Raw genomic sequence first — 72,089 nt, 5'->3', positions numbered from 1 at the left:
CATCTTTCTTGTGATCCCTATGTTTGTTTCCGTGTGCTATAATACTTAGTGTTTATTATTAAATGGTGTTAAATACTCCCTTTCCTTCCTCTGGCTTCAGTGTGACAAGATATTTGCCGAGAACAACCTCAGTATCTCTAACATGTTAGTTGTGTAGTCTCAAGTCCCATTGTCAGACAATAATCAAACAAGGAATAAGTTTTACTGAGTAAGATGCTATAGCATTTTTCAGATAAAATTAAAAATTAGTAATTTTTAAAAAACATTTTTTATATAAAAAGTAATATCAGTCATCTTGTATCATACAATATATTTTTTACATAATCAACAAATATTTGAGAATAACTTTACAATAATATATATAACAAACAAAAATGATATTTTTGCAGTAAATATAATAATTTAAATATAAAAAATAATAATTTTAATGTATTGAGTTGGATGTGAAATCCGTGTGACAAAATTGTCTCATACAGACAGTCACACAAATCTATATCTGTTATACGGATCGCTCGATCTATATTTGAAATAAAAATAATATTTTTAATATAAAAAATAATATTTTTAATGTAAATTGATAAGAATTTTGTCTCAAAAAATTGTTCTTTATGACGATCTTGTACGAGTTTTTGTGATAACACAAATGATATTATTTTTACTTTGCCCAATTGTTTATCATACATGTAAAATTTCATTGCAATTTTGGTCTCTTTCGACCAAAAAAGACATTTCTTTTTTAATTTTAAATTATACAATTAAGTCCACCAAATTAATAATAGTCTTTAAAAACACCGACTCTGTGATATACATTTGATCTACTTATAGATATCTTTCTGACATATTGTATTTTTGTAAGTTTCAAATATATTATCTAAAATTAGGGATGTCAATCGGGTCGGGTTTCGGATCAACCCGCAAATTTTTTTTATTTTTTTTCCAACCCGAACCCGAAGCAACCAGAAAACCCCCAACCCGAACACGAGCCCGTCTAAACCGGTTGAACACGAACCCGTCTAAATCGATTGAACACGAACCCGTCTAACCCGAATTTTATTTATTTTTAAAAAAAATTAATGAAAAAAATTAGAAAAAATATAAAATAAAAATAATATTTTAATTTAAACACATAATAACAAAATTTCCGATTTAAATTTGAAAGTTTAATTATAAGAAATTAAAATATATTTACTAAATCAAATAAACAAATGTTAAAAAAATAAAACATATACAAAATAAATATTAAATGATGAAAATTTGTCATGTAAATATATAATAAATTTTGTTCAAACCTACAATATATAAAAATATAGATAATATTTTCAAAAAAAAAAGTTTTCGGATCAACCCGCGACCCAACCCGAAACCCGTCTAACCTGACACTAACTCGAACCTACCGAACCCGAAAAACACCAACCCAAACCTGGTTTTTTCGTGTTGGATCATGTCGGGTTGACGGATCATATTGTATTTTGACACCCCTATCTAAAATTTACTGATTTTTAGTCCCCAAATTAAATAACAATCCCACTTGAGTCCACAAAATTGTTTCCCGAATTCCAAAAAGCAAACCCCACATATTCCTACTTATCACTTAGCCACCAATTAGACCCAACACCAATTATACACCGTAACTACCACCCGTGGATACCATCATTTTAGTTTATTGCAATCCACACCACCAATTTGTATTGAACTACGAAACACACCCATATTTATCGTTTATTACAAATCGACACCGCCAATATCCCAAATTAGTCATTATCTTAATACTTTACCAGCCAAACAATCTAGAAAAACATTTCCTCGAAAGGAATTAAAACCACGCAATAACTGAAATGACGATAATACCCCTATCCTTTTATCAAATTTACATCATCTTCCCGCCGCCGATCGGCGGCGTCCGGCTAGGACGGAGGTCGTACGAATCGACCAGCTCAAACTACACGAACATGCGACAAACCCAGCAGATCTTCGATTCCACGGGAAGACAGAAAGAAAAAAAGAATTCATCTTTTAAACCTTGAGTAATTTCGAAGCTCTAACCACCGGGTTTTCCCTCGCGATGGCCTCTCGGCCGGCGGCCTTGTAATCGTAGCTGCACTCGTGCCGGTCGGAATACCTGTGCTCCGGGCAGAAGACATCCCCGCACCGGCACCGGAAACCCACCAGCCCGATACGCTTCCGGCAGCCCGACCCGGAGCACCGGGTCACGTTTCTTGGTCTTTTCAATACCCCTGGGCGATCCGCTTCTTTCGACGAGCTGGCTCCGATGGTGAAGGTGGTAGATGAATTGGGATCTGGGATTTCTGACGGCGACCGTGTGGCCGCAAGGATCGACGTAGACGGCGGGGGGATCGATGGCGGAGGGTTGCATATGGGCAGGTTCTTTCCGGGTACCTTCAGCTCGGTTCCTTCTTTCTCCCTCTTCTGCGCCATATTCTGGACGGGATTTTTGCTTTTCTTTCTTCTTTTTTTCTTTTTGGGGAAAGAGAGAGACGAAGCAAATGCCTTTTTCTCTACGCAGAATGGAGGTGGAAATGAGGTTACATTTGTTATTTGACAATAAATATGGGCACGCTATTTAATTATGTAAATCTTGTGGGGTTATTTCGGAATCAACTCGGAATCAGGCGTTGGGGGACATGTGTAATGACGCTAATGCCCTTCTGACTTTTTTCTTTTAATTTTTTTATGTGGCATTTCATTGGGCCATTGACAATGCCATTTCGTCTCAGTATCGACGTGTTTCCACGTCGAGTTTCAATACGGCCATACGAATACGAATGTTAGAAAAAATATCAATTAAATAAATTATTTTAAAATATACAAATAGAATTCCTGTGGATTTCTTTAAAAATTGATATGAGGTGTATTAATAAGATCCAGTTTTTTAATCATATAATATTGAATAATTTTATGACGCCTCCATAATTTAGAAGAATAGTAATTGATGTTATTTGTAAAATATGAGGTAGATGTGTCAACCCTTGAAAAAACAAAAACTCTTATGAAATCATTTAACAGATCGATTTTGTGAAACAAATCTCTTACGTGGCTCAAACCATGAAAAATTATTATTTTTAATGCAAAATGTATATTTTTTTAACTTTATATATGGATCGGTTGATGCGTGTCATTGATTAAATCTGTGAGATTGTTTTACAGGAGACATACTTGCTCAAGGAAGACCTCCTTTGGTCGACAGTCATGATCGCCTATGCATGACCTACAAACTCTTAAGAAAAAAGTTTTCTAACGTAACTCCTCCGATGTTCATATTAGATGATGGTTACGAAAATTGAGTAGAGAACTCAATATGTGAGAAAATGGATATGCTAAATGGATCGAAGCACATATGGTACAAATATAATATTTATGGACAAACTTTTATAGATAATTTGGTAACCATTGAAAAATCTAACCCGAACCGAATGGTATAACCGACTCGGTCTCTCCCCTGAAGCCCGATCCAGCTTCAAGGATGGTAGGCCTGCAATTAGTACAGTCCAACCCAAATGATCCCGGTACTCTACTCGGGATTTGGATTGTCCTCAACTCAGTAAAAACTTTTTAAATGACATCTTCCGAACAACTGACTTTATAAGAAGACTTACCTGAGCCCAAAGATATATTACCGTGAATAATGTTCAACCCAAGTAAAACTCTATACAAATCTTCTGTGATAGGCAAATAATCCAAAAAGAATAAAGATTTACTATTCAAATAACTAAAATGAGATAATATCAAATTGAATATCCTGTTTAAGATAAATTATCATACCAGAATTATTGCCATACACATAACTCTGGTCTTTCATACCTCTATAAATACCATATACTTTTAATTGTTAGGGAGATTCACTCATTACTTACACAAGCACTATTATATTTTCACTCTTATGTTTTCTCTCCGAACTGACTTAAGAATCGAATAAGTTGCGCCGAAAATTCTTCTGGCACCCTCTAACATTTGTTCATCTACATAGGATTCAGCTCGGTATTCTCTCGCCCAGAGGTGCTGCTCAGGCCAAACTTAGCTCATATCAGCCACCAGTCGGGGTAATTTTTTCTTACCAGACTGAACTCAGAGTACGTTAGGGAAGTGTAATTCTTGAGTTGATTATCCAATGTAGTTCTCGTGGTCAAATCCATGAGAAAATGGAGAATGTGCGTAGTTTTTCGAGACATAAACCGAGCATGTCCCAAATATTATTATTTACTACCGAGAATCGATCAGCTAGCCGATTCCACTCCCGGGCAAGGACTTTTGTGCTTCCTCGATTCTTATTAAGGATACCACCAAATTTCTTTGGCCGAACAGGATAGAGACAAAGTAAGTTTTGTCACTTCAAATGGGACATTTTGATACGTGATAATCCTTTCGGGCTTAAGAATGTTGTGGCCACTTATCAAAAGCTAATGCATAATTTTTCAAGATCCACATTGGCCGAAACATCAAAGTCTATGTGCATGATATTCTGATCAAAACCAAGGCGGCGGAAGAATTTGTTGGTGATTTGGAAGAAAATTTTTCCGCATTTTGAAACTATCGACTCAAGCTTATTCCGAGTAGTGAACTTTTGTTTTATAAACAACCAAGTTCTTGGGATATATAAATTACCCAAAGGGGTATCGAAGATAATCCGGAGAAATTCTTGCCCTCACTACAATAGGGTCGGCCCAAAAATTTCACAAAGTACAAAAGTTGACATGGAGGATCGTAGCCTTGTCCCAATTCTTATCCCGATCATTCGAGTGACTGGGCAGTCCTTTTCTTCAAGATTCTCCGCAAAACCTCTAACTTCGAGTGGAATGCGAAAAGTGAACAAGCTTTCCAGGAGTTAAAGTCCTACTTGGTTTAGATGCATGTACTTAATAAACTTGTCACGAGAGAGACATTATTTGTTTAATTAATAGTCATTCATCCAGCCGTCAGCTTGGTATGAATTTGTGTTGGCCTTAGTTATAACTGCTCCGAAATTGAGGTCGTACTCCTTTACCCTCCAATCACCGTGCTTAGGGAAAATTATTTCTCACCAAGATGCTTTTGGAAGACTTTTTAAGTGGGTGACCGAGCTTAGCGAATACAATATAAAATTTGTGCCCCGAACTGCCATCAAAGCCCAAGCATTGGCAAACTTACTCACCAAAACAATTCAAGTGGATGAGAAAGAACACTGAAAAGTCTATATGAATGGTTCTTCTTCCAAACTAGTAATGGGGTCGTTGTTGTTATAATCTCACCTTGGGGCGAAAAAATAAGTCTAGCAATGAAGTTAGAATTTCGAGTGTCAAATAATGAAATATAGTATGAAGCTCACCTGCTAGGTCTAAATGCTACCCGAAACATTGGAATATATCGAGCCGTTCATAATTCAGCCTCACGGCTCGTGATCCAACAAAGCAGTGAGAAATTCCAGTGAAAAATGATAAAACTATCAAGTATGCCCAAGACTTTAACTAGGTTCTAGAAGCATTCTCTGAGTTAACCATTCAGCACATACCCAGGACTGAGAATGGAATGGCTGACCATCTGGCCAAAATGACTTGTGCTTTAGTCCGACCCTCCAGCTCGAATATAAACAAGGTAGGAGTTGATTTCTCAAGTCGAACACACTCAGGAAACTAAGACGGAAATTAGATAAGGATATTGGAGATATAATATTTATTAATACTTGAGCTTGAGAACCCTCCCTACCGAGCAAAAAAGAATGCGGAAAGTCAAAAGGAGAGCCCTTCACTTTGTCATCCTAAACGCCACTTTCTACAAAAAATCTTTCTCCCGACCTCTCCCAAAATGTTTGGGGAAAGAGGAGGTTGATTACGTGCTACAAAAACTCCACGAAAGCTGCCGCGGAAATCATCAAACAACATGGCTTTAGCTCGGAAGCCCTCCTAGACGGATTCTTCTAGCCTAATTTGAAGAAGGATGCCATGGTCATATTAATAAAATGTCAAAGATGTCAGAGACATGCTAAATACAGTGGCAGCCGGCCGAGCTCATGAAATTTGTTACTTCACCATGCCCTTTTGACCAATGGGGCTTAGACTTTGCCGGACCTTTCCCTAAAGCCACGGGCCAAATAAAATTTTTACTGGTCGAATTGGACTAATATTTCAAATGGGCGGAAGTCGAGCTCTGACTCGGATCACAGAAAATGACGTGTTAAAATTTCTTCGAAGAAACATTGTATGTCGCTTTGGTATTCTTAGGAGACATCTCGGACAATGAAAGATAGTTCTACGGGTTGAAATTTTAAGGGTTGTGCAAAGACATGAAAATCAATCAAATGTTCACGTCCGTAGAATATCCTCAAAGTAATGGCCAGGTGAAAGTCACTAACAGGTCAATTGTATAAGCATTGATGTTGAGGCTTGTCTTTGCCAAGGGAAAATGGGTGGACGAGCTCTCAAGAGTCTTATGAGTTTATCGCACTATTGAACGAGATGGGACAGGAGAAACTCTTTACAACATGGTTTACGGCTTAGAAGTCGTCCTAACAGCGGAGATCGTCCAAGACAGTGCCTTATTAACAACTTACATATATGATAAAGCTGACTTATGGGCCATGGACTCGGATATACTTGAAGAAAAAAAGAGTAGCTGCTTATCGCAAAAGAATGGCTCATGCTTACAATCTAAGGATCCGACCTCGATCGTCCGAACCGTGGGACCTGGTGGAGAAAAATTCAATGTCAAGGAGAAAAGAGGAAGCTCAAGCCCAAGTATGAGAGACCATCAAAGATCATGGAAAAAGTTGGAATAACAACATATTAGATGGAAGACGCTAGAGGAAAGAAGACTAAGTGACCCTGGAACACTTGCCATCTGAAGAAAATTAGTTTTAGGCAGCTCGGATGACAAGTGATTCTAGCCCTTTTTTTAATTTAAGCTACATTTCCATTCTGCTCATATAGAAGTATTATTTAAGTTCTAGTGGCAAAATATTTTATCATGTATTATTATATGTTCGACTTAAACACTATATGAAATAAAGCGTAAGCCGGACCTTGGTTGGCCATCTCACAAAGACGCCTCAAAGTGAAAAAACTTGTACAGACAAACCAACTCCGCACAATATATAATTCGCACGGAGCTGGCAAAAAAATACGTAAGTCCCACAGAGTTGGACAAAATCACAAAAGCCCAACTAGCTCGGCTCAATATATAAGTCTCATGAAACTAGGAAAAAACATATAAGTCTCATGTTCTAGGAAAAAACATATAAGTCCCATGGCGCCAGGGAAAAAAACCTAAGTCGCACAGTGTTGGGCAAAATCACAAAAGTCTGACCAACTTGGCACAATATAAGTCCCACGGAGCTGGGCAAAAATTACATAAATCTCACGGAGCTGGTAAAATCACAAAAGCCCTACCAGATTCGTACAATATGTATGTCCCACGGAGTTGGGCAAAAAATACATATGTCCCACAGGTCTGGGTAAAAATTACAAAAACCGGACCACCTCGGCACAATATATAAGTTCCACATAGCTAGGAAAAAAATACATAAGTTCCATGGAGCTGGGGAAGTCACAAAAGTCCGACCAACTCGGAAAATTATTAAGCCAAACGAAGATAGCAAAACCCAAAGATCCAGTAGAGGTCATGCTCGGATAAATTGTTTCAATAGTTAAATTTTAGAACATTTCACTTATTCTCAATTACACCCCATGTAGAGGTCCTACTCAGATAAACGATTCAATACTTGGTAAAATTTTAGTATATTTTACTTATTGTCAATTACACCCTAAGTAGAGTTCCTACTCAAGTAAACGATTCAATACTTAGTAAAATTTTAGTACATTTTACTTATTACCAATTACACCCCGAATATAGCTCCTGCTAGGGTAATAGTTCATTACTTGGTAGAATTTGGAACATTTTACTTATTTTAAATTTCACCTTGAATAAAGGCCCGATTTGGATTCATGATGCGCCACTCAGATTTAAAATTAGCACTTTTAGAAAGTAAAGTACTCAGTGTAAGAGAGAAGATAATTCATTAGAGTCAGTTGAGCCCTACAATTACAACTAAAAAAAGACTGCTAGTACACTTCTCTACACTTCCTCTTAGCCTCCTCCTTGGCTCTCTGCTCGAAAACTTCTCCTTCCTCAGACAGCTCACTAAGTGCTTTCCCAGAGTCAAGTAAGGGGAGAGGGTGCTCGGCCTTGGGAAAATCGTTGGCACAGAGCTAGGTTACACAGCCTTGGAATCCCAACTAGAAAAAATCCATTGCTTTATACAAGCAAAAAGTTTTGAACTCGCTAGACCGTAAGAACGCATCCTTCTTTCCCACCCACAGAGCCTTCGCCACATGTTTTTGATTAAGAAGCCGGGTTTTCAAAATCGAGTTCTCCTTGACAGAGCAGCCCGTTGCTCAGTTCCCTTAGCTGACTCATTAGTTCGGAGTGTCAAGCCCAAATATCGGTGGCATTTTTTGGCAAGACGCGGCAAGTGTATAGGACACAACAGTTCCGTATGTACACTCCCTTACATGGAGAAAATCCTTCATGGAAAGACAAGGTAAAAAAAATAAAGGAGAGGAGAAAAGTAAAAGCAAAGGGCGAAATATCCGGAAAAAGTTGAGGGCTATCTGATCGTCAAGCCCTTGCTTGGATTCCTGGTTGATGAATTTCATATAGAAATTTGAAACATAATGTTGCATCAGATTCATAGCAAAGGGACCTACCGAGTCCTACAGTAGGGTTGACTCGGGGTCGTAGGACGGCTTCCAAGAATGGGATTAGAAAGAAAGAGGTGAGTCCCGACCTCGACAATTGGCCTCTTCTTAGTGGCTCGTGCCTTCTTCAAGGAGGCCCCAACCTCTTCTATGGCATCGGAAATGGGCTCCCGACCCCCGAACTAACCTTATTAGTCGGCTCCGATTCTTTCCTTTTGTTCTTCCGAACCGAATTCTTTGAAGACTCGAGAGAAGCCTGCTCGGCCACTCCGGCCTTCTTTTTCAGGGCTCAAATCATCTCATCGCTAACCATCATATCTCCTGTACGGGAAAAATAAACCATTAGTCAAAAATAATAATGATGAAAGGAAAACAAGCACAAAGTGTCAACCCAAGTCATATATATGGGCACCTCTAACTCGACCCTTTCCTACAGAGACCAAAATAGCACATGATGACATCCTGCACCAAGCTCAGTGTTCACAAAAAATCTCAAAGCCGCGACTCGGGCACAAAGTGGTAAGGCTCTTGGGAGGTGATTTCATCCTCCCAAACCATTAGACAAGTATATTTATATTGTACGAGGACAGAGACGTAGAAGAATTTGTTCGACCAGCCCTTGTGAAAGGAAGGGTTTCCTTTCCAAAATTGGTGCTTGGTTTTCAAGTTAATATAAAACCTCCCCAGGCCCACTCTCTTTGTATAAAGAAACCTAAGTAAAATCCCTATGGTCAAGGACATGTCAAAGTATTTTAAAAGAATAGACAAGGAAAAAAATCTTGAATAACAGTTCGGGCATGGCCAATTAAAAGCCATCAGGCAACCCTGCTCTCTTTCTAAACAAGTCAGCTATGTCATGCTAAAGGTGAGACACTTCTACCTCATACATCCAAGCTCGGCCCCCTTAATTGGGCCTATAAGGATCTGACTAACCCAAGATGCTGCTCGTGGGCAGTTTCTTGAATGGGACTGTTGGGCTGCTTAGGCGACAAGGGAGAATCAACGAACTTGGCTACCTCGCTAACCAATCGGGGGCCGGGTCTAGACATCCTTAACTAAGAAAACATAGTTAGCTTAATAAGGGAGAATGTAATAGGTTCGAGCACAAAAATCCTCTAGTTGGGAGCGAGGAGACAATTTGGCAGAGTAATGATAAAGTTGTGAAAACGTAAAAATGACTGAAGGGAGAAGCCTATTTATGGTGATCGTCAAGTAACCAAAACTGCGGGATCAAAGACGATTTGATGGTGGAAATTTTAGTCGGATACCAGACCAATTTCCCCGAAATCTGAACAGGCGCGCAACCACAGCTATCCACGTGTATATCGAACAACCGAGGGGAAGTAACACAAGTCGAGGTTTTGTTTCGATCGAGGTAAAATCCTTACCATCAATTCCTTTTCATTTTTACGGTCCATATGCATCCCGGACATGCAAAAAACCAGAAAAACATATATCCGAGTGCCTTGCCATGTTTTAGGTCAGATATTTAAATCCTCCATTTCGACGTCTCAGATGAGAGCCAAACTAACACAAGATCCAAATAAATTTCAAGTATGAAAATTTGGGTCGGCCCATCTTATTCTAAGATTCATACTTTTTTAGACAAAAAGAGAAAGGTACTAGTTGATATCCCAAAAATCTGACCCGACCCGAAAGGTATAACCGACCAGGTTCCTCCCTCTAAAGCTCAATCAAGTTTGCAATTAGTATTGTCCATCCCAAGTGATCCCAATAATTTACTCGGGATTTGGATTGCCAGCTCGGTAAAAACTTTTCAAATGATATATTTTGAACAACCAACCTCAGAAGATCAACCCGAGCCCAGAGATATATGGTGGTGAATAAAGTTCTGCCCTCATAAAACTCGATACAAATATTCTATGATAAGGGAATAATCTCAAAACAATAGGGATATACCATTCAAATTACAAATTTACTAAAGATGAGATAATATCAAACTAAATCTCCTATTTAAGGTAACTTATCATACGAGAGTTCTTGTCATACACAGAATATGGTCTTTCATACTCTATAAATACTAGGTACTCCTCAATGTTAGGGGGATTCACTCATTGCTTAAACAAACACTATTATATTTAGACTCTTAAGTTTGCTCTCCGGACCAACTTAAGCATCAGAGATGTTATGCCTGAAACACTTCCAACTCCCCATAACGTTTGTTCGTCTGCGTAGGATTCAGCTCGATGATCTCTCGACCAGAGGTTCTGCTCAGTCCAAATTCAGCTCGGATAACTCATTATCAGACACCAGTCGAAGTAATTTTTTTCACCAGACCGAACCAAGGGTACATGAAATTCTAGCATCATCAGATTTCTTTCTTTATGGAGATTGTTTCGACACTTATCAAAGATTATTTCTTATCTACATATGAGAATATTTAGGGAAATATTTGAAGTAGATGAATTCCGATCCCACCATCTCCTTATGTATTACACCCTCTCTTGCCACACCTTCCGCTGCTGCCTGACTCTCAGTTTATGCCCATGGAGGTCTGGTGACCTAGACCTAGTTTGATGGGTCTACATCAAATCCAACTCGGTAGTTCGGGACATTTTAGGTCAGGTGACCATCATGAGGTCGGGACAATGCCTCAAAACACTTCTGAAAGGAATATATCCCCTTACTACTTCCTTTTGCTGCCACCGTCTACTTAACATATGAAGATCAGATCAGATTAGCCCACTCCATATCTTCGAGATTATATTCATTTCTTCCAGGAGAGAGGTCAACTCATATGCTCAGTCCACCTCAATCCATAACTCTTGGATCTCGGTCATGTTCCTTTTTTCCCACTCATTCCCTCCGCTGCATTTTCCTCGGCCACATATCCGCGAAGCGGGGTCATTTCATCATGTCCTTAGGATCCTCCCAGTAATTAAAAACCTTACGCCAAGAAATCGGCCCATGCATCCGGACCAGCTCGAAACCCCCACTCCACAGGTCGGGCCATAATCCTAGTCCCCATTCGAGGTATTCACCCCATATCCAGCTCGGAAGGTCAGGGCATCTTGGATTCGGGAGGTTAGCCCATTTGTTAGTGCCTTGTCACACACTGTCACACTTCGTCAAGCTCGATACCCTGAGAGGTCGTCCCCAACTTATCCAGCCTTCTTTGTTTTAATTTTACTATTTGAACAATACATCAATATTTTATTTTAATAATATAGAGTGATGTTAACACAAATTTTTTTAAAAAATTATACCTTATGAATAAATAATTATAAACAAAATAAAAAATATCTTTATCTATCATTTTTTATTAATGAATTTTTTATATATAATTTAGTAATCTCAAAGACAAAATCCTACAAATGATATATTTTGAACAACCAACCTCAGAAGTTCAACCCGAGCCCAGAAATATGTGGTGGTGAACAAAGTTCTACCCTCCTAAAACTCGATACAAATATTCTATGATAAGGGATTATCTCAAAAGAATAGGGATATACCATTCAAATTACAAATTACTAAAGATGAGATATAATATCAAACTAAATATCTTGTTTAAGGTAACTTATCATACCAGAGTTCTTGTCATACACAGAATATGGTCTTTCATGCTCTAAAAATACTAGGTACTCCTCAATGTTAGGGGGATTCACTCATTGCTGAAATAAACACTATTATATTTGCACTCTTAAGTTTGCTCTCCGGATCAACTTAAGCATCAAAGAGGTTATGCCTGAAACACTTCTGACTCCCTATAATGTTTGTTCGTCTGAGTAGGATTCAGCTCGGTGATTCTCGACCAGAGGTTTTGCTCAATCCAAATTTAGCTCGGATAACTCATTAATAGACACCAGTCGGAGTAATTTTTTTTACCAGCTCGGTAAAACCTTTTCAAATGATATATTTTGACTAACCAACCTCAGAAGATCAACCCAAGCCCAGAGATATGTGGAGGTGAACAAAGTTCTACCCTCGTAAAACTCGATACAAATATTCTATGATAAGGGATTATCTCAAAAGAATAGGGATATACCATTCAAATTACAAATTACCAAAGATGAGATATAATATCAAACTAAATCTCTTGTTTAAGGTAACTTATCATACCAGAGTTCTTGTCATACACAGAATATGGTCTTTCATGCTCTAAAAATACTAGGTACTCCTCAATGTTAGGGGGATTCGCTCATTGCCGAAATAAACACTATTATATTTGCACTCTTAAGTTTGCTCTCCGGATCAACTTAAGCATCAGAGAGGTTATGCCTGAAACACTTCTGACTCCCTATAATGTTTGTTCGTTTGAGTAGGATTCAGCTCGGTGATTTCTCGACCAGAGGTTCTGCTCAATCCAAATTTAGCTCGGATAACTCATTATTAGACACCAGTCGGAGTAATTTTTTTTACCAGACAAAACCAAGGGTACATGAAATTTCTAGCATCATCAGATTTCTTTCTTTATGGAGATTGTTTCGACACTTATCAAAGATTATTTCCTTATCTAAATATGAGAATATTTAGGGAAATATTTGAAGTAGATGAATTCCGATCCCACCATCTCCTTGTGTATTAGACCCTCTCTTTCCACACCTTCCGCTGCTGTCTGACTCTTAGTTTATGCCCATGGAGGTCTGGCTAGTGACCTAGACCTAGTTTGATGGATCTACATCAAATCCAACTCGATAGTTCGAGACATTTTAGGCCAGGTTCCCATCATGAGGTCCGGAAAATGCCTCAAAACACTTCTGAAATGAATATATCCCCTTAATACTTGCATTTCCTGCCACCATCTACTTAACATATGAAGATCAGATCAGATTAGCCCACTCCATATCTTCGAGATTAAAAACCTTACGCCAAGAAATCGGCCCATGCATCCGGACCAGCTCGAAACCCCCACTCCAGAGGTCGGGCCATAATCCTAGTCCCCATTCGAGGTATTCACCCCATATCCAGCTCTGAAGGTCAGGGCATCTTGGAATTCGGGAGGTTAGCCCATTTGTTAGTGCCTTATCACACACTGTCACACTTCGTCAAGCTCGATACCTTGAGAGGTCGTCCAATTTTAATGTCCAACTTATCCAGCCTTCTTTGTTTTAATTTTACTATTTGAACAATACATCAATATTTTATTTTAATAATATAGAGTGGTGTTAACACAATTTTTTTTAAAAAAAATTATACCCTATGAATAAATAATTATAAACAAAATAAAAAATATCTTTATCTATCATTTTTTATTAATGAATTTTTTATATATAATTTAGTAATCTCAAAGACAAAATCCTACAAAAATCCATCCCTGAGAAAGTGTCCTGATTTCCCTAGCGAACTGCCTACAAAACTCAATTTGGAGACTGGAAAAAAAGGCGGAAATGCTAGAATATATTAGTTAGTCTATCTTTCACCGAGAATAATTTTTCTCATATCTCAACACCATTAAATCATGTGGATCTCTCACATTTTAATGAAAATTTTTATATAAAAAACCATTAAATTAAAAATAACACAAAAAATATCACATATATGCATGCCAAAGGATCACTCTAGTGTGTATATTAAGGGTTTGCCGAGTTTCTTGTGAGTTCAGCCAGTCAGCCTAATCTTATGCTTAGTCGTGCTCGGACATTTGCTTGAAAAATCAAGAGCTCGAGTTCTTAGTCGACTAGTGAAACAATTCGATCGAGAACTCATGATTTTACTACGAGAGTTTGTCCACCATCATGCCATTACATCCTCGTTGAATTTGAATGAGCAGTTGTTAATTGAAATGACGTCCTGGTTGAGATTCGGGGATATAATGATGTGAATGTTCTAGGCGTTAGCTACTACTTGTCGTCAAGAGTATCAAAATGTATCCTGGAAGTTATGGGAAGTTAATAGGATAGCATATTAAATTAAAAATTGCCCATTTTGTCTAATTTTTATTTATTTTTTTAATCTAGCTAGTCTTTAAAAATCGGGAGCTTTGGAATTCTAAGCAGACTAATAAAGAAAAAATTTAGTCGTAATGTACTGAATATGTTATGTATCAGTCAATCATCTTCATGAGTAATCAAATTTTTTTTAAAAAAAAAAATTAGGACTTAACTAATTAGGAATTTTACTTGAATATCACAGAGTATTGAAGAAGATATGCTAAATATCTTGAGTTATAATTATTATACAATATTTCATACTGTAATCGTAATTTAATTGTTCATGACTAATACGAATTTCGCAGCCCGTCAACCAAAGTCTATATCATATCAATCTGAGATTGAACATATCTAAATACTTTTTTCAAACAAAATTCCTATTCGCACCATCTATAGCTAGATGTTGTAAACAAAGCAAGACATGTCAATTAGTATAGGATTACTTCTTGAAATGAGATGTGCCTCGATGCGCCGGGCACTCTTATACTATATATTTCAGGATGCGACTCAACAACACATAATGCTAATTCATCCAAGTCCGAATCTTGAGCCACGACGCATGACTGAACCGCGACGGAAAAAAACTATGCAATATTACATAAGTCCAAGGAACTTGATGTAAAGGGTAATTAAACTACCTAGCAAGAAATTATATGCTTGATGAGAACCTAGAAGATAAAAAGACAAAACGTGCTACATTTTTGAAAAAAGATACAATATCACTTAAATTTTCTCTGCTAATTTTAACACCAAGAGTAATGTTAGTCCACAAACAAAATTGTCGAGATCAAGAAAATTTGAATGATTAAACCCTAATGCATGGTTCTTAATCATCACATTCATACCACGTTAGTTCAATTCCATATTGTGATCTGGAAAAAAAAAAAAAAACAAAGTAAAAATTTCTCAGTGATTCCACATATTAAAAACACTAGCATTTGATCCCTGAATAGTTTCCCCGGACCATCCGGTATAAGTAACAGCAGCAGCAGCAGAAGGGAAACGATCATGATCCAATTTCACCACAGCATTCTCTTCGTTACCCGACCCCGAACTATTCAAACACAACCCGAACCCGTTTCCGAAAAACCCTCCATTACTATCTACCACAGATGATGATGATGATGATGAAGAAGAAGAACAGCCCATGTTCATCAACCCATGCAACAGAACAGGATTATTCTGCAGACACTGGCTGTAAAGCTGAGCATTCTGATGCATGACGAAACTTTGGTGGTTTCGTGAATCTTGATCATAAAGCGAAAAACTAGGGTTCTGCAGAGTGAGCAAGGGTTGAGTTTCGTGCAGGAGAGGATAATTCGATTGAAGAGAAGTGGTCGTGTTAGGGCTGCCATAGGGGAAACTTGAGGTTAAGTGCATGATATCTTCGTGTTTTCTCGATAACTCCATCGCCTGCGCTTCCTTGAGACGTTTGGCCGCGCCACCGCCGATGGGCAGGGTGGTGCTGCCGAGAATCGCATTTACATCATACCGATTCATGTCGAAGTTGGTAACTGCGTTTAGACCTCTGAATTTTATGGCTGCAACGTCGTATGCTTCAGCGGCTTCTTCCTCGGTGCCTGTGAACAGTGCCATGCATGTGATTGAATTAGAATATTATCCACAACATTGGAAAGTTCAAATAATTTAGTTATTTTAATTTCTTATGATAACTGATTAAAGGAAGTAAATTTCAGATTAAAAAAAAGTGTTTGATGGCTTACTGAAAGTTCCCAAGTAGAGATCTTTGTTACCAGCAACTCTTCCTATTCTTGCTTGCCATCTTCCATGCTGGTGATGCCTGAATATTCAAAAGTATATTAATTATTAAGTTGAAAATTCAAAATAGAACAACGGCACCAAAATTTTTGCACGCTATATATCTAAAAGTTGTGCTGTTTTGGCTATCGGTAGTCTAAACCTTAAGAAGTTTTGATCTAAGTACAATAAGCTAGGTTATATTTTTCTTTTACTTCTTTGTGTCAGAGCGTTGATGTGTCACTAGTACATATCAATTATGTTCGACGCCACTCCATAATATATTCTTAGTTGTCTAATCTCACATCAACAATATGTGATTTTGCGTAGCACTTTGGCAAGAAGGAGAAAAAAAAACTTATTTTGTATCAAGAATTGACTCACAATTTATAAAAACGAAAGTCAAAACTGACTAACTTATTGAATAATTTTTCTAAGGTTTCAAACTATACATATATCAGTTAAATCATATGTTATCATCTATATATTTATATATAAAAGTAAATATTTGAATACCTTGTTACCCCACGATACATTGAGGCTCCCCTGGAAAACCCACTGCTCTTCCTGCAGTTCAATAAAATAGTAACGAATGTTCATACTGATATAATTTAATTCAACTATATATATAGTTAAAAGAATGAACTAAAATATCTGTATACTTTGAAAAAGAGGATATAATATGCTTTTAAAACATCAGACTAGATGGTAGAAACTCTGGTACAGTCAGGAATTGATCCTGGAGTGCAAATTAGTGATTGTAAGTTTCTTTAACTACACACAAAAATCGAATATGTCGTCGTCACTCATAGTGATGTAGTGACATAATCTTCTCTTAATAATGAGAAAAACTTTTGTTCAAACCTATGTCAAAGCGAAAAAAACCTTACCCCCGATATAAAATTAATCATAATAATGTATATATAGCTTAGTTTTAATTACCTTCTGATGGAAGCCACAAATTCTTGCCTTGTCATGAGTTTCATCTCCTCAAGCTCCTTTTCATAGTTGCTGATCTGAAATTAGTCAAATGATCACATGAAGTCATATATATATATCTTTCTCACAAAAGGAAAGAAGAAAATCTAATTGTTGGAAAAATTATTTAAATCATTCTACAATTTGGAGCATATAAAATTTTCGGTAAACTAATCGCTTAAAATTAGCCTTCATAAAAAATTTATTTTTTGCACTTTTCTTTATTTTTTATTCAACGGGGTGCTGACATGCAAGGCCGTAACATTCTTATATGAAATCAGATATTACTGATATGCAAGTGCCTAATCATGCCAACTCCCGAGTATAAATGACTGATTTATTATACTAAAACCAAATTTCGACTATTTAAATGACCAAAATCCGAACATAGCGAACTTTTTAGTTCTCCATTAAATTGTTTTGGGAGGACCGGATAAGGTGAAACAGTATATAGACATTCCATTGTCTAAATTTAAAGAGAAATCAGATTTTTTTCAAAATTTTTCTGGAAATGCAATGTGATTTAATTAGTAATCACGATAAATTAAATCGTCCCCCTCGGACTTATTTCATTGTTTAACTTACATGAAAATTAGTAGTAGTAGATGAACCCCAGTATTTTAGAGCTGCTAATCATAGGACCTAGCTGCTTTCTCTTCTTTGTCATAACCACCTACTCAAGAAAATCAATACAATGAAGTTAAAATAGTTTCCAATTTACAAAGAAATATATAGAAGAACACATAAATTGGTGAAGAAATTAATTCACTTACCTAGATACACTGAAAGGAAGGAACAGTTGTAGTGGTAATTATTGCCATAAAAAAGAGAGAAAATTAAAATAAATTAATTATCTTAAAATTTTGATTATTGATACTTGAAATATTTCTTGGAAGTTAATAATGAAATTAAGTGAATTTGTTACCTTGACGCCCTTTTCTAGATTGACCTTCCCTTCTGCAACTGTTATCCCATAAGTGGGCTTCATACCTTCCCGTCCACCTATGCCTGAATTCAAAAGCCAAGCCATAAAATTCATTCGCTTTTTCGAAATCCATACTATTATATAAGGAAAATATGTTTTTTTTCCCCAGTGTTTTTAATGTTATTGGTTTTTGATACACTAACTTGTCAATTTTTTATTCGGTACATTATCTTTTCATATTCGGCTATTTTGGTTCATTATCTCCCATAGTTGCCAATTTTCACCGGAAAAACTGATAAGGCCGTGGCTGAATGGTTAAAAAAAATGGGGATTCTTTGTTTTGATCAAATAACTTTTTTTTTTTTGTTTTGGTCCACTAACTTTTCAATTTTGGTATAGATACAATAACTTCTAAATTTTGGCTATTTTTGTCCATCTAACACCAAAATGTTCATTTTTTTTTGTCAAAAAACGTTAATTAGAGGTAGTTAAAGCTAAAGTTACAACAAATTCACGGATTTATCGGTTTTGGAGGGAAATAAATTTATTTAGGAGCAATTAACATAAAAAAGTCGAACAAATCAAACAAATTTCACAAGTTCTGTGCATTCCATCATAACCATTCAATGTTTGTGACACCAAAATGTGATTTAACAATCATCTAATTAGAAGTTTTTGGAGAAAATTGAACATTTCAGTTGTAGATGGACTAAAATAACATAAATTTAGAAGTTATTGTAACAAGACCAAAAACTGAAAAGTTAGTGGACCAAAACAAAAAAATTGACAAATTATTGGACCAAAAAAATCTATAAATTATTGTACCAAAATTTTTTTCCCTATTAAGTGGCGTCCTAGTTGGAAAAAAAACAAGAAATGCCAATTGTTTAGCCACATCCGCTTCAGCCACCGTCTCTTAAACCTTTTATCGCAGAAATTGGCAACTTCAGGAGAGATGGACCAAAATAGCCGAATTTGAAAAGTTAATGTACCGAAATAAAAAAAATTGACAAGTTAGTAAACCAGAAACCAAAAAAGGTGAAAATATTGGACAAAAAAAGTATTTCCTTTTATATATCAATGAAAATGATTCTTAGAAAAAGTGGAAAGAGCTCGAAATCCTCTATGATTCAATATCTTTTGATACTCTATATATGTATTCGATAAAATCTTATATGGTTATTTTTTTACTTTTCTTGACACTGTAAATGATTTTAGCTGAAGGTTGAAACAAGAACTTAAGTTGGAAAACCCTAATAACATGCTCATCTGAAAGTTTTAGCAGTTGTTTAAAATAGAGAAATATAACGAATATCTCTATCACCTGGTTACGCCGCGATATATCGATGTTCTTTGGCCGAACGTTTCAGAAGTCCTCTTGGAGGCAACCTCGACAATACTAGTATTGCTGTTATCGACACTAGGAGTGGCGCTAGCACTGGTTTCACTCGTTGAACCCTTGCAACTTCCCATGGAGAGTGTCAGTTGCTGCATTTCACAGCCATTTTCTTGGAGATTTGTGGTGGCAACAGAAGCCAAACTGTGTTGCACCGCCGGGACGAGGCTGTTGCTCGAGAACAAGTAATCTGTGTCGTCCCTCGTGTGGATATCGTTGTAAGGGACGAGTTCCAATTGGTTACCCGGTCGGCTCACGCCGAGGAAATCAGCAACCTTTGGCCCTTTGTTGATCCCTTGTTCAGCGTTAATGAAACTCCACTCTGCGTATGCTACATCTTACCAACAACCAACCAAAAAAATAATAATAATAATACCAAACTTCCACACACATTCAAGAATTTACTCAAGTAGTGCAATTCGATGTGTCTTGGGACTCGGAGATAGTAAACATCAAGTGACCAAACTTCATTGAGATGTACTAAAATTTACCTTGGCTTTGAAATGGAGTCTCAGAATAATTTTCATCAACCGAACCTAAAGAGAAGTGGTGAGAATCTGCCGTCTGCACGTGTAATGGTGGCAACGAAGAATGGGTAGTGGGAGAAAGAGGAAACGAGAGCCAATTGTTGGAATTCATGAAACCCTTTTTTGCTGAAGAATTCTTGCACAAATTCGAACTGTGTACCGTCACTGAAAAGTTGATACCTGCATATTCCAAAAGCAGCAAAGAGAATCACAGGTCATTGATGGAGCTGTGTACATAAAATATTTAAGATTTCACGCTAGCCCAGAGTTAAAAGAGAGAGTTAAATTCGAAACTGACAGATGTGAAGATTTCCTTTCATTTACCTTGATATAAAGAAAAGCTGCGAACTCAAAAGTGTTGCATATGGACAGTCTTCTCCACTTGCATATAAAGAGTGATAGATGTAGAGATGACAAATTCACCAGCGGGCTCTAGATCACCTGGGGGTGCCATCTCGAATAGTGTTAATTATTCCACGTCGGTTAGATAAAATCAATCTTCAGCTAGCTTTTAGGGTTGAATTGGATCCAAGTCTGCATCGTAACATGATATCAGAGCCCAGTTTCCATCGTTATGTGTTGAACTGTCCATAATTGGGATACTCATTCAGTCCACAGTTAGGTCATTTGTAAACTTCACGCTCCAAATGTTCATTCTTGAGTGTAAGGGGTGTGTTGGTTGTCCTACATCGTTTAGACAAAATTCCTGAGAGTTGCATATATGGATTTGGACAATCCTCCCTCCTTGAGTTATCTTTAATTTTGGAATTAAATAAGGTCCAAATCTCAATCGTAACAAATAGAGACGGGTTCGGTTCCAAGTAAAAATTAGGATAGGTCTCCCCGGTGATGGAGATGGGTTTTGGATTCGGGGGGTAGGACGGGGACTAAATTCAGGGGCGGGGATGCCGACATTTCTTACGGGTTCTTCACCACTTCAAATCTTTTCTTCATGTATGTGTGATATAATATCATTTACTTGCATTTATATATATTCCCTATGTCCTAAATATAAAAGTCACATTTGTTTTTAATTCATCCCAAACATACAATGTAGTATATATATTATTTATTCAATGAAATCCTAGTAAAATTGAAGGAAAGTCTACAAAAGAAATTATTTTTAATATAAAATTTTGGAAAAATTGCTTTTTGATCATATATGTTGTTTCTTTACTATTTTGATTATTTAACATGTCATATTTCAATTTTAGTTCACTATCTTTATTTTACTTTGTATGTAACTCATAGAGGCATGGGCAATATCCCGACATGATGCTGACGTGTATAGTATCACATCTGTATTTTCGATGAAAAATAATAAAATTACCAAAATTCGGAAGATGCTAGACTAAAACTGAAATTTAAAAACATAAATGACCAAAATCACAAAATGACAAAATTGTATAACCAAAAGTGTAGTTTTTCCTAAAATTTATATAACTTACTCATAAATACATAGTCTACTCTCATAAAGTATCTTTTTTTCCAAAAACTCTATAATATTAATTCTCACGTACTTTTATATACACTATAACAAAAATGACTTTTTGCAGCGCGTAAATTCTCTTTCTGCGGCTCACATTGCATGATGCACAACTGCAAGATGTTGAAAGTTCAAGATTATTCGCAGCGTACATGTACACGCTGTTAATACTATTATCCGCGGCGTGCATCAATTATCTACAGCGTGCAATGTACGCCGTTAATATTCATAAAACATCTAAAATTAGCGACGGTTTTTGACAAAGTCGTTTCTAATTAGCGACGGTTTAAAAACCTCAATTAGCGACGAATTTTAAACTGTCGCTAATTTAGCGACGGTGTTTTAATTTAGCGACGGTTTAATTTTTTTGTTAAAAAATATATTATTTTTATAATTAATAAATTTTTTTAAAAAAAACTTGCAATCTAACTATGATAACAATACTCATGATCTTAACTAACACTTAAAAATTAACCAAAAATCGAAACGAAAAAATGTACCCTAAATTGAAACTAAAATCGTGTAAGAGAAAAAAAAAAATTAAGTGTTGTGAAGTGGTGTGGAGAAAAATGGATCGAAAATACGGGTATTTATAGATAATTTGCGACAGTTTTTGTTCTACTCGTCGCTATTACCGTCGCGATTAGCGACGATTGTTAATGCGGCTATTAGCGACGGTTGAGTTAGAACCGTCGCTATTAGCTAATAGCGACGGTTTCTTATTAAACCGTCGCTGATTGTCGCTGATTTAAAATTAGCGACAGTTGTTAATACGGCTAATGGGCGCCCATAATAATATTGACATCGTGCGATTAATGTACGTCGTTTATGTCTATACACAATTTTTTAAAAAAATGATTTACTTTTAACAGCACACATAAACATGCACGCTGTTAATAATACTATTAACGGTATGCCTTTATTGTGCGCTGCGAAAATTGCATAGGTTATTAACAGCTCACATATAACTGCACGATGTCGTTTATATAATTTATTAACAGCACACATAAATGCATGCTGCGGATATTACTATCTGCAGCGTGCTTTTAATGCACGCTGTTATTTCTGTCAAGTGCAACAATATTAACAGTGCACATATGGGTGCACACCGTTAAAATTAATATTCGCAGCGTGCTTTTAATGCACGCTGTTGATGACGTGCTGCGGAAAATCATTTTTCTTGTAGTGGTATTATATTGTATATAATTTGATGAATTTAATTTAAAACGAAATAAAACTTTTTCCATATGTAAAATTTTCTTTAAACTTTTTCTTTATTTTAAAAAAACCTCGATTGTTTTAATACCAATAGCCTCGGAGACATTTTTTTAAAATCAATGTGCTCACCCTACGAAAATCAATGTGCTCACCCTATAGCAACTTGTTTCCGCTGCACGTTGATTCAACCTTCAAGATCGATTCGAGTAAGAAGATGAAGAAGAACAGCTGTAGAAGTTAGAGTTGATTATCAGGCTTGTCATCTAATTGATCGATAGAGGATAGTTCCGACTTTAAATATTAAACACCGGTGAATTAAATCGAGTTTGGTTTTCAAACCAAACGGAAGACCTCAAAATAATCCTTCGTTAAACCGATTAAACATTTGGTAAAGCATTTAAAAGATACACAAGTTGAATGAGTAAAAATATTTTGGTTGTAGAATGTTATCAAACACTTTGTATGCAATATTTTGGTATTTGAAGAACACATAAAATGCTTCAACAATGCATCAGTTTGGTTGAAGCATTTTATCAACAACTGCTAATGCTCAGCTGATTGTTGTTTTCGTACAATCAATTTGGTTTTGCATCCATCATTTTGCCTAGATAACATCGATTTAGCCCAACTGACATGAAATACGAATTGTCCCAAATTGGCTTTCCTGTTCAGAAGTTTTAACGGCTAGTCATTTGCATCAATGAGCTGAGAGATTTTATTGAAACATTGAAGCTTGCCAGATTTTCATTTTTGGCTAAATTCGAGTTTCACCTTACACTTGAGTAAATATGTTAGAAACACAATAACGAGTTTTGTTATCATCAAAATCAAAATTATTAGAGTTTCTAAACCCAACAATAACCTTCAGGAAACAGAAGAAGGGGAGACGTGGAGGGATTCGATCATAAAACTTCTAGAAGCAATTTTGTGTGCTTATTTATCTGTTTTTTGGTAATCAGTTCTGACACACACACACTCTTTATTTGTTTCATGAATTATATATATTAATTTGACCAAAATATTTGTTATATAGCTCGATTTATTTATGCACTTTATCATAAATTACTAGCTGGTCAGTTAAGAACAAAAATAGCTTCAACGGTTGCTAATCCAACCTCGATTAAGCATTTATAAGGAAGTCTCAAACCGATCCTAGAACTTAGCATGTTACGTTTTTTTATTCTTTTTTCTTTTTGATTTTGAACATTTTTTAGCGTGACATATTTGATCGTATATTGATTATGCTGACAAGTGTAGCTTCACGCCAGCGCTTTTAATTTAAATTATCAAATATTACAAGACAACATACTAAGACTCAATTTCTTTACATTCAATTTAACTAACCAAACTTTTAGAAGGTAATATACATGATGAAAATTGTAATTTTCAATAATAATTTGGTACATGAAAATTTGATTTAAAATTGTCTATTTTATATTTTGGTCATGTAAATATTCAAATTTGGGTTTTGGTCATCTAACTTCGGTAATGTTTAGGTTTTTGATATTATATTTCGAAATGTTTATATGACAATAAGAAAATAATAACATGGTATCGGTAAAATACCGATAAAGACTAAAATATCACAATCTAGTGCTCAAATCAAGTCTCCGTGCAAGAAGAAATAAGTCCAGGTGGAATATCTTTTGTTGCCTCTATTGGTCAAGGCTGACTCTTTTGATGCTCTTACGATCGAGAAGTTTGACGTGATGGTGGCCATCACTTTTGGGATTCAATTCAACTAGTCAATTGTGCTACACAAAATCCTCACCACCATGATCTCTAGTACTCCTGCCATTCAATCTAGCAAATTTCATATTCCAATATGTCATTTATTGGAAAATTTTGAGATTGATCTGAGAAAAATTCTTTAACTCTTAACATTCACAAAGTTCTTAATAAAATAGTTATTGCAATTTATAAGTCCAAGAATTTGGTCACAGTTGGATACTTACAAACTGTGAAATAGGAAATTGATCGGGCTAAAGATGCAGGCCGAATGAAGAAAGGAAAGACTCTGAGCCGATATCAAGACAAAAGAAAATTGGTGCTAAATACATCTTATTCGAAGAATACTGAATATGATAAGCACAATAAGCTACCTCTGAACCAAGTCTTCTAATCTCTTTCCCCACAAAAAAGAAGAAGAGGTAGAAGAAAATCAAGTTGATCAATCATTTTGATTCCATTGAGATCAAATCTGAGTCTCGTTGTTCTTATATCCAAAGTGCTACCTCGGGTAATTATTTATGACAAAAATATAACTTCCAACGTGAAAGGGTGTTGTTGATCATAAACTAATAGGAAATAAATTATGATATGTGTATCAGAAGTTAGTGTTGTGCTCGGATGTTGCCAATATCAGCACACAACATGCAGTAGAAATTAATTACTGACACACTAACAAATAAATACCGGATTTAAATTATGCACAAGCACGAATATTTGTGCAGTGACTCGTGACAAAAATTCACTAGAAAAATATATAAATTATTTACACAAAAATAATACTAGTGAGATTAACAAAAGTAAATTTCTTGACACTCCAAAGAATTAAAATGCATCAAAAACTCAAAATAAATATTAGATGCATAAACCAAAAATCGTATTGGTTAAAACCAAACGAAACCACTCTTCACCCAACACATTACGCAGTGTTGTTCTTCGAGTGTCGTCAACACCAATCAGCAATACAGTAAGTAAGTGAATCAATTAGACAAACTCTTCGCATGAAAATCTTCAATTCTGAACCATATGTATTATCTGAGAAACTCCAGCAACCGCATAAAGTGATCAATCGATCACATGAAAAACTTTAGCAGCTGCACAAAGTGATCAATCGATCACACGAAAAACTTCAGAGCAAATATATATTGAACTTTCGTAATTTCTTCTCTGCGAAAAACTCTTCACTCCAACCCCACACGGCCATGAAACTCTTCCATATTTATATCTATTGCTTGGCCTAAAGATAATTCCATAAAAGAGTCCTAAAAATATGGAAACATGATTTTCATTAGAGATAAAATATCTTAAAGATAAATATCATAATAAAAATAAATCCTCTCATAATCTAGATGTGAGAACCGAATTTTTCTCATTGATGTATTTTTTTTTTTTTTTTTGCAAGGAGATTTGAGCTTAAGATTTTTATTATGATTGTATAGAATAAGATTTGCATAAGGGGAAATAATAATTGAGAATCTTTATGGCCAAGACTATAATACCCACACTTAGGCATGCTAATTTTCGAAAATAGGTAAGAAAATTTAGAAGATTAGGATATTATACAAGTTAGAAGAATTAAGGCATGGACTTTACAAGCAAATTTCAAATTATACAAGATATTTTGCATAAATATGGTGGTGCCTAGATACTTGATATCATGCAATCTTGAGCCAAAGATTGGAAGCAAATCCTTTCCCCCTCTTACACCATATTTTCGAACCATTCAAGGAGTGGGAATCAAGGATTAAATTCCACAATTTAAGTAGCTGAATTTTCGAAAATAGCAAGAAATATTAGAGTCAAATTTGTGAGATTTGGCATGATTTTTGGTATGATTTGAATGCCATAATTAACTCATTTCTCCTCCCCTATAAATACCACACCATACCTAGTCATTCCTCACACTAAAAATCCGAAAATCTCTTGCTGAATTTCGAAAATTCCAGCAACTTGTCCTAGCCGAAACTCTGCCCAAAATCCGTCCTAGAAAGCCAAGCCGAAGCGCCGCCGAGTGAAGAGCAAGGAACGATCCACTTCGAGAAGCCAAGCACCTACGTTTTCTTAGCATCCAAAATACAGTAAGTGGGCTGTTTTAAATTTCGATTTTATGCATATGAAGTTTTCGGTTTTTTATTTTAAAAATTCGGTCGAGCACCGTCTCCCGTCTATACGATTTTATGAAATTTTGGTACGTTATGTTTGGCACTGTGAGGACTCCCTGAAAATGGGTGGAATTCCAACATACGGCCCTCAACGGTGGGATAGAACCGTTTTATGGCTTCGCCCCCTTAGAGGATTAAAACTTAGGGACTGACGTCAGTAAATCGTTGAAAGGTGAAAAATCGCAGTGTTGTTATATTACGGATACGATGTTACGTTTATGAAAAGCATGATGTATTTATATGTACGTTTCGAAAATGTTATAAAATTGTTATGTTGTGTTCAATATCCCCCATTTACTGAGTATTCCAAAAATACTCACCCCCCTTACAACCCTCCCCAGATAAGCCTGAAGAACAGATTGAGGAGGAAGAATCCGAGCAGTTTTGGGGATGGTGAATGCTCAAGGAATTTGATTATATTTAAGTTATTATTGTTTAGACTTACGTTTCCGCATTTAACTCTGTCGTCTTAGTTATTTCGGTAATTGTAAAGACAAAGGTTTATTTCGTTTGAATTATGAATTATAAACTGGTTTCGATTTACACTGTGCTATAAAGGCTGGTTGTTTTCAATTGTGTGATTGTTAAACGACGCCGGTGTCAACTCCGAGTTTCGGGACGTGACACTAGAAAGAAAAAATTAAAAAAAATCGATAATTTCAGTTTAACAAAATAATAAAAGAATAAAATAGTCATTTCACACCGAATCGAAGCTTCCTTAGATCAACTCGAAAGACAAAGGAAAAAACAAGAAATATCGTTTGAAGAATTTTGTAAATGGGTTGATTATATGATAGTAGCTAGGTCGCTTCAACCAGTTCAAGTCATTCAAACTCTGCATAAGATTGCTGAACTAGAGGACAAGATTCAAGATTGGGTTGAGACAAATCTTATTTCTGAGGCGCTGAAAAGGCAAAATTTCGGTTCGATGACGACGAGGGACACAAATTCAAGAATCATTCTTGACCGAAAAAAGGAAAACTTTAATCCTCACAGTCCAAATTTTGGAGATGATGTTGATGTCATCGGACAACTTGAGATTAGGAATGACAAAGAATATGGTTTGCGGCGGGTTTGGTCAAACCCAAGACTCGAACCGCCTACGATTGGACCCGTCCCGCGAACCCTATGAGCCCTCGGGTCCAATATGGGTAGGGCCCGTGCACCCGCCAAATTTATTTTTTATATATATTTTTCAGATGCAAAATAAAAAAGTTTGAACATTAATTAATCATTAAAGTTATTTTGAAATTTATATTAATAATATTCAGTAACAAAAATTATTATCACAAATTAAGATTTATCAATTTTCATTCAACTAAAAATCAAATTCCAATTTTTATTCAATTAATAATTAATAAAAATGTGTAATTATATGTTTTCATATTAAATACATTTATTTCAATTTAAAATATTATACAATAAAATTTTGATAAAAGTATTTACTATTAAATATATGAAAATTATCATTATAATAATAATATTATATATATGTCTGCGTCGGGTCGGGCTAAATCTGAGGCCCGTCCCAAGCCTGCTTGGTACCCGTTTAAGCCGGTATAAACCCGTCCCACCGAGTGGGTTTATTGTGGGGCCGGGTTTTGACCTGACTCATTGCAATTCCTACTTGACATGGATGCTCTCGGCCTTGCTATGACAGTGCTTTTTATGAGATAAGACTTAAGCTACTACGTCTTACTCTAGCTGAGACTTCTAATCAAGACTCTAAAGCAAATGACCAGCCCGAGCAACCAGATCAATCAGTCCCTGAAACTCAATGAGCTCAGATTGATCAAACCAAATACTCAGAACAACCTAAGGTAACTCGAATTGATGATTCATCTTTACTTAAATCTGATAAGATTGATCAACCCGACTAGTATGAGATTGTTGTACTTCCAGCTCAATAAATTTGTTGAACCGAGTTGAAATGGATTTGTATAAAGGGTTCTGCCAATCAAATCTTCTAATGAGATCTTTCTGAAAACATAAGAAGTGAAGACGTAGAAAGCTTTGTTTTCGAATTTTCATAAACAAATTCTTGACTATATTTACTTTTAGATTATCGGTTTTTGCATTATATTATCTAACATACATATAAATATACCACTTTCATTTGTAAATTTCCTTATATGTCTTTGTTCATTTATTTAATTTAAATTAACAAATAAATTAATAGGTTATCTAAAAGTTTTTTTTGTAATTCATTGTCCATCTTAAATGAATTTGGACATTAATACGCATTCCTCTTTCTTCCCTAACTTTTATGCCAAAAAAATTATTTATTTAAATTTTCTTGTTAATTTAAGTTAGCAAATTAAATTAATAGGTTTTTTTAAGAGTTTTTTTGCAATTCATTGTCCATCTTAAATGGATTTGGACATTAATACACATTCCTATTTCTTTTTTAAATTTTATGCCAGAAAAATTATTTTTTTACATTTCTTAGTAACTTTTTTAACAAGTTTATTTTTAAATATGAACTAATAAAATCATACATTATATAGATATTGAAATATGATAAAGATTTCTAACATCTAACATACATATATGTCACTTTCAATTGTATTTTCCCCTATGTACCCTTATATTTCTAGATTTTGCAATTTGGCTTCACGGAGGATTAATTTTTTCGCTGCTTACTACCATTTGATAGATATATGGGCCCATTTATTTCCTTCTCATTTATTTTCTTCCTACGTTTCTTCCTTTCCTATTACTGCTTCACCATGGTCATTACTGTTGATGGAATTATATCATTGAACGATAGCAGCACATGCGATAAAAAAATATAAACAGATCAAAGGGGGAAAAACAATCCAATCGATGCAAATATACATGGTAAAACTAACAGAGCAGCTAACCGTTGGAAGTAGATAATGAAAGTAAGCCCTTATGCACAACTTCTAAAGAGGATAAATCAGTATTCTTCAATCAGAAACTTAAGATTGCATATTTCCAAAAATGTTCCCGTTGACCAGAGATGTTATGACAGCCCATCTGCTAATCAAGTTGCGGCTATTTGGGTCAAAGGCAATGATGATGCTAACATTCCACATAACAGGGACATAGTTGCTTGTGGTTGTGATGGTCAAACCCATCAAATACAACATTATTATGGTTATTATGATTCCTTGCAATATCCGTTTTTTTTTCCCGTATGGGGACAATGGGTGGCAGCAGAATATTCTAAAGGTAAAAAATGGGTATGCCCATGTTGACGTGCATGAGAGTGTGCTCCCACTTGCAGGTGTTAATTCCTTCAATCAGTATGATTGCTGGTGAAAGTCGTGGTGCGTTTTTAATCTTTTACCCCATACTCAATTTTAGTAATTATTTCTTGCAATTTCCCCCAAACAAACAAGATAATGGTCGGCTGCATATATTTATATTTTTTTCATGCAACTAATTTGTGTGTATTTTATTTGTTTCATGCAGTTGTTCGTGGAAAAAATGATAGGATGGTTTCTTGTAGGGAGTACTATTGTTACAGGTTGCAAATTAATGGCAGCAACACTTCGTTAATCTTGTATGGTGGTCGATTATTGCAGCAATTTGTTGTCGATATGTACATTAAACTAGAAACAACTAGATTAGATTACTACAGAAGGCACCAAAGTGAGATAAGGTCGGAATTGTACCGAGGTGTGGTTGACAGTGTAGCCAATGGTGAATCACGTGGGAGTGAGGTCAAGCAACGTGTTGTTTTACCAGCATCTTTCATAGGAGGTCCAAGAGATAAGCGACGTCGATATCTTGATGCAATTGCATTGGTTCAGAAATTTGGAAAACGTGACTTGTTTATTACGATGACTTGCAATCCGGATTGGAAAGAGATTCGAGAAAATTTATTTGAAGGTCAGCTTGCTCGTGATCGTCCACATTTGGTCTCTCGAGTGTTTCGTGCAAAATTACTCGATCTTAAGGACTAGATTCTTAAAAAGTCTATATATTTGGCCATGTTGTTGCTTATGTTTATGTTATCGAGTTCCAGAAACGAGGTCTACCTTATTGTCATATGATTATTATCCTGCAATCTAATTATAAGATTAACTCGCCTGAAAGGTTCGACTCTTACGTTGTTGCTGAGCTTCCAGATAAAGATGTTTTTCCTCGATTGTTTGGTTTGGTCTCACGACATATGATGCATGGACCTTGTGGCACGTTAAATTTAAAATGCCCAATTATGGTTAATGGAAAATGCAAAAACCATGATCCTCGCCCTTTTTTAGAACATTCTGTTCAACGATCTGATGGTTACCCTATATATGTACAGGAGGAGAAACGATGGTCGCTCTGTTGAGGTTCGGAATTGTACAATGAATTCTCAATGGGTTGTTCCTTATAATCCTTATCTACTCTATCGCTATGATTGTCATATCAATGTTGAAATTTGTTCTGGGCTAACGGCTGTAAAATATTTATACAAATATATTTACAAAGGCCATGACAAAATAAGTGTTCATTTATCACCACATAGTTCTAACTCATTTGTAGATGAAATACGAGCATTTCAGGATGTTCGCTGGGTGTCTGCTCCAGAATCAGTGTGACGCATTTTTGAATTTGATCTGAATGAAATCTCTCATGCAGTTATCAATTTGCATCTACATTTACTGAACAAGCACATGATCACCTTCTCAAATTACCAGAACTTGGGCAATGTGTTGGCATCCGAATGTGTCTCCAAAACTATGTTGACTGAATTTTTTAAGACTTGTTCGCACATTGTGGAAGCAACAAAGTTCTTATATTCTGAATTCCCAGAGCATTTTTTTTGGGATCGACCAACTAGAACTTGGAAACCAAGGAACAAAGACAGGTTATCGGACGTGTTAACTCGGCAAATCCGGCAGAAGGTGAGAGGTATTATCATCGTTTATCACTTCTTCATGTTTGAGGCCCTAAGTCCTACTCTGATTTGCTCACTGTTAGTGGAATATTTTGTTTCACTTTCAAGGAAGCAGCACAACGTAGGGGGCTATTAGAAAGTGATAAGAGTAATTTTGAGTGTTTAAATGAGGCAGCAAGTTTTCACATGCCTATTGCTTTGCGTAGGTTGTTTGCTACGATCTTAGTACATTGTGTAATCCTTTGTTTTGTTGTTTGCAACCTTAACTGAAAATTATTATCGTACTATATCTTATATAGACATGATGTCTTATTATTATATAGATTTATCTCTCTATTGCTTAGTTTGAAAACTTTTGTCAATGAATTGCTTGCTCTATAATATTTATTGCACAATTATTGAAACATATATCTCCACGTGCATCGCACGTGCACCTACCTAGTTGCTTAAAGTATATCAGTCACTTTGCACCACAATTTTTTCCACACTTATAAATAATTTTAGTTGCTTTTATTACCTAGTCTGATTGAGAATTGAACTTGATCAGCTAACTCAGTTTGACTTTAAAAGTTGCTTGCAAAATATTTTAAAATTTTTATTCACTCATCTAAACATATTTCTTATCCTAACATATACCAAGTGAATTCTCTTAGAAATATTAGGGAGCAAAACTTAAACAAATACTAACTCAATACAGTTTTACGAAAACTTGTCCACGTGGTACTTAGCCCAATATTTATATATTGATATATGATTTAAATGACATGCATGTATATTTGATTAAAAATTTTGAATAATATTCTCCTTCTTCCTAAACTTTGTATATAATGAAGGACAATAGATAGTTTGATTTTAGTGTAATAATTTGGCTCTTTTTCCACTTCTGGGGTTGATAATTTTGAGTCCGAAGTATCAACAATAATCGACGTTATGTCACCACCTTAACAAGCTAAGTGGGTCTATAAAGATTTTTTATTGTCTATTATGTTAAAATTTGATTTTAGTATAACATTTTGGCTCTTTTTGCACTTTTCAGAGTGATTATTTGGCGTCTAACATTTTAAATAATCGATATCATATCACCACCTTAGCAAAAAGAGATGTCCAAAAGTGCAAAAACATGTCAATTTTTTTCGAGTATCAAATTTAATTTGACTAAATAAATCTTATAATTGTCAAAAATTGTGAAGCATCATGAAGCGTCAAAGTCTAGGTTCAAGTTTTACGAACTTAAGTTTAATACGAGATTAACCGTGAAATATTATTTTTAATTTGACTACAATTTTATTTATATCAAATTAATAAATTGATTAAATTACATGTATAAGCCCATAAAATTTAAAATAAATACATAAATATTTGAAAAAATTGTCTACCGAGAGTATCCACTAAAGAATATTTCCGTGACTATAATCGTTTTTTATTTAAAAATTTTATGTTACCAAATATTTAAAAGTTAGCTTTTAAAATAAATTAAAATAAAATAAAATAAAAAGTTAAAACTCTAATGAGAATCTCATTTTTTTACAAAAAATTTAAAATGATATTCAATAGTTTTTTTTACTTTTTCTCCTCTTTTCTTTGAGTAAACCTATTTATTCTTTTTAAAAACTCTTTTTTTTTTTTAAATTGCTTCACTCAGGTTAGTTAGGCTTCCCAAATTTGGTCAATTATATATCGTCTCTTTTTTATTGAAGGTGATTGTTCTAATTTGTTTGTGTGTTGCGGCTGTGGTTTTATTTTTAGTTGATTTTATAACCTTGTAATTTTCTTATTTGGCTCTTGGACTAATTTTTACTCAATTCGATCATATTTATTCTTTACATGTGCTAATGGGTCTGGTTGTTATACCAACAAGTTCAGAAAGGTGCGCGTCTATCGGCTGGTACTATTTCACATTCCTTAGAGATCAATCTTATCATTTATCTACAGTCGGTCATGTCTCCCAACAGAAACAATATTATCCGTTAGTATCTTATATCACTTTTTTATGGCACATCTAGCTCATCCAGATCAAACGTCGTAACGTCAGCAGCTTGAGCACGAGAACTTTCTAGGAGTACATTCACATCAGTATTTCTCATACTCTGGTGTGCTGTCGTTGTGCAACCAAACTTAAATTCCTACTATCTAAATAAAATTAGTGTATTTGTGAGAAGGGTCGAATCCACAGGGAACGGGAGATTTATTTTTTTCGAGCAAAATGTAAATGAAGGGGGGATTTTGGGATATGAATTTAATAAAATACTAAACTAAATTTATCCAGGAAAATAAAACAATAAATTTAAACGGCAATTATTCAACTAGAATAAAGTGAAGAATTTAATATGAGAAAGATCTGATTGAAGGGAGTTCTACTATTTAATTATACTACTGTTCATCGGCTAACAAATAATTTATTCAAGTTGTTCCAAGCAATTAACCTTAGAATTATAGGGATAGCCGCTAAAATTCTTGTGTTTTCCTAAATTAATTGACCGAACCCAGCATCCCGTCAAAACTTATCAATAACTAACTGGGCACGATAGCGTTCCATATTAATTAAAAATAACATTTTCGTTTTGGGAATACAGTTAATCCTAAAATCTAACAACCGAGATAGCTGCAATTGATAGATAGAGTTTTGTTGATTTATTTAGATTAAATATGCAATGATAGCACAACACACCTAATCTATCGCTACTCATGTACCAATCGTTCATGACAATTACGGATCACTGAATTCATGGTTAGCAGTAGAAAATCATACATCGAATTAAATTGTCAGATTAATCGATATACAATATTCATATAATTAAATCATAAATCAACGAATACTTGAGCAAACAAGAATAATAAATTAAAGTGCAAAAACCTCACAGTGATAAAGTTAAAATAGTATATTATCCCTTGAATCAAACTAGAAAATTAGAGAGAAAATCCTTGATCCATTTTCTTCTTGTTCTTCACGTGAGTTGTTGGAAAGGGTTTCTTTTTTTTTTCAATCTTGCTTTTCTTTCTGCTTGTGCGCCTCCCATTTTCGTGAATGGTAGTCTGATTTGGGTCTAAAATTAAGGTAAAAATCCCACTAATTTCTTAATTAACCATAAATCTTAAAATATAAAATAATAGATAATATCTTATCTAGAGTTTCCCTCCAAGAATTTCCACTAAACCAGACACCATAATTAATTCTTTCAAATCTTGCATAATCTTCACAAAATCAGATTTTTCACTTCTTGCAATTTTAGGCGGCTGAAACATAATTACAAGACGTGGCCATGCCTTGTTCCAGGACCTCTTCTGGTTTGGCCATTCTCTTTCAAAACTCTATCTTGGAAACTTCAAATGTGATAAACATCTCCTTTTTAACTCAAATTTGCTCCAAGATCGTAAAAGTTCCTCCTACAATAAAATTACACAAAAATGTATCAATTAAACATATCGGAGGTTGGAATAATGGGAAATATGAAAATAAAAATACTAACTATTACGAGCATATCACACTCATGCACTCTTAACCTAGCATTTCCTCCCAAGAAGTATAGAATATGCTTCTTGTGAGACTTGAATTGATGACTTCACTCTGATATCAATTGTTATGATCAAGGTTTAGCACTAGATTAAAAGTTATAGGTGTTAGTTAAGACACAACTTTATCATCTTATACTCGTGGCTGCGCAGAGTGAACTTACATTGATGCTAATGGATCGGCCTATTAGACTCATGAGTCCGAAGAAGTTTGTGTTTATCTACTGCTAATGTCTCATATCTTTTAGAGATCATTTACCTTTTCTTTACAGCCGGTCATGTCCCCAACAAAGACAGTATTACATGTTAAGATCCGGCGTCACTCTTTTGTGGCCAACCTAGCCAATCAAATTAAGCACCGCAACGTCAACAGCTTGAAGCATGAGAACTTCTCAAGAAATTACTCATCTCAGTACTACTCTCACATATATACATTTAATCTGAAACATCTGACTCGTGAAATTAATTATTTTTAGAGAGTTATTTCATTGTGTTCTTTTTGAGTTTATTTATATCATTTTTATAATTTAATAAATTTACGTAGTATATTGGATATTTGATTATGTGATAACCCGAATTTCCAGCATTCCAGCAGCAATGCTAATTTCCAGCAGAAACTATTCCAGCATTCCAGCAGCAATGCAAAATTCCAGTAGAAGCTAATATTTCAGAAGCTGGTATTTTTCCAGCAGATTAGAATCCAGCAGCAAACCACAGATAAAATCCAGCAGCAGCAGCACGAAATTCCAGTAGACAGTTACAAATTCAGCCCATGACTTGTAACTGAAGCATTTAACACGGAATAAAGATTGTTAATGGCAGATTATGGCCATTAATTAGGAGGCTAACAGTCAGAATTTTGCCTATATATAACACCCTCAAACCTCTGAATTGGTATTACACAAAGCTTGAGTTATCACTTGAAATATTTGAGATAAGAGAGTGCTTATTTTCGGGCAGTAGAAACCAGTAGTGATAGCAAGCCTATTTCCAGACTTCAACCGAAACTCTCTAGCAAATTACAGTAAGTGGGCTTATGTATAGTATCTTGAATCCAGTTTGATGATTTATGTTTTAAGGCAAAGTTTCTGTATGATCGATTTCTGATATCTGAATTTTGAAGCACTGAAACCTAGTGAACTAATGGTAGAAATATATATTTTGAACATTACTGATTACTGGCCTCACCCCTTAGAGGAGAGAACATATAGGGGACTGATATCACTTTAGCCATGAAATTCACGAACGTGCTCAGTGCTTATTTGTTAAATTTCTGAATACTGATTACTGATTACTGATTACTGAAAATTGAATACCGATTTCTGTTCTGAAAATAAGAATTTTTGTATCTTATTCGTATTACTGTTTCTGTTAAAAATGGTTTTGAAAACTGAGAGTTATTCTCGCCCCCGCTTACTGAGTGACAACCATATCACTCACCCACCAAAACATCTTAGATAAGAACGATGAAGAAAGGTTAGAAGAAAAGGAGCAGAATCAGCTTTGGGGATGGTGAAGAAGACTGTTATTCTCAGTTTTAAATTATGTTTTTCCGCTGCATTTGTAGAAGCAATGTTATGTCTGTTTTACATTTCCGCTGTAAAACATTAGTGATTCGAGTTTGTATCAGACAATGAATTATTTCGTATTATGAATAAAAAGACTGGTTTTTGAATAACCAACCCCCGTCCCGGGGCGTGACAGATTATAATTATGTGTATTTAATTATAGACTCTTATTTAATATTTTATATTTATTATATATATATATATATATATCCTAAAAATTAGCCTACGACCTCTAATTTACTGGAGACGGTCGTGACTCTTAGTCTGCCTTTTCGCATTTTGTAGAACACTGTTTACGGCACATATTTTGGTCTCTTTTTTCTCGGGCATAAATAAAAACAATTTAAAATCTATACCTTAAAATTTATGGGGTGGGTGGAAATGTCCGATGAATCTGTTAGTGCAGTAACGTTATCCAATATTTTGTAAAGTTCAGGCTCGCCTATTGTCTAAATTAATATATTAATTCCATTGACCAACAAAGGCAGTGTCGACTGTCCTCTCAAAACTATATATTACTTTAAAGAATATTGTCTTTGAACAGTCTTTTGTACAGACAAAATAAAAAATCCCACTTGGTCTAATTTGTTGGCAAGTGCCTGCAATTCCTCGTTTCCTGTAAAACTATTAATCAATGATATATTATCTGTAAAAAATTACCTCAACTAGCTGTTAAATCATCATAGTTTCATGCTTGCATGAACCAAACACTCGATAGTTGTAAGTGAGGGTTGCTTAAATTTAATTTATAGCATGAACTTACTTAATACATAATCAGATATCACAATTCACCCCTCGTTCAAACAAATATACGATGTTCAAAATCGTGCCACGCGAGGAACACATATTGATGATCCACGAACTACTGATATGACACCGAATAAGGGATTAAGACCTAACTTTGTAAGTATATGAACGTGAAGAAATATATTATATTAAAGTTGTCAATGAATGGAAAAAGAAAAGAAGAAGAAGTTGAATTTGAGTGTCACTGATACATTTTAGAGTGTAAATAAGCCTGTATACATTGTCCAAATATTATTAATTTTTGATTGTATCAATGAGGATCATCGTATGCAAACATAATTTACTTCCATGTTAATGTAGAAAAAAATATATTACACGTCGAAATCAAAGTAACACTTGAAATAACTTCTTAAATATTTAGTATTTGCATGTGCATGGATCCCCGATCGAGTAAGATTGCATATATATATGAAACATAAAAATATCACAAAATTATCCGACATTAGTAAAATTAAAATATAATTTGCAGCAAACAAGCAGAGGAAAAGCGTGACAATTATTCATTTAAAAATGAATATAATGATACGATTCTACTGAGATAAATTATGAAAAATAATATTGGACCATTTTGCTTGGCTTTATCAAATAGAATCTGTTGACCAAATAATTGGAAATCGCACCTCTTAAAAAAGGTTTTAAAAAAAGTATATATATATATAGATACATAAACACATGTGTGTATGTATATATGTGTGTGTGATAACGTAAAAATAAAATATAATTTATAGTATTTTTTTTTTGGAAAGATATACTTTTTTATAGTAAATTGGTTGTCCTTATCCAGGTTTTATACAAGAAGCTGTTTCAGCCTTCTGTATTCCACTCACCTGTTACAGTCAAACTGATGGAGACAATTTTATTAATTTTTTTTTTTTCAATAAAATTTTTATATGAATAATATATTTAACAATTTTACAATTTCAAATTACAAATTCAACCCATTCCCCAAATAACTTGATTATAATTAATATCACGCCTATCACCACCATGATCAACACGTCGATCATTAAAATTAAATATTCGAATCAATTAGGAAAAATTCTAAAATTAGTCCAATTGATAATTGGTCTATATAGACTTTAGTTTGATATTATCAAAATTTCATTTTAGTTAATAAAATAATAGTCATTGCTGATATAGCCGATATTATCGTCAGCAATAAACTGAAATTCGAATGGAAAAATCATAATTTACTAAAATCAAATTTTTACCAAGTCTCACACAATTTAGTTAGATCAACGACGTACTTAGTGGATTGTTTTTCAATTTTTTTCCCTATAAGTTATTTATCGTATTATTAATTGATTATTTCAATTAAAATGAGCAAGTGTACATTGTTAGAAATAATTGTTAGTGTGTACATTTTCTATTATCATGTTCAAAACCTCAATGTATACAATAATAACATCGTAAATTGTGAAGTAAAACATCGTAAATTGTAGATGGCAGGAAAGAGTGAATTAAGATTAAATTTAATTTGAGGTATATATATATATATATATATACTTGATTTATCATTATTTTATTTGCATGCTGCCGCGCCTGTTCATTTTTTGCGGCGATGGAATCACTTGGAATTTCCCCTTTTCCAAGATTTGTTTCTTATATTATCAATGTTCCTTTAATGGGATACTGAACTTTTCATCTAATTAATTTAAGATTGGTTTCATCTACTTATTTGTTTTTTCTTCCTTTTTTTGAAAGTTATTAAATTCATCGAATATTTCATATTTGACACCGATCCGATCACTTTCTACGTATATAACACATGTTGCCAAACTAGTGAATGAAAAATAAAATTTGACAAATTACATAATTAAATATAAAACATGAAGCTTACAATGTTATAATTGCACGAGAATAATTTTGAGGATTGGTCCCACTTTTTTTCTTTTCTTTTCTTTTTTTTTTTTTTTTTTTGAGAATGATCGGGTAGTCTTTTCAACTTACATAATTAATACTCGCATGACCTAAAATTGATATTTTTATTTAAAATTATATTATATTATAGTTTTTTCGAAAGGATATTATATCATAGTTATATTTGGAACTTTCTCATTGGAAGGAAATGCGTGAATATCGTGCGCTTTACGCAGAGTCTATTGTCCCGGAAGATGTCAAAAAATTATCAGAAAACGAAAGCTATTCTAACCATGCACAAATAATATCAATCTAACAAAGCTTATGTAATAAAAAAAAAAGGTTAGATTTTATAATAAGTTCACAAGTACAGTTAGATTTCTCCTATAACACGTTTATTTTAGGTTGTTTTGTCCATTTAAGTAGTTAAGATTGGGTGATTGTCATGTAAGTTTGGAAATAAAAAAATTTTGTTTCCTAAATTGACTTATTTTGGGTTTGAATATTCTAAGGCCATCTCCAATCCATATCCTCTATTTTTCATCTTCTATCCTCCAAAATAGAGATCCGTGATCTCTATTTTCAAACACCTTCTCCAACCCATATCCTCTAAATATTACCAAATACTCTATTTCTTTAATTTATTTCATTTTCAACTCATATCCTCTAAATATTACCAAATAATTTTTTTTAATTTATTTCATTTTCGAACACATACACACATATAATTAATTAATTTCATAATATATTATTTAACTAAACTTAATTAATTCGCTAAACATGGCACAACTACATGTAATTCGCTTATTAATTTTCAAAAGGACTATATGGCAATTTTTAAAATATCTATTTTGTAATTATTTTTCACCCCTTTTCAATCCTCTATATGAACAGTGATACTCCATAAATAGAGGATCATTGTTGCATACTCTAAAATGGAGGAAACAAATAGAGTACGGTTGGAGAAGATTTCATCCTCCATAATGGAGGATTCCTCCATTATGGAGGACGGTTGGAGATGCCCTAAGTAGTCAAAGTTAGGGAAAGAAATGAGACGGTTTGTCATTCTCATCACCGCCTCAGTTACATCTACATTCTCATCTTCAGCTGTATCTAATCAAGGAATTCTGATCCCCGAATCCATAGAGATTAAATTTTCAACTTTGAGAGGTCTTCAATTTTAAATTTTCAATTTGAAATCACAAATTTCTGTATTTCTTGTATTTTTCAATTTCATTGTATGCTACTCCCCGCATGCATCAATAAAAAATATTGATATAATAATCCAATGACATATTTGAATATTAATATTACTTAAACAATACAAATATAACAATATTATTATTATAGAAACGGGTTAAGGGGATGGGATAATATCCCTTATATACTAAACCCCAATCTGCTGCGGAGATTTTAAAAACTCCCAAAATCCAATATGAACCATTGTCATCCTTAGGTCAAAGTCAAGTCTTAATGAGTTATGTAACTTTTTTCTTTTCTTTTAGTTCTATTTATTCGAGTTGTTGAGACGGTTTCACGAATTATTGATGTGACATTAAATATTATTCGACATTGTATCAGCATTCCAAAAACAATGACATAATAAAAAATAACAAAGTTGGTATTCTAAATTCACAGAGACAAATATACTTGAAAATTGATTTAGATTATTTTTAATAATAATGATATTTCATTCATACATATTAAATTTAATAAAGTTTTAGTCGCAAACTTTGGTACGATCATATAAAATTCACACTTAATTAATCATAATCGATCTCGGTCAAATATCTCACCGCTCATTACTGTATAAGGGAAAATTGCAAAAGTAATCTAATAAGTTATCATGTTTCAGTTTTTATAATTGTATTTGGTCAAACTTTTGTATCCATTTACTAATTTGGATTTTTTATAATTATATTTGGTCAAATTTTAAGTTTTTATTCTTCTTGGCTGGAAAAAATTATAGCTGATAAAATTATTTATTTGGCACCGAAAGACGTTTGTGTGACATCGTAATTGGCGAGAAATAGTCTACTTGCGAGACATGTGTCAATAAATAAATAAAAATATGTATAATATTGTTATGTGACATATAATATGTGTAATAACAATACTAAATATTTAAAACAAAAAAATGAAATTGGGCAAATAAAAACAATAAATGTTATTAACTAAAATAATTATGTATAATTTATTTACATGATTTTGACGAGAATGACTAAAATTAATCAAAAAACTATAATTACAGGGTTATAATTGATTAAACGTAACATATTTGACTAATATGTCACATATCAATACATATTTAACCAAATTTAACATTTTATCATATTACTATTATGATAAAATAATAACAACAAATTTAACGGAAAAAACAATAACAAATAACAAAAATAAAATAATATCGAGTTCGAGTCCTAGCTGTGTCAGAGATGGCAGTGGCTAAAATTTCGGGGTATATTTTAATTTAGATAATTTGACAATTATATAATTATTGTTTTTAACTAATTATATTATATTTTGTGATAATTTATTATTTTTGTTATTCTGTTATTTTTATTATTATTACATTTTTATTTTTTTACTTATTTTTATTATTTATTACGATGCCAGATAAGTGTGCTTCGATGACAAGTAGGCCATTTATGTAATCAAGTGGTTTCCAGCAAAAAGATCAAAATAAAAAATATATAATTTGGTGTAAAAAAACCTACACTTGGACTGATTATAAGATAAAATAAAACAAGTAAAACAACTGAAGAGGACGTTTTTGCATTTTTTTTGCATGGACGCAAACCATTTCCTTCTATTTTTATGTCACATAAGCACCTATCAATGTCGACTTAACAAATTAACATCGGTTAGTGACTTGAATATTGATGTGTCATTACATATGCGAACGTCATGGTTACATTAGGTAAGCATTATATTAACACCATATCAATGCAACGATAGAAAAATGACCAAAATTGAATGAAAAATAAAAATCAAATATAGAGAACCAAAATTAAAATTTGACAACATGTAATATCAAAATTACAAAAAAGATAAATATTTTTTTCTAAAAAAATATAGAAATTATCACAACTTGCATTATATTGATGTCATTCACCGAGAATATATATATTGTTAAGATTAGGACTTGGACTTAACTCAACTCCAAAAGTTAGCTCAAAAGGGGAAGATTGTCTAAGCTCATATACACAACTCTCAGGAACTCTATCCAACCGATGTGAGACATCTGAACACAGCTCGAACGCCCAGTAATGAACAACTGGAGTGTGGAAACATTAACGAGTGGCCCAAAGACGTAACAATGAGTCTGAGTTCTGAAACCATATTAAGATCAAGATTTAGACCTAACGCAACTCCAAAAGCTTTTGTGTTTTTAATTTTATTTCGTCAGAGTACTGGCGTTACTTCGGACACATTAACAATTTTTGACCATCATATCACAAAATTCTTTGTGAATGTGGATTTAGACGAAATTACTGAATTTTTAAAAAGTATTTCTCATTAATTTTATTGAATGTGATTTAAAAATATTTTTTTATCACATGTTAAAAAATAATAATATATAGCTTCTCGAAAATTAAAAAATTAAATATGTATTAAGGTTGGTGGTCGACATCAATACACTAAACGCGATAAGCATCATGTCATTGCCTTAGGCTAACACAATCTAAAATTTTGAGATATGATAGTGATTATTAGCCAAAAAAAATTGATCGACATGTGTAGTATTTAATAAAGTTTTTAAAATTACCGAAAAATAGTTTCTATTTTTATTTTTTATAATTATATTATTTTTCAATTTAAATATTTATTCCTTTTCACAAATTTTTAATGTGAAATACTAGATTTTTAAATAAATACAAGTTTTGACTGAAAGTGAGACGAATTAATCGGTTTTTTGAACTGAAATTGTGTGCGCGCGCGTAAACAACAAATTAATTAAAGAAGAATATGGTTGGTTTATGGTGGACAAAGAAAGGTAATCTTTGAGAAAGTATAACGAGAATCCAGAGGGAAGATTTGACAGTTTCCAAGATGGTGGAGGAGTGACGGTGGTGCATGGGAGGAGGGACCACCGGAAAGTGCTCATGTCGCCTCGAAAATATGGAACAATTTGTGCAAACCCTAATAATATTTTATGGAACCCAGTAGCCTAATCTTCTTGCTCGTGCTAATTAATTTATTATATTATATTAACTTGTGACTATATATATTACAAATAGAGGCTAGGGTCGTTTTCTTGGAGGCAAGAAAGTAGATTAGGGTTTTATTGATACTCGAATTCTCGTTTTGTCCAATAAAAAGAATGGGCATGTTATCTCATTCATTGCCTGGTTTAAAATTTATTTCTAGTCTTCACATGTATTAGCTATGGATATATATTTGTCGTAAAAATGTTGTTAAAATTACTGGGATAAAGGCTTATATGTTTTTGTTGTGTTGCATATTTGCCACATTGCGACTTCGGTGATCTATGCCATCGAATTTCAACATTAGATCATTATTTTAGTTTATTTACAATTTAGTCCTTTTTTCAACGTGGCATAATGAGGCGCAAAAGCGGCATTGAAATGAGCATAGCACCAATATAGCGATGATGTATGCATTGTCACATCAGCATTTCCAATGAAACATAACTAAATTTGCCCAAAAAAACTAGAGATATAAGATCAAGACCAAAATTTTACAATATATCAAATCAAATTCAAAATGAAGAAAAAATACAAAACTAAAATTTACAATGCTATCATTCATAATGTAACGAATTGAAATCTATGGAATTGAAAACTTTCGAATTAATTTTTTGTTATAAATCCATCTATTCCATCCATCCAAAACATATTCTAATAGAAGTAATTGTAGATCTTTCTGGATGCAATTTTTTGAAAAGAAAATTATATTTTAAAAATAGGGATTTTTGCATTCAATCCCCTATATTTAATTAGTATGTTTCATATACATATATATATATATATATATGTATATATATGTGTGTGTGTGTGTATATATATATGAGACGAATCGATCCGATCCATATTTCGAGTGAAAAGTAGCTTTGATATAAAAATAATATTTTTTTATGGTCGGTCGGGTTGTATAAAATATTTGTCTCACAAAATTGACTTTTGAGATAGTCTCACCACAGTTTTCGTGATATTTAATATATTTGACACTTGATTGATTTATCAAGTGCTAAAATTATGACATGTTAGAGGGGTAAGTACCAAATATATTGATGGAAGCAAATGGAATTTGATGTTTCAAAAATATAATTTCCTAAATTATTGAAGTGTTGTCTTTACAAATATTTAAATCATATGGATTGGAGCTTGTGCATGCCAATGTCTTGTTTTATGCGACAATTTAAAATCAATTAGCATAAATCAAATGTGTTTATTCAATTAATTATCTCGTTTGGAGAGCTTTGTTTGGATTGATCCTAGACAAGAAAAGCAGATATGTTATGAGTTTTGACTTTCTTGGTCATTGTACCAATTTAGTCGTTACTTACTTTTGTTAATATACTAGAAATGAATCGTAAATTGTCAGTTTTACTTAGTGTTCTGTGAAAGTGCCTCCAAAATCTGTTCAACTTGATCTTCTAATTTTCGGAAAATAAATTTACAAAATAAATATCTTTGTGACACCAATTGATTTTTTTAAAAAAAATCTCCAATCAAATTAGAAAATTAATATTTTTTCATTTAATAAAATTAACCATATGAATCCTTTCCTTCGTTTTTTCTACAATAGTTCAATTTATTTTATTTCCTTTGTTGTTTGTTGTTCGACGCAACTCAAGGAACTTGGACATGGGGTGTCCCCTCTTCTTCTTCATAAATGGGCGCAGGATTTTTTCTCGTTTCTTTTCATGGGCCATATTTCTTAAATCAATTGTTACGACAATGGAAGTTAGCAGAATCAACGAAACAAGATCGTGCTCCACTACAATTTAGGAGGACATTTTTCATGAGACGATCTCACCAATTTTTATCTTTGAGACGGGTCAACTCTACAGATATTCACAATAAAAAATAATACTCTTAGGGTGTGTTTGGTTGATGTGATTAAATAAGGATAGATGAATAATCTAATGTTTGGTTAAAATTTTAAGATATATTAATAATCATTTTGACCCGGTTTAAGACCTAATTTTATGATTAATTATTTGATTATTAATCTAAAAAATTTAAGTGGGATAAGTTATCAATACACCACAAATTAAATTTTTATCCTCTTATCTCTTATGAAGATAAATATTTATTAAATTCTAATTTATTGTGTTTAATGATTACCGTAATATTTTCAAATATATTTCTAATAAATATATTTAAATTAATTTTAATAAACATAAATTATAATTATAAATATTTAATTATATATTTAATTATTTTAAGAATATTTATAATTATTTAAAAAAACAATAATTTTATAATATCACTAAACTTTATTTAACATTAAAATTAATATTCAAAATATTACTACTATTTTAATTATTAATTATAAATATTTAATTATCTATTAAATTATTTTAAAAATATTTATAATTATTTTAAGAAAAACAATAATATTGTAATTATTACTAAAATTTTATTTAACATTAACATTCAAAATATTATTGCTATTTTAATTATTAAAGTAAATACATATTTACAAATTTATTTCTAATAAATATATTTAAATTAATTTTAATAAATGTAAATTATAATTATAAATATTTAATTATCTATCCAATTATTTTAAGAATATATATTTAATTAGCATTTGGGGCATTTTGGTCATTACAATAAAATTTACAAAATTAATCTATCATTTTAAAATCATACCAAATACCATGTTATTTATCCCACCATACTATTAATCCATATATCTCATTTTTTAATCACTCTAATTATTAATCATTTACTTATCCTATCACACGTACCAAACGCAGCATTAGCATAAAAAGGAATAATTTTTCATAGATGACCCAAATAAGAGATTTGTCTCACAAAATACGACATGTGAAACCGTCTCAACAAATTTTTGCCACAATTTAGTTGTATTTGTGTAGCTGGATTAATAGCGATATTGGTAGATAAATGAGGGCAGTATAGTCATAGGTGGACAGTTTAGTTACAAATTTAGTTTGAAGTATAAATATTGTGTGAAGAGACTAAACGGAATAAGAAAAAAATGTATCGATTTTGATTTGACCATCTCGAAAGTAGGACATAAAAAAATTCACAACAACACAAAAAATAATATAAGCTCGAAAACAAATCCATTTCATCATACAACACACTTAAGGCTGCACTAGCCAAGACTAAACAGATAAAATCATAAATAAAAAATCTTACAATCGCACTGACGAGTATTAGACATTTATACAACAATCAAATAAAATCCAAAACACAATATAATTACTCGGGCATTACCCCGCCGTAACTTGTCAATACAACTCGATGATGGTCAACAAACGATCAACTTTAACTTCAAGATCTTCAGCCTGCAACAAATTATTATTTCACAAAGATGATTTAATTCGCTAAAAACAACAATAACTTAAATACTTCAACTAATATTTCTAAAATCCTCAAAGTTGAATTATTTTTCAAAAAATCCAAACTATATGATTATTGGTTAATTTATAGTTTGATATTCACCACAATAATAATAATAATATTCAATACAATGCGATAAATAAGTAAAAAAAGATTTAGATTTAAAAGAAAAAAAATTGCTCAATATCGACAGCTCCCACAACCCAAACTAAGGAGATGAAATCAAGCTAAAATGCACCAAAATCTAAAGCAAAGTCGAGTTGGGTCGGAATGACAGCTGCTGGTGGTGTTTCAACAGCTGAAACTCACCGATAAAACTCAAAGCGCGGCGACGAAAGGATGAGCTTGGTAAAAATCCTCACTAAGCTCAAAAACTACCGTTACTGCAAGGTTAGAAACTCGTAAACTAATCAAGAATCGACCGTAAAATGAAGAAAATGGATGGATAGAAAATCACAATTATAGTAGCCCGAGAATGAGGATTAATGAATGAGAAAGCCAAGAAATTTAGAGAGAAACTTTCATTAGATATGAATTGAATTCTTACAGGTGCAAATCTTTTTCCTATTTATATCTTAAAGTATTTACAAGTATCTACTATAATCACAATACCAAGTAGCTATTTTAACAACCATACAAAACTAGTAATATAGTCTTTGAATTTACTTGTAATATATTATATCTTCTTCGGCTTCTTCTTTTGGATCAACCATAACCACAATAGAAGAGCAAGTATCGGTTTAGCAATCGAAGTCGCTGGTAGTGAGAATACTAGAACATGTTCTGGACCTTTCAACCATAGAACACTAGCTAAAAGAATAAAATCTTCAGAATTTCCTCATACAATTAATCGTGCTTCACAGCTAGACCGTTCCAACACTTCTAATGGATTTGGTGTTAGAGTGGATGTCTAGTAAGCCAACTATTGACTAAAAAATTTATTGACTCAGTTGTAATAAACAATATTTATTTTAATATAATTCATTATTTCATGGTTTGTTATTTCTTTATCTATATACCCATGTGATCAACATAATAAAGACATTGATTATACTTTAATACAAATGAATCGTAATTCAGTGTTGAAACTCATTTGTAAACACTGTGTAATCTAAATTCATTCCTAGTCGATTCAGCCGCCTAAAACGAGGATAAAGATCGCTTGAGCTCGAGACTGGCATCTGTGATGTTGTGTACCATGTTTGTTGGTAAGGGCATATAGATGTCCAAACATGCAGATGGGTAGTCATACGATGATTATACTGAACTACCCTCCATCGGACTTTCCAAGTTGTTATCATTCATTGAGAGTATAATTCCGTGGTTATGATTGTACACCATTAGTCCTTACGACCAGGGACAACACTGAGGCTCTATATGATAGAGCTGTGCTTTGACTCGTTTACCGACTCCAGGAGAGTCATCAGGTGGCGAGATTGGGTACAGTTGCGACACATGTAGGAGCCAGTGCATTGTAGTTGGGGATTCACCGCTCACCTACTGATGTGGATCCTATGTGATCTGATGAAGTAATAGTGCGTGGAATCTCTGGCCAGAGTATGAGATGTACGTTGGAAAAGGAGTTTTCCAATAGTACATGCGATACCACTATTTATATGTGTCACATAGTTTTCGAAATAATACGCAACCCTCGATGAACAATGGTTGCAGATTCGATCGAAAAATATGAGATGAAGGGACCGTACTGTACGTTAATCATAATCGACTGGTTCTTGCAGGCACTATCAGTGATACCTAGGGAATCATGGGACGATGCTACTAGACGCTCTTACCATGATTCGATGGTTTTAATCAAAAATATGATTTCTGACATTCTAATTATCAGTTGTTGATACATAGAATGGGGCAATTAGGATAAACCCGAATAAAGGATTATATCTTGAATCACAATGAGTTGTGAACCAACGGCTAGCTGTATCCCTGAACCATTGAGGGTCACACAAGCACTGGATCATTTTGTTCTCGTTGAAAGAATAAATTCAAGTAGTTGAATTTATATAAAATCATGGTATAGAAAATTCAAGGAGTTGAATTTATGATAATTAAATTTTGAGAAAATAAATTCAAGAAGTTGAATTTATGAATTTATAAAATTGAGAGAGAATAAATTCAAGGAGTTGAATTTATAAGATTTGGGAATTTAAATTATTAACTCAAAAGTTGAGTTTATTAAATATTAAATTAAATATAGTAGGAAGTATGTTTAATGAGCTTCTAGGAGTACAAGTTCAAATACTAAATAATTAAAGTTGTTAATGAACTTTGATCAATTAATTAATCAAGCTCATTAATATTAATTAAGAGGTTCATGTATTATTTTATGGTAATTAGGTCATGGAGGCTTTATTTAAGTAGGAGACTTAAACTCTAGCCTCCATTAGACACCATAATCTCGAAAATTCCTTCCTCTCCTCTCAATATTTTGGCCCTCTCTCTTTTTAAAAGGAGTTTTAGCCGTCTCTCAAACTTTGATCTCCAACGTAAAATCTCTTCTAATTTTCTAGTGCAAATTAGAAGAGAAACTAAACTTCTAGTCGTGGACCTGATTCGAAGAATAAAAAAAGGAGTTTCTGAATAAAGTTCGTAAGAAATTCATCAAGAGCTATCTTCACTGACCTCGGAATAGTTGGAGCCTTGTGAATTTTCACCAAATGTATAAATTTTAACATCACATGAATGTTTTTAATTATTAAAACCACAGGAGCGCCCAAACAAATATTTTTATTGTCAAAATATAATAAAAATTTTAAAATTTCTGCTGCGTTTGGGCACGAGAGAACCGAGATCCAATATTTGGGAGTATTTTTCTGGAATAGAAAATTTTTTAAAGTGTGACTGGTGGTTTAGTTTTAATGGTATGGGGCATTAGGGTCAAAGAAGGTGTAGGTGACAGTGCTGGGAGAGTGGAAAATTTTTAATCCGATTTATTTTATTTTATTTTTTTTTAGGAGAAAAAGACTTAATCATTAGATAAATCCAAAGAAGCTACATCCATCAGCCACGATGGGTACAAAACATCAACCCAACACAAAGGTGAAGGGTGGGAAAAGGCAAAATGAGCGAGACTATGCGCTACACGATTCGCACATCTGCTAATATGATTAAAACCATAAAATCTACCATAAACAAGAAGATCCAAAATGTTGGAAACTAAAACTCCTTGGTGATTTAGACTAACAGTAATCGAAGTCACCATCTTGACCGCAACACTAGAATCTGAAAATATCCGCACATTATGGAAGTCGCATTTCAAAGCTAGCAACATGCCGAAATGGATTGCATGAAGCTCTGCATCTACCACTGAACCTGTGAAACGATAACAAGATACAGAGGCTGCGCAAATCATACCTAGGTGGTTACGAATAACAGCACCTACACTACAGATACCAAGATTCTCCTTAAGACCTGCATCCACGTCAAGTCGAAAATCACCCATGGGGGAGAGGCTTCCATTTATCATTTGTAACAATCTTTGTTGTCTCAGACGTAGCACAATAAGAAATACGAGCTTTCTGAAATTGTTCAAGGTAAGAGAAGACCCAATCTACCTTAATTTCTTTGTTAGGGATCTGAATATTGTGCTTGATTTTGCATAAATCTGTCCATATAGCCCAAGCTAGCACGGCAAACTGCTCAAATTCAGCTGTAGAAAAACAATTCATTAAACTCAAGCCACAAAAGATGAATGGCAGTAGCTTGCCTTTCTTTAAACAAGACCAAAAATTGGTAGCTTTCCAGACATCACGAACTTTGTGGCAAAAGAGGAAACTATGGCTTGTCGTGGCATCCGACGAACCACAGAAAAAACAGCATCCTGATGCATGGATATGTCTCCTGAAAAGGTTCCCTTCAGTAGGTAACAGATCATTGATCGCACGCCAAAGAAATATCTTGACTTTTTGTGGGATATGAATCTTCCATATCATTTTCCACCAACTCTCTAAGCGATAGGCAGATTGTGATTCAAGAGGATCAAAGCATCCAGTCTCAAGAAGATACCCAGATTTAACTGAATAAAGACCATCTTTGCCCCATTTCCAATATCTAATATCTTCCGAATCCAGATTCCGCAGCGGTGTTTCCAGAATTCTATCTGCCTCAAATGATGGGAAAATAGAGCGTACCAAAATCTCGTTCCACGTTCTATCTGGAGAAATCAACTCATGCACCAACAAAGATTCATTTGATCTCCACAAAGAACTCAACCCAGCAGCTATCTTGGGTATCCATCTATCGGAGTAGGCTTTAATTCGAAGACCATTCCCAACTCGCCACAATATTCCTTTCTGGATAAGATCTCGACTCCACAGAATGGATCGCCAAACATAAGAAGGTTTAGACCCTAACTGAGCAGTCATAATATCATCAAATTTGAAATAACGAGCTTTACGAACCTGGGCCATAAGTGATGAAGGATCACTGATTATCCTCCAAACTTGTTTCGCCAAGAGAGCCCTATTGAAAGCAAGGAGGCTCCTGAATCCCATACCACCATACTGCTTTGGTCTACACATGTTCCTCCACCGAACCCAATGCAAACTCCCACCAGATGATTTAGAGTTCCACCAGAAATTAGAGCAACATTGTTCCAACTCATTACACAATGAAATAGGCAGCTTGAAACAAGACATTGCATACGATGGAATGGCCTGTAATACTGATTTAATGAGAGTTTCTTTACCACCTGCAGAAAAAAATTTCGAAGCCCATCCATTGATTTTTTTTAGCAATCTTTCGCGTAACCCAGCAAATTGAATCCTTTTACTCCTTAATGAAAATGTTGGTAACCCCAAATATAGCTCATGCATGTCACCACGCTGATAGAAAAAATTCTTTGGATTGCATCAATAGTACTGGATGAAAATTTCGTGCATTGTTATTCCGTACGGTTGGAAATTGTAGTGGTAACAATAGCAAGTATTTTTGTATTCAATAATATTCATTTATTGATTAATCAAATATACTTTACCATATAAACATAACAACAATATAATTAAATTTCATGAAAATACAAACAATAATATATAATCATATTTTACTAAAGTGTTTTAGTTATGTTTGTAATTTTAGATAATTATTAATTTATGATATTGAAAGGACCATAGTTTTATACACAGTTCTTCCTAAAATTATTATCTTATTAATTTATCGTACGGTCTAAGTCGGGACAGAGAAAAGTGTTATTCTAGAGATATTATTAATTTATCGAGTATACAATCGATCGGCTTCAAACCCGACTAAATCGAGTCGATCGGATTGATGCCCGGCGTAATAGAATAATTCTTAACTAATTTTTTAACATACTGAACTGATTTTTTCGTAAAGTAAATCAAGATGATCAAAATAATTTAAAATCGGTGAGCTGAAAAATCAATTTTTACCATAGAAATCGAAATGACTGTTAAGAAATCAAGATAAGCCCAATCACGAAAAATCCAAAAGCAGAGCAGCCCAGACCATCCCAGCCTGTTTCTTCAGCCTATGTAGGCCCAATTGAAGCCCATTTTGTAACCTTCAAACTATTGGACCAATGCACAAAGTCAACTGTACAACTTCTGGCGCCGTAGATTATGCCAGAATGTTTTCGAGGTGTGGGGAGAAATACCACGTGGCAACTAATAATTGGCACCGATTGGGGTTTCCCATGCACCGCGAAACAGGAAAAATATCCTCTCTGGTCTTCGTATAGGGCACTATAACTTGCACTTACTAAATATAAATCAATATACTTATTTTTATGATAGCAGGCAGCTAGATTTACAATCTTCTTCAGACAAAGGAGGTGAAATCAACTGTTGATTTGGCACTTTTTCGCGCTGTATGTTGTGTATTTTTTTCTGATCGGTTAATTTGTAATAGTCGGATTGTTTTTTTTTTTTAGCTGTTGTGTGGAATTTTTTTTGAATTGATTTTGTTTAGATTTTGTTTGATGATTTATGATGATGGATTTGGATTCATTTTCGGGACCCATTTATTGGATTCTGCTGTTGTTTTGATTTAGTCTTCCTGGGGTTCGTATGATTGCGACATGATTTATATTGCTGGGAGTTGAGCTGGTTGATTTTTTGTTTGGTGTTTGATATATGGATTTTTAGATTACTGCATAATGAACTTTAAATTTGTTTGCGTGTGAGGTGGATCAACAATGTGTGTTGATTGTTGTATGTATATTTGAGGTGGAATTCGATTGGTGAAGTAAGACATCCTTTCCAAAGTTGTTCAGCTGTGGCAAAAAATGGGAGATTGATTTGATATCTTCATGTGGCAAAAAGTTGTGTGTGTTGGACATCAACATCTTTTTATGTGACTCTCATTTGCATAAAGCTCGCATTTGGCATCTCATGTATGAGTACTCTTAAGAGTAGTATTTCATGTGAAATGATGATGCCAAACTGAGTATATTGGAATTTGTGGTTCTTGAGTTTCATTTTTAAGATGTGGGTATTTAAATATGTGAAGCGTGGAACTTCAGATTCTCTGTTTGTTTCTTGATGGATCAGAATGGGAGGATGTTGGCTTTAAAATCTTGTTTTCCAAATCCTCTTTGATTGGATTATTCATTTGACTGGAACTGATTATGTATTCTCTTGTTAGTACAAATTGCGATAGAGGGACCGTAGTTGCCGTGCAGGTCAAAGATGAGGATTTTTTGTGAAGAATTTGACAAACAAATTAGCAATTTCTTTTAGATCCAAATTGTTTAGTGAAGGATTCTTCTTTTAACGGGATCAAGGTTTGGTGTTTTTGGTCTAACAACGGTGCAACTTCACTCTGTAAGCATTTAAATCGGATGATTATATGGATAAGTTTTAGGAGTGTCCAATTACCTACTACCTGGATGCCAGGTTGTTATTGGGTAGAAAATGTTGCTTGAATTTCCTGATATGATGTGTAAATTTTGTTTTGATGGAAGTATTGTGTCCTGCATTCATATTGTGGTGATTGGATCGCCCAAAGTATAGTTGTAGCCCTGTTTTTCAATGTGACGGGTTAATAGACAAACTGTAGAATTGTAGTTCAGGGGGTGATTCGTTGTTTATGCTTACAAAACTTTGCTCATGACAGGTACCCCTTGGAAAAAAATATATTAGATGGGTCTTTTCTTCACCAAATTTGTATTATAAGGTGCATAATATGGCTAGAGAACTAACAATACTCAATGACTTTCCATGTCATTTATATTGACTAGCCACGTTTTGTTCTAGGATCATAAGACAACAGAAACAGGATGGTTAGAGCCTATTCTCAAGAACACACTTACAAGCACCCATGGGAGCGAGTAACTGCTGCATCATGGCGCAAATTTGCGGATCCTGAGAACAAGCGTACCCTATCTCACATCCTTGAGGTTGACACCTTGAATCACAAGCTTGAGCCTAGCACTGGAAAGCTTTACACGACTCGTGCTCTTACAATTCATGCGCCAGGACCATGGTTTGTTCGTAAAATCATTGGCAAAGACATCTGCCATTGTGTTGAATCATCTGTTGTTGATGGGAAAGCTCGGTCTATGCAACTTGCCACACGTAACATTAGTCTCCAAAAGTTCATCGAAGTTGAGGAGAAGATAAGATATGAACCTCACCCTGAAAATCCAAACGGATGGACGATATGCAGGCAAGAAACTAGCATACGCATAAAACCCTTGTCAGCATTGGCTTCGATGGCTGAGAAAATAGAGCAAAAATGTGTGGAGAAGTTTCAGCAAAATAGTGCCAAGGGTAGAGAAGTTATGGAAAGGATGTGCATGTATCTTGAAGCTGAATCCAGTGGAATGTCTGTCTGATTTTTGGTTCTTATTTAACTTGGGCTCTTCCGGTTTTATTATCAGGTCTGAGTAAGCCAGGATTTCTCAAATTTACAGAAAACTGTAACAGAATGGTTCTCCCTTTAGACTTGGTCATCTTTTTGTAATAATAGGATTATGTAACGCACTTTGATTAACCTGGCCTATATTTGTGTTACAAATTATGGTCGATTCGATGCTAACCCTAGGGGAGTGTCCCGGGATAGCTTCGAATGAACAGACATGATTATGCTACCCTTAGGATAGTATCAAATGAATAAGCCCATCCACTATTATTTGTTATAAATTTATGATACAAGTAAATTTTTGCTAGTCCATCCAATAATGTGCAATTTGTTAATGATAACCGATATATATATTCGATTGTTGCGATATAATTTTTCAAACTACTAAAAAAATATAATATTCCAATCAAATTTTTTTTTTTTTTTTTGAAACTATTCTTCAAAACAAACTTCAATCAGTGAAACATAATTCAACGTGAACTATGACATGATAAAACTTAGTTTTTTCAGGATGGTGTTAAAAAAAAAACTCACAAATATTAAGTGACTAATGGGATAAATATTGAGGATATCTACTTCCACTGATTTTTTTATCGATACATTTCTTACTTCAAAATCTAAGCACCCTGCAATATAAAATCCTGGTTCCGTCCTTAAAAGAATTGATTAATAATTCAAACCGATAGACGTTTCTTACATTTCTTTGTTTGGAAAAATCCATTTAAGAATAGATTTTATATACTAACGGGTGGTTTTTTTGAGTCATCATGATGGATTTGAAATTAATCTAAATATAAAAGTATTTCAAATATTTCATTCAAATATTCTCTTAAATCCAAATCCTCTTATCCAAACAATACATTAGGTGATTTTGGAGTGAATGACAAAGAATGATTAATTTGTTATATTTCTTTTATCACATGTTCAGAGTGCATGATGAAAGATATCCATAGACTCGTGAAGCTCGCTTGGCAGAGATTGTCGTCTTTATTTTTGATGTTTATAATACCATAGGCTATTAGAGATAAGTTTGATTAAGGTTTTTTCCCTGTGATACTCTAAAATTTAAAGTCAAAAACTTGTGTGATGCGGTCTCACGGGTCGTATTTTGTGAGACAGATCTCTTATTTGGATAATCCATGAAAAATATTAATTTTTATACTAAAAGTATTATTTTTTATTGTGAATGATAAATATTTGTAAAGACCTACTCAAATTTAAAATAATTAGAAACTAACTATATTTAGCATTACTTAAATATAATTGACCGTATAACTAGTATGTGACTAGTATTATTATTATTAAATTAAAACTCAAACTATTATTTTTATTTTCATGTATTATTTCCCTTACTTAATATCATTATATGATTTATTATTATATTAATTTTAATAAAACACATTTTATAAATATTTAAGTATTTATCCAACCATTCTAACATCTATTATTAATTAATATATGCCGTGGATATTTTGATAATTGCAAAGCAATACACAAAATTAAATTATTGTCATATTATATCTTTTATCTTTAATTTTCATATATTATATCTCTAATATTTATTTTTTAGTTTCTATCTTTTACAGTTTACTTATCTTATCATATACATCAAATGATATTTTTTTATGGGTGATGAAGTAAAATATAATAATCAATATTAGAAGATAAAATAAAGAATCCGGTTTAAATGCAAGACTTAGATTTCACTATTAAAGTGAGAAATAATTAAATCGACAAGAGGTAACAGTCGAAGCTTTAAAACAAATTAAATATGATTTACAAACTGGCTTCATGGATGCGATCATGAGTTTATCCGGGAACAGATACCATTCGGACAAGATATCCTTAACAAGTAAATGACATATACAAACCAAACCATAAAGAAAAGATTAAAAAACATGGAACCTGGAGCCAACAAACAAGTGGGACGGATACAATTCTTCATCCCGCATGTCGATTGACAATGCTTCAAGTAGATTTTTTTGGAAAGAACACCACCACCGTAATTGGGCACTCTATATCTTGTCTAGCTTTTCTGCCTTGATTATCGGGTTGGCCTTGGCTATTGCATCTTGAGCTTCAGTCCGGTAATCAAATGGGCACTCATGTTTATCAGAATAGCGGTGTAATCCACAGAAAATATTACCGCAGCGACAATTGAAGCCAGTTAAACCAACCCGCTTCTTGCAAGCGCCGCATCTACTAGGGCCCTCCTTTACTGAGTTTGATGCATTGATAGAAGGCTCTGTGATTGTTTTAACTTCAATCAAATCAGTTCGTACAACTGCAGATTCGGCAACAGCACTTCCCTTCTCGTTGTCACTCGACGTTCCGGTAACAATATCCTTGAGCGATGATGCAGCAATTTTAGCTTGTTCTTGTTTCAATATCTGGTCCTTGTAGCACTTGGAACACATGTTCATGTTCCCGGCACTTCCAAAGAAACCACAGTTGTTAACACACAAAATAGGACCTTCAAGAGGGGGTTGAAATCCAGTTTCATCATGCTCCATGTGGCAGCTTCTGCTCGACCAAATTTGAAGCGAATGATAACAATATGATTTCACTTGTATGTCGACTTTAAAAACAAACTCATGATAAAGATTTTTCATGAAGGAATCTAAGATAAACTCTCCTCTCAAAAAAACCAAGAAAAGCTCGTGGCAATTTCCATCACAGATGCCTTACCAATCAGAAAAACAACCTTGAGGAATCCTCAACTTATGGAAAAGAATATTCTAACTGGAACTCTCAATTCATTCCAAGCTGTGTTCCTATCTCATGTAGTCATGTTCCTTGTGTCTAGATAAATGCATTTGGTCATTAAAAACATGTTAATCGTCTATACTCGTGGAAAAACTAGTGTTATTAAACTAAATACATGAAATATGACATTAGAACACCAAGTGGGGGGCGAGTAGATCTGATGTACTGGAGAAAGCACAACTCACAAGGTACATAAAACCAAGAACTCAGAGAAATTATCAAACAACACACTTATAACTCTGAAAGATAACCTTAGGGAATCCTCAATTTGACAAAGAAATACACATATTCAACAACATATGGAAAAGAATATTCCCCTTTATTTCTCACCTATAAAGAAGCATTAGTGACAAAGTTACAGAAGATCAACCACAACTCAGGGCAATTTCCATTGCACATACCTTATCAATCAAGAAAAGTAACCCCAAGGAATCCACCAATTGACAGACAAAACACCCAAATTCAACAAACACGTGGAAAATAATATTCCAATTCAATATATAGTAAATCAAGAAGTATCAGTAAAAGTGACATGACACAGGGAACAGCGAACAGCACGTTTTCATCACACACGCCTTATAAATCAGGGAAAAAAATTAACTATCAATACTGGAAGGAAAACCGGGAAAATCATGTCAGACTTAGCAATTCAGCTTCAAAGTCCAGTAAAGCATTCAAGAACATTTTGGGAGCCACTTTCTCCAACATATATATACATGCATATCGGTAAATGATCAAGCAACCAAGTTTCAAACACAACGACGCCTAACTTGTGACCTCATACCATGTTAAAAATCACCCTTACCAAATGTTCGAGCTCACAAAAGGTTTAACAATAGTTTTATACACTCACAGAACATCACAAGCAAGATTGAATAACGTCCACACAACAATAAATTAAAGTTCCGCGAATAGAATCTGTCAACTCCACGGTATCTATAACAAATTTAAAAAACTTCGGAGTGAAAATACACGGAAATATAAAAAAAACAATAATCAATCTCTATGCAGTCTGCGGAATATTTGACTAAATTGATATAATTAAATTAAAAGGTTAAATCCTAACAAAAATACCTTCAAAAGACACGATTTTTCCAAATATTTTGAACAAAAAAGCAGAGCCCAGTTCCCATGCACAAGATATAAAAGTCCGTAAGCTACGATTTGCCTTTTGTTCTTGACTCAATATAAACATCCCATCTCGTAAAAATTAAGCACTGGTTCATATACGATAGATCCAGCGTCCAAACCGAGAAAGCACAATCAGATTCAGAAAAAAATTAGACGAGAACAGAACAAGAAGTAAAAGAAACTAACCGTCGAAACGAGAGATCGGGGGCGATTTCTAACGCTTAAGCTATGATTTGCTTTTCTCGATGAATTAATCGACATTTCATTGATTGAAATGAATTTCGTGGAATAATATAAATTTAGCTTTTTGATCAATTGCGTTGTTTGCGTCCCATTTGTGGGAAATGATGCTTCGTTTTCTTGGAACTTTTTGCGCACGGGTCACCTTTTCTGATCGAGAACTCGTTTTTATTCTCTCTAAAATTATAATATGTACTTTTACTGTAGAATTCATGACCAATTGCTTGTCGCTTTACCAAAAGTTATAGTTAGTAGTAATGGTGCAACTCAAATTTTTTAAACCGCACAGCAGCTCAAACAACACGGTTCGATCGTTCTATCAAGCAATGACAATTATTGCACCCAACAATCTTCCTCCCAATAATTGCACTCCTTGCAATCAATGAAAATCGAACCAGTGACATTGACTCTGATATCAATTGTAGGACCGAACGCTTGTCGCTTTACCAAAAGTTATAGCTAGTAGTAATGGTGCAACTCAAATCTTTTTAACCGCACAGCAGCTCAAGCACAACGGTTCGATCGCACTATCAAGCAAAGACTATTATTGCACCGAACACATGTTGTCACGCTCGACTATAAATAAAAAATTATAAATAAATTAATTTATAAATAAAATTAATTGTGGTATATATATAATAAAAAAAAAACACACACACACACATAATATATATATACAAGTATTTTTTATTGGTAAAAATAATCAAAATGTTCTAATACAAATACTACAATCATCTCACTTAAAATAAGCATAAACTAAAATAACAAATGAAAAAAAAAAATATCGGGCATACTCCAATCAATCTAAAACATACAACACCTATTAATTTAGAAAACTAGTTTGTGTCTCCGAGAAGTAGAGATAGAGACTTTTGAACACAAAGATCTTGATCTTGTAAAATGAAAATTCGACAGAAGGAATTTCAACATAAAAATCATTTTGTTTCGGGTCTTTTAAATATCATACACAACAAATATAAAAACAAATATCTTAGTCATGTTAATAACATTATGTATTCGATAATTTTTTTGAACCACGTGAAAGCAATCCGACAAATAGTCATAAAATAAAACATAAGGAGTCAAAAACTATGGAATATTAAATTAATAATATACATTTTTTAAAATTTTAGCGAGTTCAATTATTTATGAGTGAGTTGGAATTCGTAAAAAAACATTGAGCACGACTTAAAACGTTTAAATATGATACATAATAAATATTGATTTTATATATATTTTTGGTTACTCAAATTTTTATATCAAATTGGATTATGATAATTGTTAAGATCAATCATTTACCACTAGGTAAATAAGTACAGTGATTAGTCAAGACATAAATTTATTTTATTATACTCGTGACAACACAAAATACACCTACTTTGGCACTAATGGGTCAAACTGTTAAGTGCATGAGTCCGGAGAATTACGTGTCTATCTATTGGTACTGTCTCATATACTTTAGATATCAGTCTTATTATTTCTCTAATATCGACCATGTCCCCAGCAGATATAGCATTACCCGTTAAGTTATGTTGTCACTCTTTTATGGTCCACCTAGTCAACCACATCAAGCGGCGTACCGTCAGCAGTTTTACGCACGAGAATTTCTCATGAAGTCACTCATCTCAGTACTTCTCTCACTCACGCACCTTTAACTCGACATCCACACAAGAAGTATATAAATATGCTTCTTACATGACTTGAACTCATGACATCGCTCTAATATCAACTGTTAGGATCAAGCGCTTACCACTAGATCAAAAGATAAAGCTGTTATCCAATACACAACTTTATTTCACTATACTCGTGGTAGCACAGAATATACTTACTTGGGTGATAATATGTCCGGATGTTAGACCCATGAGTTCATGAAGGTGTATGTCTATCTGGTGGTGATGTCTCACCTATCTTAGAATCAGTATTATCATTTCGCTAATGTCGGCATTATCATCACCAGAAATAATATTATCCTTTAAGATACTATTTTACTAAATCAAACGACGCAGTTTGATGCACGAAAACTTCTCAAGAAATCATTCATCCGAATACTACTGTAATTTATATATGCTTAACCGGACAATGATTAAAATTGGTGGGGTTAAATATATGAAAGCTCAACTTTCCCCAATCGCATTCCAAGAGTCAACCCATTTAACAAAATAATAAGAAGAAAAGAAAGAACGGAGAAGCTCATTCACCATCCTTGTCTGCTCTCTTTCTCAGTTTCTTCTTCCACGATCGATGTCCCTTGTCGCCGAAAAGCAAGTCACCGGAGCCTGTAACATCTATACCAAGTGGCCTATCAACCGATTGAAGCTAGAAAAATGAGAACCGAGCTCGATCTCTCGCCGCTGCTCGAATTTTTGTCTAGATTTTCTAACTTTTTCTCGTTTTTCTCTTGTTCTTTAGAGCTTGAGAAGCTTGTTTCCAGCCACTAATCGTAACCTAAGAATCAATTGAAGGTATACCCAGATTCTAGGGTTTCTATTTTTATTATGGGTTCGATTTTTTTGGTTAAATAGTTGATATTTGTTATGTTGTTGATTGTAGGTGATTCATTGAACCGATCAGAGGTATTGACTGAATTTTTCGGAATTTATTTAGATTGGGTATTTCAATTTTTTAGGAGTTAAATCAATTGAGTTTGGTTGTTCCCATGCTTTAGAATTTTAAAGGTGAAGTTTGGAAACTTTAGTTTGATATTTGTACTGGTTTCGATAATTTGGGGATTTTTTAAGTATATTGTCAAAGTCTGAAAATTTTTGGATATTAGTTTTAAAATTCTAGCTTATTCTAGCTTCAGGCGAAGTTGAACCTAAAAATATTTATTTTGAAAATTTTAGTTTATAAGTCATGAGTTTTGGATTGAAAGTCTAAAAGTTACTCGACTAATTAGTTTAGATCAATAATAGTTTCATTGGTTACTAACTCTATCATGAAACGTTGTTTAAGGAATACAAAACAATATTTGGAGTAAAAATAACATCACCATTGCGAAAAAAACGAAGATTGGGAGAGGAGATGACGACGGGTTTTGGATTCCTCATCCATATCAACAACTCCTAAAATGCTTCTAGATAATAAATGGTTGTTATCAAACAGAGTAAAATAAGCAACATCATTTTTGTACACTAATGCTTTTGGCATGTTTACTTGTTGTGTAGCTACCATAGAGAACATCTATTCGAATTTTATCACATCTTCACTGCTTTGTCTAATCAACCGAGGGATTAGTCAACTATTGACAGCCTATCTGTTTAAATCTTTTTTTTAATGTTTTACATCCCACGATCGTATATAAAAAATAATGATTACCTTTTTAGTGAAATGGTAAATGAGGAGAAAATAGTATTAAAGTTTAGTTATAAATTAAATGAATTATTTAAGGGCAATTTTGTAATAAATCCGCATCTCCATACTCAACTTTATCTTTACTCTTCATCCTTTCAAATCTTTGTTTTAACTCCCCAATTTTTTTTTAATTTTTTTTCACAAACTACCCTTACTCGTCATAATTACCATTTATGGTCCATCATGCTTCCGTATAATAATTTGAACAGTTTACCTCTTTGGTCGGAGTGCCGTCGAGTTATATCCACCGGATTTTACAGACTGCTCCTCACAGCCTAATTACTCAGTCGCAACAGATGGTTCCTGACGCAGATTCCTTCAACAGCATTTAACACCACCCTGTTTCGTTTCTTACCTTAGGGTGTATAGTAAAGTTGCATGAGAGGGGCAAAAGCCTTGGTCTTTTTATTCAAACACAACAAATTATTATTACATAGCAACCTCTTGTAGAGGAGGAGGAACTTGTTTAGCTACTTATAGTAGAAGTTAAAACGCACATAAACTAGAAAATATTGCAATGTTTTGAAAGAAAATGAAGATGTTGAATGATGCTTTCATCTTCCTTCTGTCTTGTTATTTATAGAAGTCCTTTGCGGATTTGATTTAAGGACTTCAACTCTTGCCATAGCTTTTCTTTATTGTCATCCAGCTGTGTTTGGCACTATCTCTTGAGTGGGTTGAGTGGGTGGTTGAATAATCCCTCCAACTTTTCTTGATTTGTTATTTTCTAGATCATTAATCTAAAAACAGCTTGTTCTTATATTTTTATCTCCTGTCATAACCAATAGATATGTGTTTGGATAATATCAGCTGAAATCTCATTCTCGCTTCTTTTAACAGTTTGTATAGATATTTGAAGATTATTAGTTGCTTTCTTATCTCCTTAATTCGTTTTTTGGAAACCTTGAAATATGTAGAATACATTTTCTTTGGTTCCAAACTTCGTATTAAATTTTTGTGTGACTTCTTGTTCCCATTTAATCCATATTTATAGGTAAATTTTGGGTCCAAGTTCTTTAATTAGTGGTCAAATTGCATGTCTACTTGCTTTTATCGGAGAATCTCTATCTTTTGTTATCCCCAAGGAAAAGTAGCTGTGGTCACATGTCCACTTATTTTTGTCGGAGAATCTTAAACTTTTGTTGTCCCCGAGGAAAACGTGGTTGTGATCTTTCACCACTTGGTCCTGTCTCTGCAAGATGCTTCTTATCTGATCGAGGTCTGAAGCCCTTGCCAAATTCTGGCTCCTTTTGATTTGGACATTTTGGGCAGATCTGTTCTGACCATCTTCCCGCATGAGCCATGTTGCAGAATTTCCGATGAGTTTTTTTACTCCCCGTCACATTGAGAAACAGGGCTACAACTCTACTTGGGGCAATCCAATCACTACAATATGAATGCAGGACACAATACTTCCATCAAAACAAAATTTACACCTCATATCAGGAAATTCAAGCGACATTTTCTACCCAATAACAACCTGGAAGCCAGGTAGTAGGTAATTGGACACTCCTAAAAGTTACCCATATAATCATCCGATTTATATGCTTACAGAGTGAAGTTGAACCACTGTCAGACCAAAAACACCAAACCTTGATCCCGTTAAAAGAAGAATCCTTCACTAAACAATTTGGATCTAAAAGAAGTTGCTAATTTGTTTGTCAAACTCTTCACAAAAAATCCTCATACAGCTGTTAGAAGTATGGCTGTGAAGCCAGTGGATCCCGGGGGATCTAGTATGGCTTCTAATGCCAATAAGCCTGCTCAGGTACTTTTGACTGTGAAAATATATATTTTAATCATTTTCTTCCATCCCAAGTCCATTTGGGTATGTGTTCTTACACACCATCCTCGCTGCTTTATGCTTTTGATTTATCACTTAGCATTAAATTATGTCCGACTTACATACATTGAGATTATTTTGGCAGGGGTCCATTCCAAGCAGTCTTTCGGAGGCAGGAATGCTTAGAAATGTAGCACCTAGGGATACTGGAAAATCTTCTGTTTCTCTGGCTCCTGGTACTGGCTTGCTATTCACAAACCAGCAGTTAAAGCAGCTTAGAGCTCAATGTCTTGTCTTTTTGTCCTTCAGGTAGTGAAATATTTGTTATAGTTTGTCATGGATCATTAAGTCTTAATGGCATCTGTTCTCTTGTACCTGTCTAACAGTATTCTCCTTGTACAGAAATGGTTTGTTACCCAAGCAACTCCATCTTGAGATCGCACTTGGAAACCTTTATTTCAAAGAAGGTATATCAGGTGCTTACTGTTTCATAACTTTTTGCATCTACACTTATTTTATTGAACGTTAACATGATATTCTGCAGATGGGCCGCACAGAGATCTAATTGATCAGAAAGGGAAGGAGCAAATCCCAACAAGTGTTCCTGAAGCCTCAAGGCCATTGGACAAGCCAGCTAGTAGTAAGCCCCACCCATCTATTTTGGAATCCAGTTCATTGATGGAGGCTAATAATGCAAAAGTGTTGGAGGAGAAAAGTTTCCCACCCGCTATTCTATTTGAAAATGAACAAGATCGGAATCACCTTTTAGCAACAAGGAAAATAGAATCTGAAATCCAATCATATGAAGGAGTTGGATTACATTCATCTGTCACCAAAGAATTACGTGATCTGAACTTAAGGGAAATATCTACCAGGAATCTTGAGGATGACTCGTGGAACAACTGACTGTCGGCAAACATACCCTCCGAAGGTATGGTTACTTGTGATCAATCAAGAACTGTGTCCTGACTCGGTTTGAATTTGTTAGGTTTCTTTGCATATCTGGTTCAGTTTGTAATTGATCATTTTCTTCTGCTTGAGTGGGATATTGTCAGTGTGTGTTTGATGCTATCTTGTTGTTCAACTAACTGATCATCTGGAACTGTGTTCTGTCCAACTGGTGGTTCTACCACCTCGGGTTCTGGTGTTTGAGAGGAGTTTTTGACAGCATGAGTTTATCTTCACTGTCATTCTCCAAACTCATATCTGTTATGCGATTGGTCAGCTCAACTGGATCAGTTGGCTTATCAGTTAGTATAGTTTCATTAAAAACATGTATAGATTCTTCAACATTGAGAGTAATGAGTCATCCAGATGGAATTCCTGATTACAGTGATTTTTATGAAAAGGGCATCACATGATAGAAATATACTACCGACCAGTCTCGGCTAAAGCATCAACGAAAAATATGACAAACTAAGACTTTGTCTTTGCTTATTCTAAAAAGGTTTCGAGGAAGGAAACCTAATTCATTACAAGAAGCAACAAAGAAGTATTTAGCAATTCTTACAAGGCAGACAAAGTAGATGACAAGAAGACAGACATTCGTCAGAACCGATATGATGGAGAGTGTTTAGTGATAGGATTTTTCTATGTATTAAACTCTGTGTAAACTTGATTTCATACTAACATATTTCCTTGAATCACCGTCTGATTTATTTTAATACTGAAAAATTATATTTGTGATATCAGTTTAAACTAACATAGCTGTCTAAAATTTTGAAGAAGATAAAATTTTTAGGATATGCTCTGATAAATAAAAATAGGAAATAAATTACACAATTTTTTAGAAAAATTTCAATAATTGATTTTAGAAATGTAGGATATATAAATTCATGTGTTCATTTACCTGTTTTCTTATAATTAGTTCTGATGCACACACTATTATTTGTTTCATGCTTCGTATACCGAACTTGACCAAAATAATTGTATCAGTTTGTGTTATTTCCATACTTTCTTCTAAAAGTTACTGGACTGTTTAATTTAGTTCAAGAATAGTTTCATTGGTTATTAACTCTATCATGAACATTATTTAAGAAATACCAAACCAATACTAATTTTTAGTCAGATTATATATCTGACTTTATAAATTTAATATAATTAAAGGGTTGATTTGTCAATTTTGAATGTAAAAACTCAAAGTAGAGTACAATTAACAATATTTGGAGTAAAAATAATATCACCATTGCGAAAAAAATTTCGATAAAAAATACTTTATATATAAGGATTGGTCAAGTTATAAATTTTGAATTGTTTTTGTGGATGCTTTTTGAGGTGGTTGCTATTATTCCCGATTGTGAAGAGAAATGATGGAATTATGGAAAAAACTTAACCAAAAAAGTAATTAAAAAGGAATATAAAAAAATCACCGAACACCACAAAAATCACTGTAAAAATTCAAAATAAATGCTTCGACTGCTTCAATATTATACACATGAAGATCAACAATGTCTTCTTTACAAATCTGGTAATTGTACTTGCTAATAAGAATTAATTACTATTTGATAATTACTCTCTGGCATGTATTAAATACATGTTTTTCCAATGCTTTATCTAATGAAATTACAGCTAAATATCCTAGTATCAACTTTGTAAGAAATTTAAAATTGACTTCAATTGACGACGGGTTTTGGATTCCCCGTCTCTATCAACAACTACTAAAATGCTTCTAGATAATAAATGATTGGAGTAGGTCTCTTGTGAGACGGTCTCACGAATCTTTATTTGTGAGACGGGTCAATCCTACCGATATTCACAATAAAAAGTAATATTATTAGTATAAAAAATAATATTTTTTCATGGATGACCCAAATAAGAGATCCGCCTCACAAAATACGACCCGTGAGATCGTCTCACACAAGTTTTTGTCAAATGGTTGTTATCAAACAAAGTAAAACATGCAACATCATTTTTGTATACCAATGCCGTTGACATGTTGTTTACTTCTTGTGTAGCTACGATAGAAAACATCTATTCGAATTTTAAACGCAGTTTTGAATGTTATTCTAGCTCAACTCAAATATCAAACACTTGCTACCATTCAATTGGACTAAAAAACAAACTCAAATGCATGTTATGTCAACTGATATGAAATAAATCTAGGATGACACAGTATAGTTAGTGAGATTAATTGATTGGTGGGTGGTCTCATTTAGTACGTGCAAATATTGTATGTCCAAATAGATAATCATTGGTGTTTAAATAAGTGTGCACGATAGATTGCAACATTTCAAACTACATACATATACAGTTTCAATATGTTGTTAGTGCGTCCAATATGTGAATGTCACATTATCGATGCTCGCATAAGTGTGCATGATATATATGCAACATATCAAAACTATATACACGTATATAATTCTCAATTATATAAATAAATGGACGTTAAATCATACATACAAAACTATTTTCATTATAACTTCATTATGGGCTAAATTAGCTTGGTTAAAGTTTGGATTCATCAGTTGACATATGAACATTAAATCACACAAGAGAATTACTTTCAAAATTAATCGCTACCAAAAAAATCATTATTTAGCGACGATGTTGGAAAAACCGTAGCGAAATTTGCGACGGTTTATACACAAACCGCGCAAATAAAATATTTGCGACGGTTTTATTAAAACCGTCGTAAATATTAGAGACAGTATGTAAAACGTCGCTAATTAACGACGAATTTAAAAAAATCATCGCTAATTAGCGATAACTTATGATAAACTGTCGCTAATTAGCGACATTACATGGGAACCGTCGAGACCTGTCGCTAATTTGCGACAGTTGTGTAAAACCGTCGCTAATAAATCGACGATGGTTCATAAAACCGTGGCTATTAGCGACAGTTTAAATAAACTGTATTTAAACCGTCGCTAATCCGTCGCTATTAGCGACGGTTTCTCTAAAACACCGTTACAAATTTGTCAATAAATTTGGGCGTTTCGATCCGTTTTATCACACCTCTTCATCAATCTAATATATTTTTCTCTCTTAAATTAAACAATTTTGTCTACTTATTATTTGATTATTTATTTGTTTCATACATTATTTATAAAATTGAAAATCATTAATTTATTTGAGTTGAGTAAATTATTTAAATATTTGTATAAATAATTTTTAAAATAAAATTTATTTAAAGAAAAAACGAAACAATTAGCGACGGAATTGAAAACAACCGTCACTAATTAGTGACGGTTTGTAAAGTAATCATCGCTAAGTAGCGACGGTTTTTATCTAACCCATCGCTAAATTAGTGACGACTTTTCTCTATACTGTCGCTAAAGTAGCGACGATTTTTTAAAACCGTCGCTAATTTAGCGACATATGTTCTCTAAACCGTCGCTAATTACGAGAAACCGTCGCAAAATTTAGCGACGATGACTTTAACGACGTTACGGGAAACCGTCGCAAAAATCAGTCGCTAAATGTCATTAGCGGCGACGGTTTATCCGTCGCAAAAACCGTTGCAAATTTTTTTTTGTAGTGAATTGATCAGCAGCATAGGGACATTAACATTACTTTTGTTACATCTTTAACTCCGACTTAAGCAGCCTTAATCACAAAAAAAAAAAAATTGTTTTACCAAACTTCATGTTGGAGAAGCATTTTTCCTGCCATAAATTGTTGGAAGATAACAAACACCCTATAAGCCTCTAATAACCTACAATAAACAAAACTGAAGCGAGAATAGTGTTAATATGCAATAATTGTCTCTGCTGGATAAAGCGATCGAATCATAGCATATGTGTTGTTATACGATTTAAAATATTTGAGTTGCACTATTATCATCAGCTATATCTTTTGGTAAAACTGATAAGATTTCGGTCCTACAATTGTATCAGAATGAATGTCATGAGTTTTATTCTCATTGATTACAAATATTATAATTTTTGGGAGAGAGATTGTTGATGTGCAATAATTGTTCATGCTTGGTAGAGAGCAATCGAACCATGTCGCTTGGGCTGCTATGCAATTTAAACTATTTAAATTACACCATTATCACCTGCTATAATTTTTAGTAAAACGACAAATAATCGGTACTACAAAGAGGACTAAAACATGTTCCTTTCTTCAACTTGAGCCCATATAATATAACAAAAGAAGAAAAAAATCAAACATTCAAATGGAAGATCCTCAAGAAGAACTTCAAACACAAAAATTATGCGAATATGTGTTCAAGAATTTCTAAACAATCTATTGAAAAAATCATGGGATCAAGGACGGGCGAAGATGCAAGAGTTGAGCGACTACTTTTCCTTGGAAATTGGTGATCTAGGATTTTTGTGAAGATCAACTTGCGATTTGAGTATGGATTGCAACATCGGAGGGTGATCCGGCCCGGGTTGTTTTTTTTCGAACATGTATATATTTAATTTAAATTTTTTATATGCATAATAAAAATTATTTAACTTAGCTCATGCTAAAAAATATTGTTAATGATAAGTTTTTTGTTTTTTGAGTGTAGTTTGTAAATAAAATTATTAGACTAAATTTAAATTTATTTTAATTAACAAATCAACATGTGCAAATATAGAGAAACTCGATCAAAAACCAAAAAATAAAGTGTTGCTCTAAGTCCAATAAATGATTGTAAATTGTAAAAAAATGAGTGCATATGATATGAAAATTTGTAAAAATAAAAGAAAATGTTTTTTTTTTTATTTTTCAACAAAGAAAATATCAAATTGTGTTATTGACTTAAAAAAATTTGTCAGGTGAGCTTTTGTTACTTTTCAGAAAAATTCAATATTTATAATATAGATTGATCAAATATATTATTGATTTTATATCTAATTTTCAGCTTTTATTTTCTTAAATTTTATTAACTCAAACCACTCTTCGAACATTGAAATCATTACAAAAAATGTGTTGTAATAATTTTTAATATTTTAGCGAAATAATAAAACCAATAGTTTTTTATTATAAAAAACAAAAATTATTGTATATCGTACCGCGAAGCGTTGCTTCCACCATCTATATTTTCATAGCTAGTCCATGATTGATTTTTTCCCTTCTATGTCCCTGGGCGAAGAAGAGAGTGGGAGGAAATGGAAAGTGAAGGAAGTTCTTTTTACGAGTGAATTTTTTATTTTACTTTTTTTATTTCAAAATGAGACGAGAAAAACAAATGATATTTTTGTCTAACCTAGATATGTAATCAAGTGAGTCGAACTTGAGTATCATACTACTCGAGTTCGACACAATTTTTTTTAAAATACTCGAGCTCGAATCGAGTATCAATTTTCAAGCTCGAGCTTGACTCGCTAATAAAAAATATATCAAGTTACTCGAACTCGAAAATTTGATTTCGATTTTATCTTATATATACCATATTTAAAAAAAAAAGAGAGAATTGTATTAAAAAAAATGGGTAATTTGGAGAAAAATACATTTGTCAATGATTTTTTTAAGATTCAGTACCTATAAGTTTTTTTATATATTTTAATACCTGACAAAAGACAAACTTAGTTTTTACTACATGTTCATGTATTTTTACCTTTTTACCCTTTTTACTTAATAAAAAATTATATAAATTCCTTTTTTTTGTTAGTCATCTTCTCTTTCCACTCATCATTCCCGATGCATTTGGATCACATGTACATTGAATTAAAATATTTTTTATTAAAAAAAACAAATTCACAACTAATCATTGAAATTTTTGAAATACTTAGTTTTACTTGCGAAATACTTAATTTCAATTTTAAAATACTTGATTTAGTAAATAACATACTCAGAATGTGTATTAAAATACTGGATATTCGAATATGTAACGCAAGTTCACCAAGTGCTCGTATTTTCATCCAAAATCCATTTGGATGACATATTCACTTCATTTAATTATTTTTTATTAAAAAAAAAACAAATTCGCAACTAAACATTGAACTTTTTCAAATAATTAGTTTTACTTGCGAAATACCTAATTTTAGTTTTAAAATACTTGATTTGGTAAATGAGATACTCAGAATGAGTATTAAAATACTGGATATTCGAATATGCAATGCAAGTTCACCAAGTGCTCGTATTTTCATCCAAGATCTATTTAGATGACTTGTTCATTTCATTTAATTATTTTTATTTATTTTAAAAAAAACAAATTCGCAACTAAGCATTGAAATTTTTTAAGTACTTAGTTTTACTTGCGAAATACCTAATTTCAGTTTTAAAATACTTGATTTGGTAAATGAGATACTCAGAATGAGTGTTAAAATACTGGATATTAGAATATGCAACGTAAGTTCACCAAATGCTCGCATTTCCATCCAAGATGCATTTAGATGACATGTTCATTTCATTTAATTATTTTTTTATTGTTAAAAAACAAATTCGTAACTAAGCATTGAACTTTTTCAATTACTTACTTTTATTTGCGAAATATCTAATTTCAATTTTAAAATACTTGATTTGGTAAATGAAATACTCAGAATGAGTATTAAAATACTGGATATTCGAATATGCAACATAAGTTCACCAAGTGCTCGCATTTACATCCAAGATGCATTTGGATGTCATGCTCATTTTATTTAATTATTTTCTTTATTTAAAAAAAAACAAATTCGCAACTAAGCAAAGAACATTTTGAAGTACTTACTTTTACTTGCGAAATACCTAATTTCAATTTTATAATACTTGATTTGATAAATGAGATACTCAGAATGGGTATTAAAATATTGGATATTCGAATATGGAACGTAAGTTCACCAAGTGCTCGCATTTCTATCCAAGATACATTTGGATGACATGTTAATTTCATTTAATTGCTTTTTTATTGTTTAAAAAAACAAATTCGCAACTAAACATTGAACTTTTTCAAGTACTTAGTTTTACTTGCGAAATACCTAATTTCAGTTTTAAAATCTTTGATTTGATAAATGAGATATTCATAATGAGTATTAAAATACTGGATATTTGAATATGCAACGTAAGTTTACCAAGTGCTCGCGTTTCCATCCAAGATGCATTTGGATGACATGTTCAAGGACTTTTTAGCAGCCACAAAGCTTTGAAAGAGAAAAAAGGCTTGGAGCGAAGATTTGAAGATTTCCGGACAATGTTCTTCGAGCGAATAACCCGTGATAGGAA

The 72,089-nt window shown here is 33.5% G+C and overlaps 4 protein-coding genes and 1 pseudogene across 12 annotated transcripts; 2 read left to right on the top strand and 3 right to left on the bottom strand.

Moving 5' to 3' along the window:
- Positions 1-1,624: 1,624 nt before the first annotated feature.
- LOC142555239 (zinc finger A20 and AN1 domain-containing stress-associated protein 5-like) lies at positions 1,625-2,547 on the bottom strand. Its single transcript, XM_075666009.1, has one exon. The coding sequence runs from the start codon at positions 2,434-2,436 to the stop codon at positions 2,014-2,016; it is 423 nt and encodes a 140-aa protein (XP_075522124.1). The 5' UTR covers positions 2,437-2,547; the 3' UTR covers positions 1,625-2,013.
- A 12,830-nt stretch (positions 2,548-15,377) lies between these two features.
- Positions 15,378-20,499, bottom strand: LOC142556558 (AP2-like ethylene-responsive transcription factor PLT2; annotated as a pseudogene).
- A 32,067-nt stretch (positions 20,500-52,566) lies between these two features.
- LOC142555238 (uncharacterized) lies at positions 52,567-55,052 on the top strand. 3 transcript variants are annotated; one of them, XM_075666006.1, is made up of 2 exons: positions 52,567-52,715; positions 54,139-55,052. In XM_075666006.1, the coding sequence occupies exon 2, from the start codon at positions 54,162-54,164 to the stop codon at positions 54,717-54,719; it is 558 nt and encodes a 185-aa protein (XP_075522121.1). In that variant the 5' UTR covers positions 52,567-52,715; positions 54,139-54,161; the 3' UTR covers positions 54,720-55,052. The 3 variants fall into 3 exon arrangements, with proteins under 3 accessions (XP_075522121.1, XP_075522123.1, XP_075522122.1); XM_075666008.1 differs by lacking the exon at positions 52,567-52,715 and adding an exon at positions 52,727-52,751; XM_075666007.1 differs by lacking the exon at positions 52,567-52,715 and adding an exon at positions 53,721-54,058.
- Positions 55,053-56,486: 1,434 nt separating this feature from the next.
- LOC142555236 (zinc finger A20 and AN1 domain-containing stress-associated protein 4-like) lies at positions 56,487-59,028 on the bottom strand. 3 transcript variants are annotated; one of them, XM_075666004.1, is made up of 3 exons: positions 58,829-59,016; positions 58,586-58,728; positions 56,487-57,268 (listed from the first exon to the last, which is right to left on the bottom strand). In XM_075666004.1, exon 3 carries the CDS (start codon positions 57,256-57,258, stop codon positions 56,761-56,763), a length of 498 nt encoding a protein of 165 aa, XP_075522119.1. In that variant the 5' UTR covers positions 57,259-57,268; positions 58,586-58,728; positions 58,829-59,016; the 3' UTR covers positions 56,487-56,760. The 3 variants fall into 3 exon arrangements, with proteins under 3 accessions (XP_075522119.1, XP_075522118.1, XP_075522117.1); XM_075666003.1 differs by lacking the exon at positions 58,586-58,728 and adding an exon at positions 57,434-57,547; XM_075666002.1 differs by lacking the exon at positions 58,586-58,728 and having other exon boundaries at positions 58,829-59,028.
- A 1,955-nt stretch (positions 59,029-60,983) lies between these two features.
- On the top strand, positions 60,984-65,662 carry LOC142555234 (chromatin structure-remodeling complex protein SYD-like). Of its 5 annotated transcripts, none has more exons than XM_075665998.1 (6): positions 60,984-61,344; positions 61,433-61,455; positions 62,443-64,001; positions 64,162-64,325; positions 64,419-64,492; positions 64,561-65,662. In XM_075665998.1, exons 3-6 carry the CDS (start codon positions 63,936-63,938, stop codon positions 64,920-64,922), a joined length of 666 nt encoding a protein of 221 aa, XP_075522113.1. In that variant the 5' UTR covers positions 60,984-61,344; positions 61,433-61,455; positions 62,443-63,935; the 3' UTR covers positions 64,923-65,662. The 5 variants fall into 5 exon arrangements, with proteins under 5 accessions (XP_075522113.1, XP_075522114.1, XP_075522112.1 ...); XM_075665999.1 differs by having other exon boundaries at positions 61,433-64,001; positions 64,561-64,947; positions 65,464-65,662; XM_075665997.1 differs by having other exon boundaries at positions 61,433-64,001.
- Positions 65,663-72,089: the final 6,427 nt, after the last annotated feature.

Source organism: Primulina tabacum, chromosome 9, assembly GCF_025594145.1.
Source record: "Primulina tabacum isolate GXHZ01 chromosome 9, ASM2559414v2, whole genome shotgun sequence".
Classification (NCBI taxonomy): Eukaryota; Viridiplantae; Streptophyta; class Magnoliopsida; order Lamiales; family Gesneriaceae; genus Primulina; species Primulina tabacum.
The sequence above is the reverse complement of the archived record's forward strand: the minus strand, read 5'-3'. Positions and strand labels throughout refer to the sequence as shown.

Bases quoted from the DNA above. Each gene is read 5' to 3' on its own strand.
- LOC142555239 (XM_075666009.1), bottom strand. From the start codon at position 2,436: ATGGCGCAGAAGAGGGAGAAAGAAGGAACCGAGCTGAAGGTACCCGGA.
- LOC142555238 (XM_075666006.1), top strand. From the start codon at position 54,162: ATGGTTAGAGCCTATTCTCAAGAACACACTTACAAGCACCCATGGGAG.
- LOC142555236 (XM_075666002.1), bottom strand. From the start codon at position 57,258: ATGGAGCATGATGAAACTGGATTTCAACCCCCTCTTGAAGGTCCTATT.
- LOC142555234 (XM_075665998.1), top strand. From the start codon at position 63,936: ATGGCTGTGAAGCCAGTGGATCCCGGGGGATCTAGTATGGCTTCTAAT. The intron at 64,002-64,161 runs GTACTTTTGACT...TTATTTTGGCAG, and splicing joins ATGCCAATAAGCCTGCTCAG to GGGTCCATTCCAAGCAGTCT. The intron at 64,493-64,560 runs GTGCTTACTGTT...GATATTCTGCAG, and splicing joins TTTCAAAGAAGGTATATCAG to ATGGGCCGCACAGAGATCTA.